The 72,089-nt window shown below is 35.3% G+C and overlaps 2 protein-coding genes across 2 annotated transcripts in view; one reads left to right on the top strand and one right to left on the bottom strand.

Moving 5' to 3' along the window:
- Window positions 1-6,160, bottom strand: part of LOC124973033 (RNA-binding motif protein, X chromosome-like) — a 9,890-nt gene extending 3,730 nt beyond the window's left edge. Inside the window, exons 1-4 of the mRNA XM_047537246.1 lie at window positions 6,052-6,160; window positions 5,477-5,583; window positions 4,185-4,359; window positions 2,376-2,528 (exon numbers count right to left, since the gene is read on the bottom strand). Coding sequence (XP_047393202.1) covers window positions 2,376-2,528; window positions 4,185-4,359; window positions 5,477-5,583; window positions 6,052-6,160 — 544 coding nt within the window. The remainder of the gene's footprint in view (window positions 1-2,375; window positions 2,529-4,184; window positions 4,360-5,476; window positions 5,584-6,051) is intronic.
- A 29,145-nt stretch (window positions 6,161-35,305) lies between these two features.
- On the top strand, window positions 35,306-39,105 carry LOC124973026 (serine protease 52-like). Its single transcript, XM_047537227.1, has 5 exons — window positions 35,306-35,420; window positions 36,768-36,903; window positions 37,287-37,534; window positions 38,154-38,287; window positions 38,818-39,105. Exons 1-5 carry the CDS (start codon window positions 35,306-35,308, stop codon window positions 39,103-39,105), a joined length of 921 nt encoding a protein of 306 aa, XP_047393183.1.
- The last annotated feature ends 32,984 nt before the right edge of the window (window positions 39,106-72,089 follow it).

Genomic DNA, 72,089 nt, shown 5'->3' with positions numbered 1-72,089 from the left:
ATACATACCCCAAAATGAAAACTCACGCTTAATAGCTAAGAATGCTCCTTTCAAATACATATATCTGTGTGTGTGTGTGTGTGTGTGTGTGTGTGTATCTTTTTTACTTAGTATTTTTCTTTTCATATGAATCACTAATAAATACTGAGGACAGAAAAAAACATGCAATATCTACAGACAAATATTTACTGTTCACTTTTCCTATGCATGTTTTTCTTAGTTGAAAAAATTTATTAATCTTCAATCTATCTCCCACACAAACACTACTACCTTTTATAGGACTATCACATAGAAAATTCTTTAATTCTAACTTCCTGAATATCACCGAGATACTGGTTCTACCTCTAAGGTGAAAAATTAAAACATAAACAGCTATCCCTTTATAATGATGACCAATAATAATTCATCCTGCATATTATTAATATTATTTGAAAGCCCATCTGAACAGTTATCTCTTTCAAAATGTGGAACTTTTACATATAATGAAATCTTCACATGCTAACTAATACTCCTACTTCCTGGTGGTCAAAGTCTTTTACTTATTTTCCGTCTCCATGCTAGTCTAATATAAATGTACTGGATACATGTATATTCTAAAGTCAATGACCAAATACCTATCTTCAGAGATTTTCTATATATAAAATGTAAAACTGGTACTGGTATTTTCAAGTTTGTACTACACTAAAGGGCAAGAGAGAACAAGCTATACTTTTCACAAATTCTTTACATTATCAGATATTATATACTAAACTACATTTTTATTAAATCTTTTATACAGTATAATCAACTTTGATATAATTACACAAGCAAGGATAACTTCTTTACTAAGAGTTGTTTCTGGCTGGTTGTTACAATGGCACATGCTTATATTCTCAGTGGCTTGAATCTGAGGTCAGGTTGAATTCAAGTTTGGCCTCAGCGACTAGCCAGGCCCTGAGCAACCCAGTGAGAATCTGCTCTAAAAAAAATATTAAAAAGGCAAAAACATGGCTCAGTGTTTAAGGGGTGAGGGGTCCAATCCCTGGTATCAAAACAAACAAATATACAAATAAACAAAAACAAGCAAAAAGACCAAACCAAACCAAACCAAAACACTCTTTCTGGATCATCCTTGATTGCCTCCCATAATCAACCTAAGGTTTTATAGTTTCTCAAAACTACTTATTCTACTTGATTTTACTTCATCTCATGTTATTTTCTAATATGTTCACAGGAACTAAGTTTAAATGTCTCTGTTTAATGTAATTTCTTCATATATATCATAACTAACTGTACTTTATGATTTACAGTCAAGAAAATGCCTGATACCTATTCAAGTATTCAAGCTATCATTTTAAAAATCAGCTCATCCCACAGTACTTTCTGCTACTCTGCTAAATGGCAAAGTAATGTATTTCTTATTAAACATACATATTATTCTTTATTTTACATTCCCCAATGAGAAATTTCCTGACAATGTAAAAATATTTTTTTCATGTATGTTCTAAGTATTCTTATCAATAAAATTGATGCATGAAAGCATTATTGTGGTCTTTAAAAGTCACTTTAACTTTATGGTGGTACAGAAGGCACCAAGACCAGGGATTCTATGGAATAATTTATGTATACATTTTATTGGCTTATATTAGTTATAAAAAACATTACAATTAATTCTAGTATAATTTTAAAAGCAGGATATATAATTTCTTCTAATTCAGTCCTGAGTACTTTTCTATCACCTCCCCCTTTCCCTTGTTCCCTCAGTTACCCTTCTTTTACACTAATATGTCTGCTATTTATTTACAGTTTTTATAGTTTTAAAATAAATGTCCTGTGGATATCCCTAATGGTGAAATTCACTATGGTATTATGTAAAGTTTTAAATATTTCATTCATATCTTTAAATTAAAGTACTTTCATGAATAAATAAAATTAAGGACAAACATTTAGCTGTGGTTTCTAGACTAGAAACAATACAGTGGAAACAAGCAGCTCAATTAAAGATACCTCAAAAGTTCAAATAAATATCATAAGAAGTCCGAATCCATAATTCCTATCAAAACTAAACCTAATAAAGATTTTTGGCAGAAACTCTAAGACAATTTAGAAAAATTTTATATTCAGTAAAAGGAATGTTTTCTTCACTTCAATGTTGGATTACACACACTGCACTTATAATCAGAAACTGAAATATTTCCTCTCTAAAATTTAATCGACTGATTTTGAGATGAAGAGTAAATAAGCTCACAATCAGAAAATGTCTTATTTTTTCTCTCATTTCTTGAGATGAATCCTAAGTACCCAGTTTAAAATACTAGTTCTCATTCATATTTCCATATAGTGTAAACTAATTCCATTCATAAGAAACTGTCTTTATACTAATAGTCATCATTTACCTCGTCCTCCCACATTACTATTGCTTCTTGTTGGAGCAGAAGGAGCAGATCTTTTAGGAGGAGGACCTCCACTTCTTGAAGATGGACCTCGTTTAACAGGAAATGGCCCTCTAGAAGAACTCATGTTGAGATTCAGAGCATATCCATCATCATCTGTGTTTAAAAACAAAACTGCAGTTATGTAAACATTGGTAATAATTCTTTTAAAGGATTACAGGCCTAACCAAAATATCATCCAAACATAAGTAGATGTATCCTCCTGAGAACTAATCACAGGATTCATCAGAAAAAGGAAGTACCTGAACATAAAACATTTAGAATTCATTTACAATAAATTAACTATAAATTTAGGAAAGGTTCAGCTTTAATAAAAATGTAATGTCTATGAAATGTGCATTAAATAGTGAAACAATTTTATTTAAATGGCAAAAATAAAACCATGTATTTCAATTGTGTGGTAATTAAAGCTGTGATAGTCTCATATACATGAGAAGTTGGTAAGTTTAATTATCAAGGTAAATTTATTGAATGAAAAATAATCTAAAATGAAGCAAACTCTGCAATTCCACTTTGGGAGTATCTTCAATGAGTTATCTCATCATCAAAATTGGCAGCTAAATATTTGGTATTTTGAAAACTGGCCAAAAAATTTTAAAAATCTGTAATATATATAGTTATAAAATAAATGTTATACCTTTTCTTTCCTGCAAAGTTAAACAAAATACCACTATGCATGGTGTCACATAAATGTAATCCTAGCCCCTAAACGGTTACAGCATGAGGATTATAAATTCCAAACCAGTCTGTGCATTGTAAAAACATGTCTCAGAAGATAAAAAAGTTGGAGATATAGCTCAATTGCAGAGCACTTGAAATGCATGTGAACTAGGTTCGATCTCCAAAACTACAAAAGAAAAAAATACAGAGCCTTTTTCTTGAATGCATATCCTGGTACTGGCAAGGCAAGTTTTCTGACACTGTATTATACCTCTGTAATTTTAATTTTATTTCAAGAAAAGGACTGCGTAAGTGCTCCAGGGTAGCTTCAAATTGGAGATTTTACCATAGCTTCCAAAGAAGCCAGGATTATAAGGTCTACAACCAACACCATTTCTGGCTCATAAATTTCATTTTTAATGATTCATTCTGTTCTCACTCAAACAAAAAAAACACAATCATGTTCACAAAGTATGATAAAAAATAAATTATACAGAAAAGTTATTGAAAGAGAAAATTAGTATCAATAATTAAATAATGGCCAAATACAGTGGTGCATGCCTGTAATCCTAGCTGCTCGGGAAGGTAAAGCAGGAGGATTCAGAGTTTAAAGTCAGCCTCAACAAAACTGACAACAAAATTGTCTTAACATAAAATACAAAAAAAAAGGTAAAACAGGAGGGGTGGGGATATGGCTCAGTGGTTAAGCTGCCCCTGAGTTTAATTCCTGGTACTGCTCCCCCAAAATTAAAAGTTAAGCCTATAATTTATTCTATTTCACTGAAAAGTAAGATTTTAAAAGATTTAGATACATCAATCATTCTTAAAATTCTACAGCACTTAGAAACAGTTTAATTAATGAATTTTTTTTTTTTTGCTCATGATTGAAGTAAAATTGAGATCATTCTACCTACCCAACTCACTATTCAGCCACATCCCCAGCCCTTTTTTATTAGGGATGGGGTCTCAAGAAATTGTTAGTGACTAATTAATTACTGACACTAGTTTTGAACTCCTGCATCAGCCTCCCATGCTGCTGGGATTACAGGCATGTGTCACTTATCTTGACATGCCTACATTTTAAAATATTACCCAAGTGTCCTGCACGTGAAGGACGCCCTCTTGCTCCTCCATTTCCTCCTCTGCCACATCTCAGACTTCTTGGAGGCCCTCTGTTTCTTGAAAGAGGTGGTAGTCTTCGCCTACTACGACCCTCAAAAGATGGTTTGTTGGCTCGTTCTACTTTAATTGTTTTTCCATCCAAAGACTAAAATGATCAAGTACATTAAATGTCATATCAATGTTATATCAAATTTATTTGTTAAATTTGATATATTTACTTTCACTGAAAGTACACTTTAGTTTTAGAGCAATATTGTCCACAAGGCATTTTCTTCTGAAATGAGCATATGATTGATTCACAATGCCAAATGATCAAATAAGGAATTAAGTTATTTGCATTTAAATCATAAAAAGCATGTATACTAATTACTACAATTCTCTGAAATACCTCTAGTATTTTAAAATAACATTAACATATATAAAAAGATTTATACCATTATAGATGTTTTGCAGGAAAATATGCTACACTGCTGTTTAACACTGTCTATATATCCAATGCTTACATTTTTTCAGTGAATAAACAGTATTTGAAAGAAAACATATTTAGTACATTAATGGAATTGATTTACACAAAGTAATATCACAATATTTGTTCCACAGAGCTATTTTATTACTTTCTTCTATGATATGTCTCCCAATATCATTTGATAGTCTATATATATTGTAGTTCTATTAACTTTTTATTTCTTACCATGGTATACTGTTTGTTCCCACTTAGCATTTTCTATTGACTCATTTCTCACTTTGCCTCAAATGTGTCCTTGGAAATAACTTTAGTACTTCATGTTCATGATTTTCAGATAAGTTTATACATGCTGAATAATCTTGCAATAAGTTCCTATGGTTTTTTTCTGATTGTCAATGAAATTTTGGGAACATAGTTCAGATCTCAATTTCTCTAAGTAAAATTTTATGTAGTCTCTTCCTATTATTTTTCAAAGATTCTAAAACCCCCTCCCAATACCCCTATTTATATATATAATCCTGCCCCCAAACTGTCTTAATTTTATACTGTTCTGCACAAATTGTGTGACTCTACCTCATGTACAACCATAGAAATGAAAAGTTGTGCTCCATTTGTGTACATGAGTCAAAATGCATTTTTCTGTCACATATAACTAATTATAATAATAATAATAAATGGAATGGGTGGATTATAGCTTACATACCACTATGCAACCTTAAAAATTTTAGGAAAATGAAAACAATGCAGAAATACCATGAACTGCTGAACAGAGCTAAGATCTTACTAAGATTCTTACCTTTCCATTCATATCTTTTGCAGCATCCTTAGCATCAGCAGGGCTTTGAAAAGTAATAAAAGCAAAGCCTCTGGACTTGTTGGTCTCCCTGTCCTTCATCAAAAGAACTGTAATATATTTAAACCTTTTAATTTACATAATAGATAAATATTTAACTTTGAATATTTCCAACATTATAAATACTGTAACAACTTTGCAGAAACCTCCTTTATTTGTTTTTCAGATAGAATATTTTTCAACTACTTTATCCTAAATAAGCTACCAAAATTTTACACTTCATTATTATCATTATTACAAGTGTCCTAAGTAGCAAAAGGAAGTAATTTTATAGTAAACCAATGCCATCACATTTCATTTTCATGTCCCACCCTACATCATAGATACTGTTTTGTTATCATTTTCAGTAGTGGCAGTGGCCTACAAGGAACATTTTATGAACTGCAATGTGTAATGACCTAAAATTTAAAAAATAGTACTCCTGTTTTAAGAATCAATGTATTCTTATTTATATGTTATACAATATAAACAAGATATTTTTATTTTGAAAAGGTGTAGAGGCTTATTCTAAGAATTACCTTCCAATATGTGTCCAAATTTTCCAAATACTAATTCAAGAGTCTTTTCATTGGTCTCTATATTGAGGCCTCCTATGAACAGTTTCCCAGGCCGATCAGCTTCCATCATTTTGCTATAAGCAGCCAAAAGAATAAAAATTCATCTCAGTGTTTACAACTCATGTAAACATGTAAAGTACCCTGACACCTTAGTGGTGGTCTTTTTTTTTTAACTTTAAAAATTTGTTCACAAAATCAAAAGCAGAATTGTTAACAAATTATGTTCTTAAAAAATCATCTAATTTATGTAAAATGTGCTGGGGAAGGTTAATTGCGTTTTTCTGAGTTGCACTTACAATTTCATTTTATACAACGAAATACATGCATAAAGATACATATAGCACATATACACAAATGTTGATTAAATCAGGATAATTAACTTATTCACAATTTGTTATATATTTTACATGCTTTCTTTGCACTGAGAATATTTCAAATATTTTTAGGATTCAAAATGCACAGTAAATAATGAATTACACTAATTTTGTTTTTAACACTTTTTAAACTAAAAGCAATGGAAAATTCTGACAAATTCTTGTTTTCAAAAGTGTACCCCAAATTCTTTGTTTTAGTTTTTATGTTTTCTGTCAATTAAACCCATTCACTTACAATTCCTTTTGAAGATCTAGTTTATGAGACTGCATTTACTGAGCCACATTTAGAGAATGAATGCCTATCACAGATTTTAACACAGTTTAAAGCATCAGACGTAATTCATAATCAAAGTTAAATTTTAATTTAGTTCAGACCGACAATTGGAAATAAGGTCTACTTTCCAATAACTGTGGTTAAATATCTTGTCTCACATATATATTATATGTCTCATATATTTTTTATATATATATTTTATATATATATATATATATATTTTTTAGATACAACCTATTCTTACACACGTCCGGGTAGTAGTGGCGGCAGCGGAGGAGGAGGCGGCGGAGGAGGAGGCGAAGGAGGAAGCGGAGGAAGCGGAGGAGGCGGAGGCGGCAGCGGAGGCGGCGGTGGCGGAGGTAGCTTTGGTAGCTACCTTAGAGGTAGCAGCGCCTGCAAGCAGGCGAGCCACTGTTGCAATCAGTGACAGTAACAGCAACAGCAGCCACCACTGGCAGCCACCACCGTAGTTGCACAAGCGCTTTTGGTTGGGGGAGGGGCAGTGCACAAGAATCAAAATGGCGACTTGAGTTACGTCCAACAATGCGTGAATACACGCCATACCATGACAAAGCAAAAATCAAGAACTATTAACTATTAGTTCGTGAGAGTTAGACATTTTAAGGAAGACAAGTTTCTAACTCGAATGGACCCGGTTTTCTGATCAGTATTCACACCTACAACTCAGTGCTTCTATGCAGTAAACCCAGCCTCTATTCATGCACACAATCCAGAAACTTTATAATTTACTGACACTGAATTTATCACACAGTTCAAAAACCCATGTCTTTATACAGCTACATCGATTCACATTTGCATAAACTGTAAGGGTAAAATTACTTTATAGCATTTTTAAAGATAAAATCCTGAGAGAAAAATCAAAGTCCTAATAACATTCCCCTTCTCTAAACATGAATTTGCTATGTTTTCTCCCTTCCTGGTTATAAAATGGTCTTTCTTGTTAAAACTTCACATTCCTTACCTTCTTTTCAGCTTTCCTTAGAATCTACCATTCCGTCTCGCCGACATTACCAGCTAAACTAACGGCCGAGGTCAATGGGACAACCAATATAAGAGGGAGGAAGAAACCCGGATGTATTTCTGTAATTAGCCGCAGAGGAAGTAGGGAACTTGGAGGACCCACAAGTGAGGGGTTGATCTGAAAAATAAGCGAGAGGTTTGAAATATGAAGAAAATTAAGTTACTAAATTATATTTCTATTTCCTTTATTATTTATTTTCCCAGCTGTTTTGACATAACTGAGCTTAAGAAAAATAATTTTTATGAACCCATCATCCATAATTTTTCCCCCTTCTCATGTAGAAGTGTTTATTTTTAAAATGTGGAAGGGAAAATAAAGAACCTTTCAAATAAATATAAAATAATAATAAAATGATAATGCTTAAAAATGAAAAGTGAGAAACTGAAAGCAACTATATCATTCTATAAAATAGCTAGCTCTTGGTAATTAATTTTCCTTACACAGTAACTGAACTTAGAGATTTGAGTTAAACCTGCAATTTAATGAAAACATACATAACATAATATTACATTCCTGAATATTATATTCAGTGGATATCATATTTTTCCCTTTTTAAATAATTATTTCATCTGAATTTATTTGCAAAATAAAATTCAATAACAAACATTCACCAAATAACTAAAGAACTCAATCAAAAATTATTTCGAGAATAGTCAATAATTTGCCTAAAGCTCTAATATAGTCATGGATTATTTATAACTTTCAGAAAAGAAGTAAAATCCTAAATAAATGCTTAGGTATTATAAAAATCAACAAATACAGGGCTAAAAGTCATATTTAATAAATAAATGTCTACTCCTTTATGAACTTTTAATACTCTCCAATTATTTAACTTAGAATTTCTGCAATAATATATTTATTGCCATCTGTGTCTTCATTAAAATCTTAAGTTTTCCAATATTTTAGGTGAACAATCCCATAGTGGAAAATGTGCAGTACAAGTACATACATGTTATGCATTTATGTATTTTTAGAAATTATATTTACTATGAAAGTTATACATTTATAATCATCAATATTAATTTCTTTCTGACCAAAATACATTGTAACATTTTTATTTCACCTTTTCCCACCTTCTAACAAGACATGAATGCTTCTATGACTGAAGGTATACATTGGATTTTTTCGCATATTGTTAAAGGTGAAATTTTGCTTTTATGAATATATATTCACCTTCAAGTAATGCAACTCACAATTTTTATCATGTGATAATGCAAATAATTGAATATTAACATCATGAATTATTAATACAGGTAAAGAATTGAAAATACATTTTCTAGTGAGAGAACACTACAGATAAAACAGTCGCAGAAATAAATCATATTAATGACTCAAGAGATGTGTGAAAATAACCCCATGTTTAGAAGATGAAAAATGTGTAGTTCCATGTTATAAATAATTATCAGTATAATCACTTAAATAAAATATTTGTATTTTATAAAAACAATTTTTTAAATTTCTATAAATTAATTACTATATTCATTTTCAAAACAGGAAATTCAAGATAAAAAAACACACAATTTTAATTTTATATTACTAGAAAAACTGTGGCTCAAACAATTAATATCCCCATTCTTTTTTTAAAAGGATCAAGTATTATGAAAATACATGATTAAAATTCACTGAGATTATTTTGTGCAATATTTTTAAATGTATTGTTATATATTTGACATACTTACAGAGCATGTTCAAGGTGGAGATAAAACATTTTCAGAGAAATTTGGTCAATAAATACTGTTTGTTGGGTTTAAGAAAAAATATTTACAGATAGAGATTGCACTTGGTTGGAAAGAATATTCTGAAAAGTTCAGTGTTTAAAATAAAAGATCACTTAGAATAATCTTCATTTTCATGACCAATGAAATAGAAATAAATACAGCCAAGTCTCAGATTGCAACAGATGACAAAAGGAAAAACCACATCACCTCAAGTTTTGCTTGGCATGCTAGTGAGTCTACTTTACTTTTTAGAACAGCAGCTACAATCGTTTTACAAGTAGTATTAATGTCTATTAGATTTCTTCATGCATTTTGTGATGAAGGTAATCTGAAATGAGGCAGGCCACCAACAAATATTCTAAACTTAAATTTTTTTTAATAGTTGAATAAAGTTGGGTAAATTGCTGAACCAAAGAAATTTATTCTACAAGAAAGGAGGTAATAATACTTACCAGAAAGAAGTGTAAGATTAAATAAATATCCAGAATATACCATTAGCACAATATATAGATGATAGTTTAGAGCTCAAAAATTTGGATTATTGTAATTTTCTTTATTTTAGAGAAATCCTGAGGTTAATAGGTAATCCTCCTTTCTTTAGCAACTCATCAAACTTTCAAACTATATAAATGTATGGCTTTAAATATTTTGTATCAAGTCAAACATTCAACAATATAGTATATAGTTACAATAGTAATATAAATAGGGAAGAGAATCAGCATAAATAATAGAAAAAAATAGAGTACTCACACACAGGCACAAGTAGTATAAATAAAATTAAATCAAAAATGGAAAAAATAAAAATTTTGGAAAACTTTGACCCATAAGTTATAGTTGTAAAATAAACTGACATATATGAGATTTATAAAGCCATTACCAAAAATGATTTAGAAAGTTATCCTAGACAAATGAATTCTAGGGGAAAAATTTGAAAAATTTGTTAAATAAAATCATTTGTATGATATTTCTACATTTATTGATTTTAGATGGTAAAAAATAAATGTATAAATTATTTTTATAAACATAATAGATAATTATACCACACAGAAATGTAGGCATATAAGAATCATAAGGAAATAGAGTAATTAAATCACCTATTATATGTTCACTCTGTGTGACTACTAAAGGAAGTGTTTCTTTTATTTTTTCATTTCATTATGATTTTTTTTCCATTGCCACAATATATTTATGTGATATATGCCTTATTTTAGAGATTGCTTTCTTAATCTATGTGCTAATTTTATTCAAAGAACAAACTCATGAAACTATTAGAGAATATATTAAGAAGAAAGATAAGTTAAATGTTCTATGTGAATTCAGCATGAAACTAAATTATATTAAAAGGTGAATAATGTTATTTAAAATACTGGGGATCCCAAATATATGTGCATTGTGTATATGAATATATCTGGTAAGAATGATAATACATATAATCATGCACAAAAATAGACTTTATTTGAAAGAATCAACATTCTAGAATAATTTAGAGAATATTCAGAGAAATAGTTTATGTACTGAATATTTAAAAATTTACAAAGTTGACTGAATAATTCATATATACAAAGAGAATGATGAGCAGAAAACATATACTTATTAATAAAATAATATCCAGTATTTTACAAGTGTTTCTGTTAAGGAATAAATCAGAAGAAAAATGCTTACATTTTTCCAGGAAATACGGTATAATGCAGAATATTATTAAGCAAATTATTATAAAAATCATCTAACTGCAGAGGAGAGAAAAAGTTATTCTTAAGTTTTCCTCTTTTGCTTCTTATCCACCCATCCATTGACCTCATCTCATTAAATTCCTGCTAACTCTCTTATGGAGACTCCTGAGTTATATCTGACTTCAGAGAATGATATGGTGGAATTGCTAAGTATAATCTGGATTCCTGAGCTGAATCTGGGGTAAAATCATGTGGGTATGGAAGCACTTTAGATGAATCTATCACTACCTTGTTTTTTTTGTTTTTTGTTTTTTTTGTGTGTGTGTCCTGAGCTGAATCTTGGCAACCTAATTGGTCTGATGACCCCAAAAGTGTATGGATCTTTCTAACTCAAACTGAATTTCCAGAGGTGAACTGCTGTCTACAGTGAAAACTGGATCTCCTTAGTATCTGGAGTGTTCCAGATATACCTGAGCCTTTTGAACTGAGTCAAACTATCCTTAATTGATTCTCAATTCTCCTATGAACAGAGTATCCTGAGCTGACAGTCTACCATTAAAGATGTTTCCAGGCCATTTTGCATTTACATACCCTGAGCTGAGAAAATATCTTTTAAGGTTTTTCAGAATATCAAGGCATTTGAAGTGTCTCCATACTCCAGGGTTGGTATGTTGGGATGCAAGAGTTAAGTATATGTAACCTGAATTATGACTGTGCTTTGTAGTCAGGTCTAAAGAAATGGGTCTGATTTTTCTGACGTGGGTTTTTATGCCTGTAATCCCAGTGGCTCGGAAGGCTGAAGCAAATTTAAAGCCAGCCTCAGCAATTTAGGCCCTAAGTAACACAGTGTGACTCTGTCTCAAAATTTAAAAAGTTAAAACAAAAAAGGGCTGGAGATATGGTTCAGTGGTTAAGCACTTCTAGGTTCAATCCCTGGTATCAAAAAATTAAAATAAATTAAATTAAATTAAAAAATAAATACGCAAAATAGATCTTTCTTTGAGTTTGGTCTGTGTTGCTCTCAGTTACTTCTAAGAACATATCCATTTCTAGATTCCCAGTCTATTTTGAATCTCTTGCATTGAGTATATGTTACTTTGAGGTCTATTGACTTCCCCTCCAAACTACTGACTTATATTGACTTCAAAGTTGAATCTGAGGTCTGCTAATTCTCAATATGGGCCTTTGAGGTATGTTTAATCTTCATCTCGACCAAATCCTAATCCAGTAATTTTTATGGGTATACTATGGGAAAACTTATCAGCCTTTTTAGGGCTGGTAAACCTGAGTTTGGCTTTGGACCACCTGGTATATTAATTCCTGATCTATGTCTGAATCCTATGTGGTGTCTGAGTTTCTTAGTAATGAGTGTCCAGCATCCCGAATTTCTGATGTTTGGTTTGATGAGCTGCAATTAGGAGTGATGCGTAAACTTATTCTATATCTTATCATCATACGTCTGGTATTTAAGATTGGTAAAGTTTCCTAAGTAAATGCCCTGAACTGGGACTTTTTGTTATGAACTAAATTGGCATTTTGAAATTTAAGACTGGGACACTAATTTAAACCTGATATTTCCTGAGTCCAATCTGGTTCCAAATATGAGACAGATATTCACTGAAGTGGATAAAGAAAATTAAATGATTTGTATGAGTCCTATGAAGTTGATATTAGCCCAAAATAGAGTTGGAGTCTCATGAACTGAATTTTCATTCCTGAATTCATTCTAAAGTCCTTGTGTTGAATATTGTGTTCCCATGGTATGAATGAGCATACATGGGCTAATTTTCAGTCCTCATACGAGTATCTGTGGAGTCATAAAATGGGGTCCAGGGTCTCCTGATCTGAGTGTGGTCCCTGAGGAGGATCTGTGTCCCTGCAAATTATTTAGTGATGCTAAACAGACAAGGTGATTAACTGAATGAGTTCAGGTGAAAAAGAAACACCATAAATGGACCAGGTTCAACTTACTTCAAGAAAACATAATTATTTCAGGGGATAAAACACAAAATTCAGTGACTCTAGGATCAAACTGTCCAGTGTTTGCTGAAATTATCTTGAATATTATTGAATGCATTTTATAATACATTTATTGAGATCATTGTGTAGTTTTATCCTTTGAAAATTTATTCTTGAATTGGTGATTTAAAACTAACTTGACATTATTATATATATTTTCTTGTTATTGGTTATTTTTATTATATATAATATATATGAAATATATATATGAGTTATATATATATATATATATATATATATAGCTCATTAAGATTCATGTTTATAAAATTATAGAAGCATGGATATAATTTATTTTAATTCATTCCCCAGTACACTCCCTTTTCATCCCCTCCTAACTCCCATTATTTATTTCCTTTCCTCTACTCTACTGGTTTCTTCTATTTACTTATTGTTTTCTTTGTTTGTTTGTCTTTTGGATATACCTAATGGTGAGATTTGCTGTAGCATATTTTCTTTTTAATTTGCTATTGAATTCAGCTTCCTAGTATTTTGTTGATTTTGTTAAAAACTTTTCTGTGTATGTTTATCATGGATATTAGTTTCTTTTTTCCTTATCATATACATATTTTTTTTTCCTTTTCTCTGTACTTCTCCAGTTTTGACAACAGGAAATGGTTTCTTAATTGAATAAGTATGGGTAGGTCCCCTCTACTTCAACTCTTTGGAATATTTAGAAATGATTGACACTAATTCATTTTCAAATATTTGATAAAACTCGGCAGTGACCATCCATTCCTAGGAGTTCCTTTGTGGAGACATTTTATCACTGATTCAGTTTGTTACTTGTTATTAGTGTATTAAGATTTTGGCCTAAACAGGTTACAATTTTAGGAGACTGCATATATCCAGACATTTATTCATCTCTTAGATATAGGCAATTTGTTAGCCTGTTGTGCTTCATAATACCTAATGACCCTTTATATTTCTGTGTTATCAAATTATTAAGTCCTTTATTTATGAGTAATTTCATTTATTTATTTTTTCTCTCCCTTGGTTAAATTTGTTGAAACTATCTTTAAAGCAGACAAAGTCTTCCTATCTTTGATTTCTCATATCATATTTTACATTTATTCCCTTTTACATTTATTCTCTTTTTTTTTCTATTGTTCTATACTCTTTGTTATGTTTTGAATGTGGCTTGTTCTTGCTTTTCACAGTTCTTAGAATGCATTGTCAGATTGATTATTTGAAATTTTTCTATTTTTATTTTATATCAGGGCCTATTTTTTATAAGTTTACCTATCTTGGCTCCAAACCTGTCTCTCATACAGTATTATTGGTGTCCACCATAATTATGCCATTTTTAAATCCTGTATTTAATTTTTCCACTATGCCGTGGAGTCACCGTTTGAGGAACTATGGTCAAGTTTAGTAATGTTCTTTTCAACTTCACCCATGGTTATTAATTAAGGCAGAGTTCCTTTAACTACCTTGCTGGATTCCAGTGAGACTCATCCTGATATTTATGTACTTATTTGTTATGCTGCTTCTTATTTTTAGAGGATGAAATTACTTGGCATCTCTTTTTAGCCATTGTACCTCACCCTACATGTTGAGAGTTTTGTGGCAAAAAGTTAAATAAATTATGTTTTACTAATTAAGAATTTTCCTTATGTTATTCATTTTTTGCTGTTTTACAAAAAGAGATGCAGAATGGTAAAGAGAATTTGATTAGTTGAAGTTGGTTTCCAAAAAAAAATGCTAAGTAGAATGATGGAACAAACTTGGATCTCTATTGAAATCATGAAGTTATGTGTTATCTCATGATTCATATATAATAAATATAATTTATTGATATATAAATGATTTTACATTTTCTGTTTGAAATTCCATGATATTATATATTTTCCACAAATATTAATTTTAAGTATACATCACATTCTATATGCTTATATATTTATTCATCTATTTATATGTATCATGGCCACACTACTCAAAATATTTACCAAATAAATAATGTACTTAATTAGCTTAAATGTTTCTATCCATTTTAGAATTATTCTTGGATTGGTGATTTGAAACCAACTAGATTGTGGTATGTTTCTTTATATTGGTTATTTTGTCAATAAAATATTTACCATATCTGACCTTATGATAGAACTGTGGGGGTTTTTGCCACATTTTCATTGAAAGAAATTGAATTCATACTTGAGTTTTTTTTCTTATAAATTTCAACACAAATATTTTGAGTAGAGTGATAATAGATATGAGTGCATGAATAAATATATGCATGAAATATGCTATAATTTATAAAATGAACTATAAGTTCATTAAAATAATTATCAGTATTGTATTAATTTATGTCTTTTTCATATCATAACAGGATATAAATTTTTTAAGTCGTTTGTACTATGTGGTAGATAAATAATGTCATACCAAATGAATCATAACTTTATAAAAGGTAAGAGACTGGGATACTGGTTGTCATCACTATAAAAATAAAAATTAATACTGAAATAAGGAATATAAATTTCCTTAATGCAAAATTATTTTCAAATAGGCTAAATTTCTGATGTATAATACTCTAGTTGGTTAATCATAATAAAAAGAAGGCAATTGTCTCACAAATAGCTCTTATGATGTCAGACATTCTATAGCCTGAAATTTCAAGCTCAACCTTGGAAGCTAAACTCCTACAACATTATCTTTCATTCACACCCAGTTGAGTCAACATGAGAGCTCCATTTTTCTTCTATCAGTTTTGGGGATTTTTTTTTCTCTGCTATGGTGGTAAGTTATACATAGTTGAGATTTTTTTTCTTAAATCTCTTCAGTATTTTTTTCCTTTAACCATTAAAATAGTTTCTTCCTCCTTTTTCTCATATATCCCATTTCCTACTCTTTCTTTTGAGCTTTTATCTTACCTAACTCTACATTTTTGCTCCGTTTTTGTGCCTCACAGTTCTTTATAGTCTCTTCTTTGCCTAATCATCAAACAAATAAGGTATAGATGACAAATAGCATTAATCATTCAATAAGACATTGTAATTCACATTATGTTTACTTCTTTCCCCCATCTGACCCTTATAGTACCTAATTCTCAAAAGAAGTGGTTTAGCTCATTGACCCCAACGATTGTCCCATTGTCTTCATCCACCAACATCCCATGGCTAGTATCTATGGCTGAAAACTGCCAGGGCATTATTCTGAGTCCATGGTGGATCCTCTCCACAGTGAGCTGTTTAAACAAATTGTGAGTATAACTAGATAGAGTCAGGAGAAAAGGATTTTATAGATAAATTTTATAGTCAAGTTGAATATATAGTTAGAATGATGTTCAAAAGTTTAAAAGTCAAACAATATTTAATATTTAAAAATTCTGACCTAAATATGCAGTAATATAGGAATCCATTGGATTACATTGGTAAATAAGTAAAATTTATAATGGGAAGCTGTTTTAGTGATAGTTTATTTTTTTGGCTTTAATATTATTCTTAATTTTTCTATTTCATTAGGAAGGCTTTTCGCACTGACATTTCAGGAGTCATTAATCAAGAAAGTATTTTACTTGGCCATAAAATCTGCATACATCCCGGTTTTAATTCAAACGATGGAACAGAATCAGTCAAAGGAGACATAGGAGTGGTTCTCTTGAAGTACCCTATTAAGAGAAAAGAAAATTCACTTTCTCACACTTATACCATCTTCTGGAAGAGCTGTTATAACTGTCTGTACAGACACTGCAGAGTATACCAATATGAGAGTAAGCCACAATAGTCATATTCTGCTGTACCATAGTGTTCATAAGACTAATAATTTAAAAACAAATAAATGGAAAAATAATATAAATTTTTCATAAAATATTTCAATCAGTTGAATCCATGCTATTCCACTTTATAAGAGTAAACACAAACAATATATGAAGTTAAATTATTATTATTCATTTTAAGAATTGGGAAAATCCAAGAGCATATTAGAACCCTAAATGAATCAAATAAGTTTGAGAAAAGAAGGAAGGATAAGTCAACTTATTTTGGGAATTCTATGTAATTATTTACATATATAGTATATATACTTATATATATACTATCCTATATGTAACATATATAGCATATTAACTTAACTGTATAATATTTCTCTGTGTGTGTACACACAATGTTATAAAAAGTTGAAGAGATAGATAACCCATACCTCACAAACTTCCAATCTACTCCTTCAGAGCATAATAACTTTGGGACCAGTATCAGGAAGTTGTCGGTAAAACTCCTGGACCTCTCATTCTGTCACCATCATCATATCAACATGGCTAAAAACTACAACTTATGTATCTGGAGTCCACCACAAGAAGACTGCTTGGTACTTACAATGGGGCAAAGTTGTCTTTTAGTGTCATAGAAATACATGTAAAATTTTATTAAGATGCATAGAGATATGTGTTTATAAAAACACACATAGTTAAAGCAGGAGTGTTTTCATTAGAAAACGTTGAGAAGTAGGGGACTTACAATAAAAGTCTTTAGAAACAAAAAGAAATACAGTTATATTATTGAAATGGGTTTTTAGAATTTATAATTCAGTTGCATAAATGTGAATTATCAATGAAAAATAAATCTGTAGCTATGAGGGAGTTATTCATTCTGAGAATACAAAAATTAAACAAGAGGATTAATGTGGAAAGATGTTTATTAATAGCTAGTTTTTATCTCCATAGTATTGTTGACACATTTTTTGTTATTCATAGTGGTTTTATTATTACATATATACATGAATGCAATATAATTATTTGTTTTAGCTATTATCATTCCCCAATATTTCTCTTTTCCCTTAAACTTATTCCTTTCCCTAGTCCCTTTCCTATGCTCTATAGATCTGTCCTTTCTTTTCATAAGCCCCTTAATATCTTTCTTTTCACTATTGCTTTATTTCTAGCTTCCACATTTTAGAGAAAACACATGATCCTTGATTTTATGAGTTTGACAAATTCACTCAAGATTTTAAAGTTTCATTCTTGTATTTGATTTTCATTCTTCCTTATGGTTGAACAAAATTCTGTTCTGTATATATATCACATTTTCTTGTCCATTCTCCTTTGATGGACACCTAGACTGGTTCCATAGTTTGGTATTGTAAATTGTGCTGTTATAAACTTGGTACATACATCACTATAGTATGATGACTTTAATTCTTTAGGGCACTGTGGAGTGCTACAGATTGGGTCATAATTTTATTACAGGCCTAGTTATTTGAAGAATTTCCATGATGTTTTTCCATTGTTGTTGCACTAATTTATGTTCCCACCAACAGTATAAAACATTAAATTTTCTCCCCATCCTTTCCGGTATTTATTATTTTAATAGTAACTAATTCTTAAAACTATTATATCCTTATTCTTAAGGTTAATCCAGAAAAGCATGTAGTACATTTTTAAGAAAATAATATTCAGTTTATAAGGCAAATTTCACTAAGAAAAAAAAACACATAGAAGAAAATGTAAAACAAAATAGAGAAAATAAACCTAAAAATGCCATTTGAAATTTACAAATTATAGATATGGTAGATATTACAATTTATGAAGAGGAAAGACTATTTCAATATTCTTCCTAAGAAACATACATGGACTTGATTATTTAAGCACAATGTTCAACTAAATGGATGTTATATCCAGATAAAGATTTTTCCCCACATTTATTGGTGCATTACAGTTACATATTATTAAAGGAAATTGTTCTTACATATTTGTATGTATAAATAATAAAACAATATTATTTGGACAATATCCCTTCCTAATACTTGCCCTCCCTCTCCAGCCTCCACTGGTCTGTTTTCTCTTCTGATCTTCTTTTAGTTTTTAGGTAGTTCAACTTCACCTTTCTTTTCCTTTTTCCTCTCTGTCTTTCACATCTTAGAAAAAGCATGTGACTCTTGACCTTCTGAGTTTGACTTATTTCACTTAATATGATGATTAATGGTAAATAATGGTTTCATCTATTTGCTGCAAATGCCATAATTTACTTAATCTCATTTTATATGGCTGAATTAAATTGAGTACATAACTAATTCTTAAATGTTTGGAAGGATTTTTTTTTTTTTCCTTTAACCAGAGTCACAATGATCTGGGTTTAAGTCAGAGTCTAGAGTTCCAGATGTATGTATTTCCCAACATCTATTATTATTCTTTATATCATATGCAATTTATATATTTTAGTAAGATATATAAATTTTCTATTTTAATATTTATGAAACATGAAGTATATAAATTATAAATAAATGCTATTCATAAACATGCATGAATATGAATATATTATGTATTTTTAATATAATATATAGTTTATAATTTGTATGTGGAATATATCTCATATATGCTGGTTATCTTTGCTTTCTCATTCAGTTACAACAAGGCAGTCCTGTTCTCTGTCACTTTGGAATTCACTGGGAACTTGTAGGCCTGGTCAGTGAATCCTCAGTTACATGTTACAACCCTATACTTGTCATCAAGACAGCCCCATACCTATCCTGGGTGAGATTGTTTATTAAGGCATCCCAGAAGCCTCTGGATCCTGTTTTATCCCTACTGTGCAGTTTTTTTCCTGAAGCAGAACATGTTGTACGAGATAAGATCAGCACTAACAAAGACTCTGCAGTTTTTCCCTCTCATGGATTCTCTGTACAGTCACAGAGAAGAAGATTAGGAGTTTTCCCTTTGGACAGACAACGACGTAATCCACCTTTAGCATTTTTTGATTCAAAAAACAGAGATTCTTTTCTTGACAGTATACAGCTGTATTTGCAAAGTGTTCAGCTCTCCTTTTCTAGCAAATTCCCAATGGCAGAAACTTGGATCTCTCCTATTTCAAAAATGTGGAATCCTTCTTATATAGTTGATCCAGGCTATATCCAAGTACCTGATACTTTTGAACCTTTGGTTATATCTGCACCCCAGCGCTCTGAAAGAGCTGATATACTAATACCCTGGGAACTAGGCCATACAGATGCAATGAAATATCAATATGAAACTTTTACTGATTTGGGGGATAAACTATTAGATGATGTAACTGCACTTTATGCTCCACCATTAATTGAAGCTGGCAAATCCTGGATTCTTTATTCAAATGACATTGATGGATACCAAGTACCTTCTGAGATTAATGCTGCCTATGCTTATGTTAAATCTAGTATGTTTCCTTTTAATAGTCAATTTGTAGCTAGACCCTGGCTAGAAATAACCCCAGATTTTGGACTTCAGATGCACTATGTAACAGATAAAACACAAAGAATAATGTGGGATCAATATAGTAAATATAGTATTAGAAACCAAATATACCATGTTCCTGAAACAGTAAACACTGATGTTAATCCAGAAAAATATAACATGCATTCATTGGTTTCTTTACTAATTAATACAATTGAATTACGAACTCATCCCTTGCTTAACAAAGATGGATCCCAGTATCTTACAGTAACCCAGACTTTTGAACCATGGTATCAGTCGTCTTTGTACATATATGGATCCCAAGAACCTATAGAAAAGACAATTAGATACTGGACTAATCCTGAATCTAAGTCAACTTCTTCTGAAGATGATATTGTTAGGTATTTGACCCAATATAAAGCTAGCCAGATTAGATCCTCCAGCAAAATAGATGGCATCAGTCTACTGAGTAAGCATAATACTAGAATGTTAGAACACCAGATACATACTGATGGTAAAACATGGCTCTTCATCCATCCTATTACTAATTCAATCAAACCTTTAATTCACTCTAAAATTGATGGTAACAGACCCTGGAAACACCCTGAATCAGATGCAATTCATTCAGAAACCCAATCAGGAAAAGTCTTGACTCAGTTAAAAGCTGATATAATCACACTGTGGTTACAACCTAAAATTGAAAAATTAAGTCCTTGGATTCAGCCCTATTTTAAAATAAGCACCTCCAAAACTCAGATTGAAGAAGGTAAGAACAAACATATAAAATCAGGTACAATTAGGCTCTGGACCCAAACAAAAATTGAAACAGTCAGATCCTGGAACCAACCTGAATCTGATACAGTTAGATCACAAAATGATCATATGAAACTGAGAATCCAATCAGACTTTCAAACTCTCCAATCCTGGATCTATCCTGACATTGATATTGTCAGACCATGGATTCAGTATAATACTGGTAGTGTTCAACCATGGAGAACACCTGAAACATTTACATTCAGACCTTCGATACAATCTAAGGTTAATAGAGTCACACCCAAGACAAAGCCTGGAGTTTTATCAGAAGTTTCAGTCAGAGTTCAGTTCCAGTCACAAACAAATACAATAAGAATATGGAAGAAATACAAATCTCAAACTAATGGAGTAAAATCTTGGTATCATACACACAAGGATACATTAAAAACTTGGATGGAGATGGAATTTCAAAAGGTGCACCCTTTGACCCAACCTGAAGATACTGTATCTAGAACTTGGTCTGAAACTCAGAAAATTAATGACAAACTTTGGTTACAGACTCCAGTGGAGACAATCTCACAGTGGACAATAATTCAAACAGAAAACAAATGGAAAAATCCTGAAATTGAAATAGCCAGACCCTGGAACCAACCTGTGATTGATAAGTTAAGAACCTGGATACAATATAAAAGTCATTCAATTTGGTCCTCAAATAAACTTGAAGGTGAAAAAATTAGACTCTGGGCCCAGTCTGAAGATGAAGTATTAAGATCTCGGTTTTATACAGACATTGACATAATCCAGAATTGGATGGAAAATAAATCCAGTATTTTAACAGAAGGGTCCCAATCTGAATCTCCAGAAGAAAATTTCTGGAGACATTCTGAAACTGACAAAGTCATGATGTGGACACAGTATGAAACTCTAATAGTAAATTATTGGTCAGATGTGTTATCTGGTATAGTCACACCCTGGATTAAGACAGAATTTCAAGGACTAAAGTCCCAGATACAGTCTAATTCTGATGAAGTCACAATGGGGACACAGTCTGAGTCTTCAATTCTAAAAGCCTTGATATTGTCTGAAACTGGTACATTCAAAGTATGGCCTCAGTATGAAATCTTCACTGAATGGGTAGTAGATGATCTTCCAGCACTGCATCAATGGATGCAGACTGTAGATACAGTAGAAAAACTGTGGTCTGAAGATGAATTGTCAGCACTAAGTACATTTACAGGATCTGTAGCACATAGTGTTACATCATGGATTGAGGGTAAACCTCCAGCAATAACTCTATGGACACAGCCTATGTCTCATAAAATTACACCATGGACTTGGGCTGTATATAAAATAGGAGAACCATGGTCAGAAACTACAGTTCCAACTGTCACAAAATGGCTAAAGGGTGATTCTCCATTAGTAAACCTTTGGGAAAAGACTGTATCTAACAAAATCACCTCACCATTGCCCAAGGATAAATATCCAGCAGGGAATATTTGGTCATTGTTTTTGTCTATATCACCATGGTCCCAGGATCAACCTGTAAATACATGGACAAAGCCTGTAGCTGATATAATCACACCACCATGGCCTCTGGATATATATCCCACAGAAAATCTTTGGCCAGTGGTTTTGTCTCACACAATTATACTGCCATGGCTCCAGGCTAAATATTCACCAGTAATTCAAGTGGCACAACATGTATCTGATACAATCATACCTCCATGGCCCCATGTTGAATCCTCACAAGAATATCTATGGATACAATCAGTTTCTAATATACTCACACCACTGTGGCCTCAGGATGAAACTTCAACAAGAGATTTACAGCCAAAAACTTGGTTTGATACAATTACACTACGTTGGCCTCATACTGAGTCTCCACTTGTAAAATTTTGGACTCTCCTTGAATCTAGTATAAACACACTTCTATTGCCACAGCTGGAAACTTCAGGAATAAATCTAAGGACACTGCTGGTTTCTGATATATCCATACCAATATGGCCCCAGACTGAATATAAACTAGAAAATACATGGACACAGTCTTTGTCTGGTAGAGTTATAACTCCATGGCCCCAGGCCCAATATCTACCTGTTAATCAGTGGACAATGATTTTTTCTGATGAAATCACATCACGTTGGCTGTGGGATGAATCATCACCAGTGAATCTATTTAAAACAACTGTGTCTGATACAACTGTACCACTTTGGTCCCAGGATAAACCTTCATCAGTATTCCTATGGTCATGGATTTTTTCTAAAACAGTCACCTCATCAGAGTTCCAGGATAAATGGCCAGTAATAAATCTATGGACACAAATTGTATCTGACACAATTGTACCACAAGGGTCCCAAGTTGATTATATAGCAGCAAATGTATGGAGGTTGCCTTTGCCTGATACAATTATGACTCAAGGGCCTCAAGCAGAATATATACCAGTTAATCAGTGGACACTTTTTATATCTGATGAAATCATATCACATTGGCTGCAGGATGAATCATCACCAGTAAGTCTCTTCAAAACATCTGTTTCTGATACAACTATACCACATTGGTCCCACGACGAATCTTCATCAGGATATCTATGGGTATGGACTTTTTCTAAAACAGTCACCCCATCAGAGTTCCAAGATAAACTGCCAGCAATAAATCAATGGACACACCTTGTATCTGATACAATTATATCACCATGGTCCCAGGGTAATTACATACCAGCAAATGTATGGACACTGCCTTTGCCTAATACAATGATGACTCCAGGGCCTCAGGCAGAATATATACCAGTCAATCAGTGGACACTTTTTATATCTGATGAAATCATATCACATTGGCTGCATGATGAATCATTATTAGTAAATCTCTTTAAAACATCTGTGTCTGATACAACCTCAGCACTTTGGCCCCAGGACGAATCTTCATCAGGATATCTGTGGCCATGGACTTTTTCTAAAACAATCAGCACATCAGAGTTCCAGGATGAATTGCCAACAGCAAATCAATGGAAAAACCTTTTATCTGATACAATCATATCATCATGGCCCCAAGTTAATTATAAACCAAAAAATGTATGGACATTATCTTTACCTGATATGACTAGGGCTACATGGCTCCAGACTGAATATCCGCCAGTTAATCAATGGACAGTGTTTATATCTGATGAAATAAGACCACACTGGATGGAGGATGAATCATCACCAGTAAATCTTTTTAAACTATCTGTGTCTGATACAACTTCACCAGTTTGGCCCCTGGATGAATCTCCACTAGGATATCTATGGCCATGGACTTTTTCTAAAATGGTCACAACATCAGAATTCCAGGATGAATCACCAACAATAAATCTATGGAAACAGCATGTACCTGAGACAATTATACTACCACCATCCCAGGTTCAATATCCATTAGCAACTGTATGGACACTCCCTTTGCTTGACACAATTCTGCCTCCATGGCCTCAGGTTGAGTACCCAATAGTTAGTCTCTGGATACTGCAGGCATCTGATACAATCATACCACCTTGGCCCCAGACTGAATTTCCACAAGGAACTATGTTGACATTATCTTTGCCTGATACAAGCACACCACTTTGGCCCCAGGCTGAATCTCTAGCAGAAACCCTGTGGTCACATACTTTGTATGAGATATTCACTACATCTAAGCCCCAGACTGAAGAATCTCAAGCAAATAAATTGACATTGCTGGTATATGATACCATTATATCATCAATGCCCCAGGCTGAATCTCCAGCAGGAAATCTGTGGACACTGCCTGTTGCTGATACAATCACACAACATTGGCCTCAGACTGAATATCTACCATTTAGTCTATGGGCAATGCTGCCATTTGATATAGCCACACAACCTGGGTCCCAAGATGAATCTTCATCATTAATTCTATGGACAATGCCTGTTGCTCATACAATAGCACAACATTGGTCCCAGGCTGAATCTCCACATGTCAATCTGTGGACATTGTCTTTATCTTATACAATGACGGCATCTTGGCCCCAGTCTGAATTCCCAGGAATTCTATGGCCACAGACATTGTCTGATACAACCTCAATATCCAGGTCACAGGCAGAATCTCGAGCAAATTTGTGGACATTGCTGGTATCTGATACAATTATCTTACCATGGCCCAAGTTTTTGGAGGATTCACCAATAAATCTATGGACATTACCTGTTTCAGATACAATCACATCACTTTGGCTCCAGACTGAATATCCACCAGTTAGTCTAAGGACACTTTTGGTATTTACTACAGTCACAACATTATGGCCTAAGACTGACTCTCCAGTAGGAAATCTATGGTCACAGCTTTTGTCTAACAAGGTCACAGCAACTACTAAGATTGAGGCTGAATCTTCACCAATCAATCCATTACCAGTGCGTGCATCTGTAACAATCATACTACCACAGCCTGAGGTTGAATCTTCAGCAGGAAATATATTGGCACAACTTGTATCTGATGCAGTCATATCACTATGGCCCCAGACTGAATCCATAGTAGAATATACATGGGCACAACCTGTATCTGATATACCGATCTCATTACAGACCCAGGCTGTATATACAGTAGGATATCTATTGCCAGTGTCTTTGAATAATACAGTGACACCACTGTGGTCCCAGGATGAATCTCTGACAATAAATCTATGGGCAAAGAACATATCTGATATAGTTATATTGCCCTGGCTCCAGGCTAAATCTGCAACTGGAAATTGGCAGTCACAGCTTTTGTCTGCTATACTCATACCACCTTGGTCACATAATGAATCTTCACTAGTAAATCTATGGACATTGCCTGAAACTGATACAACCATGTCCCTATGGATTGAGAACAAATCTTCAGCAAGAACTCTATGGTCAGAGTATGAAACTGATACAGTCACACTTCAGTGGTCCCAGAATGAATCTGTATCAGTCAATATACAGCCAGAATCAATATATGTTGCAACACCACTGTGGCTCAAAGCTGAGTATCCAGCAGTACATCCATGGACTTATTTTGTGTCTGACAGAATCATATCAGCCTGGCTCCATGCTGAATCGTCAATAGTTAGTCTATGGATGCTGACTTTATCTGCCACGGACACCCCAGCGTGGATCCAGGGTGAAACTCCAGCAGGAAATATTTGGTCAAAGTCTCTTCCTGACAGAGTCACACCATTGTGGCTAAAGACTGAATCTCCACTAGTAAATATGTGGCCAGGGCTGGTATCCTACATGATAACATCGCCTTGGCCCCTGGCTGATTTTATAGTAATAAATACTTCAACATTTTCTGTATCTGAATCAATCACACCACCATGGTCAGAGAATGAAGATCTATGGCAACTGCCTATATCGAACATAATTAAACCACCATGGCTTCAGGCTGAATCTTCAACAGCAAATTCAAGGTTACCATTGACATCTTCAACAAACATAACATCACAGACCCAGACTGAAAATCCAGTACCATTTCCCCTAACAGAGTTTATGTCTGATATATTCAGGCCATGGACTCAATCTAAATTTCTAACTATAGAACCTGGGATTCAGTCTTTTTCTGATGCATTCACACTTTGGTTCCAGGCTGAATCTCCATCAGTAAGACATTGGACACAGGCAATATCAGATGCATTTGCATTGTGGAATCAAGCTACTTCCCCTATATTATATCTCTGGACAAGGTATGAAATTGATACATTCAAAAAATGGAGTAATTCTCAATTCCCAAGAGTAAAACTCCCAACACAACCTTTACCTGATATATTGAATGATGTCAAAACTGAGACATCAATTCCCTGGACAAAACTGGAAACCAATATTGTCTCTCATTTGACCCTGGCTAATTCTGAAACCTTGAATTATAAGATACAAAATGTAGATGATACAGTGTTGTCAACAAGTCATATTTTTTCCTTAAATTCTAGGTCACAGTTTGAATCAGATACAATCAGAAAGTGGATCCAAGCTCAGTCTCCAACATTAATTCCCTGGTCCCAGACTGAAAAGTCCACAATCACCTCATTAACTCAGGCCCTAAGACCAGTAGTAAAAGGCTTGACAGTGTTTGTGACTGGTACAAATACACTATGGAATACTGCAGAAGATGTATCACTAAAGGGCTGGGAAAAGTTGACAACAGAAAGAGTTACACAATGGACACAAAATAAGTCCATGGCAATGAATGCCTTCATACAACCTATGTCAAATACAGTCACTCTTTTCACCCACACTATTAGTTCAGGAGAAAATCATTGGTCACAGCGTGAAGCTCACCAGGTGACACCACAGACCCATATTAAATCTCTTAAAAAATATGCCTTGACAGAAGCTGATTCTGAAACAGCCACACCATGGATCCCAGGTGAATTTTCAGAAATAAATACTCTGTCAGAGTCTAATACACTCACACTATGGCAACAGACTGTATCAAAATCATTAATTCTTCAGATAGACACTATAGCTAAAACAAGCAAATTGTGGACACAGGGTCAGTCTTCAGCACCAAATCCTTGGACACAGTTTGTAGTTAATACAAATACAATGTGGATACAGACAAAAGCTCCAACTAGAAATCCCGGGGTACAACCTCTATTTAATAAAATCACACTAAAGACACAGACCAAATCTCCATTAGTAAATAGTTGGAGTCAAAAAGAAAAAACATCAATAAATTCTAGGATACTGTTGGAATCTCCAAGAGTAAATATCCATACAGAGTCTGAAACTCCAGTCCTAACTCCCTGGTCAAAGTCCAAGAGTGTAAGAGTCACACCATGGGCCCATACAGAGGATCACTTGACAGAATCTACAATTGAAACAGTAATATTGTGTACACAGTCTGAATCTACAACATTTAAATCTTTTCTACAAAAGGATAATAAAGTAATAGCATGCACTCAAACTGAATTTTCTAGGACATATCCCTGGAAGAGGGATAAAGTCCCCAAAATTACACCTTGGACACAGGTTGAATCTCCAGTAGTAGATCACTGGACAGAAGCTAAAATATCTAGATTTAAAATATCTAAACATCTAATATCTGAATCTCCATCACTAAATCCCTTGACAGGAGCTATAGGGTCAAAAGGCATACTATGGACCCATGCTGAATCTCCACAAGTAGATTTATGGGAAGGTACCATGGTTTCAAAAGTCATGCCATGGATCCAGACTGAAGATTCCCCAACAAATCCCTGGATTGCAGCAATAGATTCAGAAGTTATATCCTGGTCTGTGGCTGAATTTCCAACAATGGATCCATGGATACAGCCTACAGATTCCACTGTCACACATTTGGCACAGGAAACATATTCAATAGTAAACACCTGGGCACAGACTTCACCCATCATATTGGGGACTCATTCTGAATCTGCAGCTGTAATTACTCAGATACAGCCTATATTTGAAACACTAACACCACTGAGACAGGATGAATCTAGAATATTAAGTCCCTGGGCACAATCTTTACCTGTTAAAGTTACATGGACACAAACTGAAACTCTAGCAGTCAAGGCTTGGTCAAAGAACACTGTTTCCCAAGTCACACCTTGGAAAAAGACAGATTCTTTATCTGTTAATTCTTACACAGAGATAGAAAATGATACAGGGGTATTTTCAGGAATGTTTACAAAGGGAGTCAAGAAATCTTGGATGCTGACTGAAGTTAATACATTCAGGGTTTCAATGAAACCTCAGACTGATGCTACTCAACACTTGAATCATGTTGAAAATCATTCATCACTGCTGCAGACACAACCTGAAATTGAAAAAGTTGAAACCTGGTCCTTGCCTAATTTTGGAACTCTCTTATCCTCGATAGTGTCTGTACCTCAAGTATCCAGATACTGGTACCAATCTGAATCTTTTGCTAGCAAAGATGAGGTTAAAAGTCAAAGAGAAAGCATAAGACCATGGACACCAACAGAATTTGAAACATTCAGTAACTTCACCGCATTCAGATCTAGTAAGGTAGAGCCTTGGGTCCAATCAAACACTGATATAGATAAATCATGGATCCAGTCTGAAACTAGTATATTTGCCCACTTGATCCAGTCTGAAGTAGAGAGAATAAGATCCTGGTCTATTTTTGAAACTGATAGAGTAACACCATGGGTCCAAAATAAAACTGGCACTGTCAGTCCATGGACCCAAACTAAAATGAATGTAAGCAGAATACTAACCCAGGATGAATCTCCAGTAGTCAGGCTCTGGACTCAAACTGTACCTGATATTGTCACATTGTTGTCCCAGAGTGAAATGCAAGCAGCAAAACATTTGGCCATGCCTGACATGAATAATATTATAACTTTGGTCCAGACTCAAAATGACATAATAAAACATAGGACCCAAATTGAATCTCAAATAGTTACTTCATGGGTTCAGCAAGAAATTCAAGTAGTGCACCCCTGGAACCAGCCTAAAATAGATGTAGTGAGGTCTCAACTGGAAGGTTATGCAGCCCAACCATGGACCCACATTGAGGCAAGTACAGCTGAATTCAAGACCTATTCTGAAACTGATAAAATACAATTTCAGACCCAGCCTGAATCTCAAGAAGTTAGAATCTGGCCAGAAGCAGATACAGTAACACTTTTGTCCTTGATTCAATATGATTCAATTACACCTTTGTCCCAACTAGAATCTCAAATTGTACATTCAGGTGATGTTGGTGTAACTACACTTTGGACTCAGAATGAAGCTGCTACTTTCAAATCATGGACCCCCTCAGATACTCCAGAAATCAATCCTTGGACCCAGACTAATAGAGTAACTGCATATTTGTTTCAGTCTCAGAAAGATCTAATCAGAACTCAGAAACATTCTGAAAATAAAGCAATCCAAACTTGGATTGAGACAACCTTGTTTAAAGTTGACACAATGGAACCCTGGACTCCAGATAATACAACCAAACACTGGATTCAAATTGATTCCCCAAAAATGAGTTCCTGGGCTCAGACTGATGTTAGTGTAGTCATGTCCTGGACTCAGCAAAGAGCTTCTTCTAATCAAGCAGGAACCTACTCTGAAATCCAGGCATTCACACCCTGGGACAAACTGCAAGATGATAGAGTCAGATCTTTGTTTCACATTCAAATGAATAAAGAAAGATCATGGATCTATTTAGAATCTCAAATATTCAGTCTCTTAACCCAGTCTGAAGTTGGGATGCAACATTCCTGGATGCAGCCTAAAACGGAAGCAGTCAAGCCCTGGACTCAATCTGAAACTTTCATAGTCAGATCCCCATCCCATGTTGTATATGAAACAGTCAAACAATGGACCTCATTTGGAGAAAGAACTCTCCAATCTTGGGTCCACTCTGAAACCCAATTAGATATGTCATCCTTTCCTATTACTAAAGCTGAGAAAGTCAGTAACGGCGTCCAGCCTGAAACAAAACTTTTAAGACCTGGCACATACTATAAAGCTGATGTAATTGAACCATTTGCTTCTTCTGAAGTGGAGTCAGGTGAAGAAACCCTATTAAAGAGTCATTTTGGTATTTGGCCTAAAATTCTGCCTTTTTTACCAGTAGAAACAATTCCTTCCCTAGATAAGGGAGGAAATATATCTTTGTCAACTAATATAGCTACTATAGAAAACCAAGATAAAAACAATTCTCTACAAACAAGCCATCTCACAACCATTGTTCTTCCTACCCTTTCAAGCACTTGGTTTCTTGGAAGATTAGGCTACCAGAATGTTGGCAGCAATGTACAAATTACCCAGACCAAAGGAAGTCTTGATGTCCAAGCTGCATCTATCGGCTCTCTTTCTTCATCTTTTATTTCTTGTTCTAATCCATATTCATGTACATTGTCTTCTTCCTGTTATTTCTTTTCTTCATGCATTTTACCTTCATCTTGTATTTCCCCATTTTGCTCAATAATTTCTTCTATGACATCTTCTCTTCCTCTGCTATCAAACTCTTCTGATAGTCTGCGGCAGGACCTATCTTCCTCAAAATTTACTGAAGAGACAATTATTTCTCAAAACTTTTCATCTTTACATGCTACTCCAGCCACACCTTTAACAAAATCTCCCCTGGTGCCTATATATTTTGAAACCACACCTAAGAGCCAGCCCGTACAACTGCCTCTCTCCCATTCAGAATTCAATGTTTCCTTGGCTGAGTGTCGCCTGGGTGTGATCTGGAGAGATGATCTCCAGGCTCTCTGGTTATACAAGACAGCTATTGCTTCTCATGAAATCACAGGCAAGTTTACTGTAGTCATGTGTTTCTGTTATTAACCCTAGATAAAATATTCTTCTGGGCTCCAAAATCAGAATTTCTGAGATCGGAATTCTTAGGCTTTTTATAGGTTTAAAAGTCATGTCATTTTTTTTTTCTGGATCAAGAGAAGAGAACAAATTAATGTAAATATGTAAATGTCCAAGTATTGAGGGATTGGTATCTAACATTGCCTGAAACAGTTTATGACCTGAGATTTATAAATTTTACTCCTGTCAGAGAACAGAACTTTAAAAACATTCTTAGTGGTTACCAATGATTTGTTTTTCCACTTGAATGAATAAATATTTCAGATTGCCATTATCAGGAAAACTATGAAACCTTCATTACTAATACTAAATTTACTATAGCTTTAGAAATATATTTCCAAGTATTTCCCCAAAACAGAAATCTCAAATTTTCAAGCATTTCTTAAAATATAAAAGTAGTATATTAGTATATTCAGAAAAGAAAGTACAGTAAAACCAACTTTACTATGTATCACATGTGAATTCTTCCTACAGAGTGTGGATTGCGCCATGGCCTTGTCCCCCAGTGCCCCAACTGCTGGGAGGCAGAAATTGGTGAATTCCCCTGGATGGCTTCTGTGCAACTCTCTTTCTCCCATTTCTGTGCTGGTTCTATACTGAATAAACAGTGGATCCTCACCTCAGCGAGATGTGCCCATTTCATGTAAGTCTGAGTGTAAGTCATTTCAAGGTTAAGGAAGAAAGTAATAAATATATTGAGACTGTTTATAGATATCTTTCTTCAACAAAGTAGATATTATTCCTTATTTATATAAAACAAATTTGATGCATCTCCTTCACTGCAGTGATGACATGCATTTTATTTCCCTAATTAATAAGAAAGTGCATCCCAAACACCAGCAAAAATGTTTTCATACTTTGGCCACAAAATCTATCATATCCTGTTTTATTCCTTTTCCTCATGTATGTGCAAGTAAGTGTTTATTATTTTCTTGAGATTAACTGAAGTATCCAAACCAATATCTTTTTAAATTATAAAACTATATCTGACTTTTATATAAATCAGATGATGATAGCATGCTACATTGACATCATAACTCCATACACATATATTTCCCAAATTATGATGGTTCTACTAATGATTTTTTGAGTGCAACATGCAAAAAATAATATACATTCGATATAAAGCATATTTATAAAAGTTAATTTTCATCTTTTTATAGGATGTAAATGGGCATTATAAAATTATCTTGTGATATTAGGCAGTAGCAATGAGCTGAAACTTGCATACCGTTGCTCAATTAGAAGACTTAATATCTATGATCAATAATGTTCTATATCAGTAAACTACAACTTGCTAACCTATGAAATTCAGTAGGTTAGATATTTAGTATGTGTTGTACTTCCAATATTTTCAAATTAGAGATCTATGTCAGAGAATAAAATACCTGGATCATATTGTGAATCCATTCCTAGTTTTTTGAGAAATATCTATATTACTTTCCAGAGTGGTTATACTAATTTGTAATCTCACCAACTATGTACCAGTGTCCCTTTTCCCCAATATTCCCCCCAGCATTAATTATTACTTGTATTCTTGATAACTGACATTCTGACTGATATGAGTTTAAATCTCAATATTGTTTTATTTTTATTTCCCTGGTTTTTAGAGCTGTTGAACATTTTTTCTTATAGTATGGCCATTTATATTTATCATTTTTCTTATCACATCTTATGGATTGGGCTATTTTGTATTTCTGGTAACATGTTTTAAATTTTTTATGTAATCTGAATGATTATACAGTGATAACATGAACATCAATATTTATAGCAGCACAATTAAAATAGTTACATTGTGGAACCAGACCAGATGTCTGCCAACAGATGAATGGATAAAGAAAATGTATTTATATGCAATGAAATTTTGTTCAACTATATTATAAAGAATATAACTATTATTTGTCACTAAATGGATGGAACTAGAGAGCATAGTGCTATGTGAAATAATCCAGGTTCAGATCTAATGTGTTCTCTTATATGTGGAAGTTAGTGAATAATAAAGGGAAAATGGGGAAGCCCATGAAAATAGAAGGAAAGTCAGTGGACTAAAGGAAAGCAGTTTAGGGGAAGGAAGGAAGTACAGGAAAAGGGAGGAAATGTTAACATTATTAACCAAATATGCTATGTGTACATATAAATATGCCAGTGAATTCCAACTGGACTTATAGCTATAAATTCTCAATTAGAAACAATAAACAGAGAAAGACTTTTATTGGGAAGAGGAAATAGAATGGAGGAAGGGAGGAGAGGAAAAGAGAAAACACTGGTGACTAAAATGGAGCAAATTATATTCTAAGCATGTCAAAATAAAACCCAATATTTTATATTGCTATAATACACTAGTAAAAACATTTAAAGATTTTAACTTGTGATGGGTTTATCAGGGCTATAAATAGAGATACATCTACATCCAATATAAGTAGATACATTAAACTATAAGTGGAGGGACATCTATGTTAGAATTTCTATGTATATTTTATGACTTTAGACAGCTTGTCCTTTAAAATAATTTCTTCATTTCTATAGTAATAATATCTAGTTCAAAATATTATTTGCATGTTTATTTTAATAAAATAATAAACATAATATAAAAAATGGAGCTATTAATATGGACAAAGAAAATGATTTTATAAAATATTATAGCTGTAAGTGGTTTATTTCATTTACTAACTTTCATATCACTAAGTATTAATTCAATCCATTTAAATACTAGAGAAATAATTTGTTATGAATTTCCTTATTTTTGTGGTGCTGGGTTTAGAACCAATGGCTTTGAGCATGCTAGAAGAGTGCTTCAAAATTTATTTGTATTCCCAGCCCCAAGTTAAGAATTTTCAGTAAGAAACTGCATTATAACACTAACTTCTCATTTCTGAAGATGTGCACATAAGTTGGGTTTAATAGTATCCAAATATTGTAATAATGTCCTATGTTTCTAAACACATGAATTGGTAACAAGTGAAGAGGAGATTAAGAAAGTAGTATTTTAATCCTTACCTGGATTTCATCTGATTTACATGACCTCCAAGTATCTATTTCACTTTGAAATGTTGAATAATAAAAATCTGAACAAATTTTCCCTCCAGAAAAAATTCAGAAGCCCTGGCCTTGGTCCAAGTGGGGCTTATTGATCTTCAGGATCCAGCACAAGCCCAGACTGTAGGAATTCATCATGCTATGCCCTACTTAGGTCCCAAGGGACCTCTAGGTCCTGGGCTTATCTTCCTTAAGGAGCCACTAACTTTTCAACCCATGGCACTTCCTATTTGCTTGGAAGAGAGTCTGGAACAAGAAAGAAATATACAACTTTATGATTGCTGGCTACCCAGTTGGTCTCTCATGAGGGGTGAGTAATAAAGAAAGAACTGGAATAGGATGGAATGATGTACTTGGAAAGATAGTATTCTCATGAGTGATAGAGGATTTGCCATTATCTTTTTCTTCATTTTTTATTTCTATCCTTAGTCAAGAAAAAATTTAAAAAAAAAAAAAAAAAACTTCTCTCTTCTCTGTTTTCCATCAGGAAGTCCTGGAATTCTGCAAAAAAGACATCTAAGCATCCTGAAAGTTAGCACTTGTGCCCAATTTTGGCCCAAGCTGAATGAATTCACTTTCTGTGTGGAGGCCAAGAAAGCTATGGGGGAGGCTGGCTGTAAGGTGACAAATTGAGGGGGTATGAAAGGGCAGGGTGAAAACCAAATACCCTTCAATATCAAATGTTACATCATTGTGTTTTTTAGATGATCAATTAATAAACTGTTCCCTGTTTTCACAGGGTGACCTGGGGGCACCCCTGGTGTGTCATCTGCAACAAAAGAATACATGGGTGCAGGTGGGAATCTTGAGTCATTTTGATGAACGTTGCACAAAGCCCTATGTCTTCAGCCAAGTGAGCCCCTTCATTTTCTGGCTCCAGGGTGTTACTCGACCCAGTCATGCACCCTGGTCCCAGCAAGGGCCCATGACTACTTCTGCTTCCATCTCCATTTCAGTCTCCACAACTAGGAATGCTTCAGTTTTTACTTCAACTACTGCTTCTGTTCAGCCAAACTTCATCTCTCTGCCACAGCCTCAGAGTAAGACCCAAGAAGATGACAGAAATATAAGGGAGTTATAAGGAGGAAATGAAGAGAAGAATGGGATATATAAGAAAAGGAAAGAGGGGGAGATAAGACACTTTTCGTGAGAAATACATGGGTTTTTCCAGTTAAAATGTAATAGTTATCAATTACCTCAGAGTTTATAAAGGCATTACATATTTAGCATATTGTTTAAATTTCATAATATTCCTAGATAATATAGATGGCAATTACTATCATAATTACTTTGCTTTATTACTAGATTTAGAAAAGTAAAGTTATTGATCAAGTTCTTAGGAGCAAAAGAGGAACAGAGCTAAAACTGAGACTCAAACTTATTCTTCTAACGCAAAGTTATTTCTTTCAAATTACATATAACCTTCTACATACAGTGGAATAATTTTAAATTTAAAATATTTTGTTTTTTAGTAAGTGATAATTTTGTAGATTCCAAATTCTGCTTCGCTGTATGTTCTTTTATTCCTTTGACTATCCTATAAACCTATAATAATATCAATAGCTATTTCATATGTCTACTCCCCCTTTACTTCTATAGAAATGTATGTCAGTCTTATATACTATAGTCTCATCTAATTGAAGCTCTTTATAAGCTACAGTGTATTGCCTTATCTTTAGTGAATAATGCTTTTTAAATATTTTAAATATGAGGCCTCATTCCTACCTTGTTCAAATCATACAAAACTTTTGTAAAATACAGAACTTAAGGAAGTATATACTGAAGATTCATCTATACTTCCTTACTACTTTTATAGACAGGTTAGCTTTACCATTTTTTGTTTATATCTGTTTTAACCAGCATTACTTTTATTTAAATATATTGGTGCTAACCTAAATATATGTCTTTAAATGGTTTTTTAGAAGTTTCAAACATGAATTTCCTACTTAATACACCTACTTAACATCTAAGTAAGATTTAAAATTTTTCAAACAGTTCCCTTCTGCTCCCATAAAAGTAGTTTTTCTTCAAAAATGTAATTCATTTCTCTGACATTTCATTCTTTTTTATTGCCTAACTGTACTAATAACTCCTAACAAGCTGTGATAAAAGTTAATCAAGATTTTCAGTGGGGGGAAAGAAGTTGAAATGGTTTCTAATACTTTGACTAAAGATAATTTAACATGGTCCATAAAGAAACAATGGGTTTGCAAATATAAGGAATAAAACCTAGACATAAAAGATGCAAAAATTTATATTTCTAAGTCATGTTAACCTCGTTAGCAGAAATATCAGAATTTAAACACTTTTAAAAATGGATTGTATATAATAGTTTCACCGAGTTTACGCTTATTGTTTTTGTTGTTCTTTCATTGTTGTTTCCTCAGCTTTGGCAGACCGAATTTCTCTGAGATATACTATGCCTTGGCAAGCAATAATCATCAACTGTGGGAGTCAAATATGTAGTGGCTCCATTATTAGCAATTCTTGGGTTCTCACTGCTGCCCACTGTGTCAGGAACATGTAAGTTTTTGTCTTGCAGTTTCCCATTCTATGTAACCCATTGCCTCCAGATTGGAGGGGCAAAAATATTTTGTGTGGGGGTAATCCTTTACATACTTTACTTCCTAAACCATATCTCTTATCCTTATGACATTTTTGTTTCAGGCTAAACAATAAATAGTTTCACCATGTTTAATTGCTAGATACTCTGTTGGTTAGGTTCTCTGAAATCCTTTTTGTTTATAAACTCTGAATTCCTTAATAAGGCTCTGATTTTTCTGGACATATACTACAGATATTTTGCACTATAGCTAAAAAAATAACTTCAAAAAACCTAATTTTGATTTTAAGGGCAATGATTTCCTGGTGAATCTATTTTTCTTAATTTCTACCTGCATACTTAGGAATCCTGAAGACACTGTGGTGATACTGGGCCTTAGGTATCCTGGGGCACCTCTAAGAGTTGTTAAAGTGTCTAACATTCTACTGCACGAGAGGTTCCGGCTCGCGAGTGGGGTAGCAAGAAATGATATAGCATTGTTACTTCTTCAAGGAATGCCAACTTCCATTCCAACCTTAGCACCCTTGGGCCATGTAAAGAATTTGAACAGTTCAGAATGTTGGCTTTCTGGGCCACGAATTCTTAAACCAGGTTAGTGAACAATTTTCTTATTAGGAACATGATTCTAAAGCAAGTGATGATTGTTTGTTAATATGAGAATTTAAAGATGAATGCCATTCATGATTATCTACATTACTATATGATTGCTTACATTACTAAACTTAATATTTTTATCCAAATTAAATATGTACTCAGAATTTATTGATTCATTAATTTCTTTTTTTTAACATGAATCCATAGGATTTTAGAGATGAAAAGGTAATATAGGGGTGTGACTATGGACAGTCAAATTCTATAAAAAGAATAAATGATTTACTCCTCAGCTGTGCTAACTTTGAAACAATGGGGAGAAAAAAAGCTCTGTTTGTTTTAAAATTTTTAAGGATGTAAAGATAGATTCGTGTTAGAATTTGGAATTTTACGACACAAAATAGACATTAAATTTGAAAAAGTATTTAGACTTTGCAAAAATAATGGAATAAATTGAGGAAATAAGATTTGATGATATGAAAATTAAACAGCATTTTGTAGCATAATATATTAGATACCCAAATATAAGTGATGATACAGATTATACCCTTATCTCAACAATTGTTACATTAATGTAAACTGTGTGCCTAAGGCTTTATATATTCCATCTGTTTCCTAGGAGAGACTGATGAACACCCAGAAATATTACAGATGCATATGATGCAAGCTTCAAACTGTGTCTACCTCTACCCTGACTTAGGTAGTTCTATTGTTTGCTTCTATACTCAGTCAAAAACTGCTGACATAAATGCGGTAAGCAGCTCAGTTATTTTCTTTCTTCTTCTTCAGAATGACAGAAACTATAACTTTGCCCCTATATAAAGTGGAAAATAACCTAGTATTAAATAAGAAAGTGAATTCTTGCATAGGGGTAATAAACACTTAAATTCCAGAATCATCTTCTACAAAAATATGTTGCTTATCTCTGATACATCTGACACATGTAATTATTCTCTATTCAAGTGAGGAGCCAACTTAGTAATTTTCAAAATGTTAGACATTTTGTATAATCCCATTCTTATAATTTTAACACCTTTGCTTGTTAAGGCTAACTAAGTCTAACTTTTTCTATTTCTGTATTTGTAAAAGTCCACTGTATTGTTTAAATGTCACAGTTTTTATTTTTTGTAGTATTTGTTCTATTTGGTGATAAGAATGATGTACAAATGCATGTATCTAATATCACATTTTTTCTGAATATTTCCTTTACTTGAAATTTAAAATCTATAATTATATAAGATATTGGGTTAATGACTTAAATCTTTCCATCTTTTACTTCACAGGATCCAGTGAGTGCAGGCAGTGCTGTTATGTGCAGACCAATATCTGGCGGTAAATGGAAACAAATAGGCTTGACCAGTCTCAAATCTCTAGCTACCATTGTAAGCCCACATTTGTCCTGGATCTTAACCACTTCAGCAAAATCAGGACATCCCTTAAGCCAGGAAATCATACCTTTGGTGGAAAAACCTAAATCATCTTGTCCCCTAAAACCAGCAAACTCATTGACACATTTTTTGACAATGATTATTGTAGTCCAGAGTTCTTTTGTAGTTCAGAAATTGAATTAGTAATCCTTTTTTGTTCGTGATCAATAGGATATATAAAATATCACATAGCAAAGTAAAAGGATTGATTTGTGCCATACAGTATATGCTCACAATAGTCTCTCCCTCTAAATGACTCATTTATGCTTACTCATGGCAATAATAAGTGTTCTTTGCTTATTGGTTTCATTTTGAATAATTCAAAAAAGCATATTCAATAGAAATATTACTCAAAGTTATATAGTATATGTAAAAATATATATTTAATATTAAATGTGGTGGCAGACATCTAATGCTACTAAATGGGCATTTAATAGAGGGTAACAATGACAATTGCTAAAAATACTACATGAAAAGAATATAGAAAATAAAAGATGAAATTGAATAAGTGAATTTGGTTTACAGAAGACCTGCTTATTAACAGTCTCTCACAAGTATTATTCATATTATGAAAAAAAGATAAATGAACAAGCAGCAAATTTAAAATCCTACATAAGCATGTGTGTATGTATGAATATGTGAAAGATAGTACTAAGGTAAGTAGTCCAATAAGTAATGCCAAAAAATTTTAAACCATAGTTTATAGATCTTTTCTTTTCCATAGTCTTGATACACTGAAATTTAAGAAGGAACTCAGGACAATAAAAAAGAAGGGTCTTAGATTCTACAAACTATATATGATAGGCCCTACCATGAAAAAAAATCCTACACATACTAAATCTTGTTAATAACTTTTTAGAATTTTACTTTGTCTGCCCTCAGCTATTCCAAAAATGTGAAAGTTGCATTCCCTTTAGATGTGTGGCTAAAATTTTAAAGACTGTCAGTCTGGAAATAGGAATAAATGAGATCAAACCTGACCCCACAAATGGACATAGTAACCCTAGTAGGATCTTGATATACAAAATTCACCTGTATCTTCAATCACATGAATTCTGTCTCCTTTGAATTTTATGTGCAACTGTAATGACACAGTCATGTTTTCCAGGAAATGTGTTCTGTGCCAGAAGTCATTTTACAGACTCTTACCTCTATTCACTTCCAAGTCAACACTTGGAAGGCAAAATGAATTTTCCGTTTCTGCTGGAATCATCATACAAGGACCTATGTATTTTCCAACAATAACTGAGCCCAGATTTTCTTCAGATAAACACTGACCACCATCTGAAACTACCTTATGATCCCTGCCACATTTGAAAAGAGTAAAATATTGACCATAATCATTATTTCCAATTTTTAAAGGGGACAGGGTTTCCAAGGAACCAGTTATCTCTGCTGGTATACACATAATTTCACAAAAAAATACAGAAGTAAATGTGATAGGCATTATGTGCCAGATTGTGCTGAATAACATGGAAATAACCAGTCTCATTTAAAAAAATCTTTAACAAAAAGAGGTGGAATTTCTTCATTCCAGGAAGAAACTCTAAGCCATATTGTTCATGGGGTAGCCCCACAACAAGCAATAGTACTAGAACCTAATGAGAACAATGTTCTACTCCTCAGTTGATAGGCCATAGATCTTCTCTAGGGTCCCTCACATTACTGGTATGCATAAAGCAGAATGTGGTGGCAATGGCTTATCTCTTCTTGTAGACCACTTAGAAGTAGCAGGAAAGGTTCCAGGTTTTTTTTTTTTCTTTTTTCTGAACACTACAGGTTATCTACTCAAATTCTATGCCCTTACTTATGGAAATTTGGGGAATAGCAGTTTACAGACTCTGGTTTCATTGGAGAAGATTGGGAGGGTGTGGCACACACATTCTACCTGTATTTCCAGTTTGCAAAATCCAGTATTCTCTACACTTTGCATACAAAAATGCAAACACATAAACCCCCTAGAACTGCAGGCAGTATATAAGACCATGAAGGAATATGCTTCCTCCTGGTCAAATTCCACTGGATTAATCATCTGGAGGTGTTCTTTATACTCTTTTCAGAAATAACCAGAGCACACTACCTACCAGTGTCCCTAAGTGTGGGCTTATGTGTGAGCCCGGTACTTACAGTAAAGTATTCTTCCAGGTTCAACCCAATGTCCTCCTTATATAGGGAATCCATGGCTTCAGTTGAAGAAGCATCAAGGAGTTCGGGTTATTCACATGGTCCTGTTCTCTTTCCAAGAAAGAGAACATTATTAGAAAGTAATAGCATTTATAACTATTTATGTCCTTCAACAGTGTTGATTCATGTTGATAGAATCTTTCATATCAGTTTTTATCCAGGGATCCTGTGGTGCTTTTTATGCCATTATAGAGAACTATGAAGGCGATTCAACACTTGCAGATACTGAAACTTTACAGGTCTTTTGAGAAGTTATGCAAATATTGGTATTTCATTCTGTCTCTGGAAAATAGAAGATCCTACATCTCTCCATGTACAGGCAAAAACTACACTTTAGAGTACCCCCTTATGCTGGTATCATGCAGGTATGAATGAGATTGTTTGTCTCTATATCAGATGAAAGACCTGCATTTAATACCCATATTTTGGACACATGGACCAAGTCTTTCGACCATTTGGAGGACTACTTTCCCCATCTAATAACTATATGTCCCCAGAATTCAGATATGACTACTGAGCTGTCCTTCTGAAATAACCAGCATAATAAGCTATAGGACCATTGTGAGAAGTATTGGAAGATGTAAACCAAACAGAAAGACACATGTGTCATCAGTTCTACAACATTCCATAATAGCAGCACTGCCTCCTTACCCATGGCTGGCTCCTCTGCCTAGGCACAGGCTTCAGGGAGATACAGAATCTTCACAGGGGACAATGTGGCCTCCTAAACCTTGCTGACAATCACCTTTAGCAGCACCCAATTACAAGCAGGGAGATTTGTGGAGTCATCTCCTGCACAGGACCCCTGGGCATTCCCTACTACAGGACCCCTAGTAATTCCCTTGATTACTAAAAGTAATCAAGGTACATTGCTTTGAGCTGTCATATTCTCCACCTTCTCCCCTATTTTACATATTGCTCTGTTTCTCATTATAGACAGTGGTGGGAAAAGAGTCCAACAGAAGACCCAGTTTGTTACACCTTGGGCAAAGCAGTCTCTACTTAGTACTACAAATTCAGAACTTAAGATTTTTCTGCCAACTACTGTACATGACATTCAGGGACATATCTGTGCACCTCTGTAACGTGCACTGCTGATGTGGAAGGAAGTGGCCTTCAGTCAGATACAGCTGCATAATCCTCAACTCACAGTGAGGAAGCACATAAGGGCAGTATTTTGCACAGCTCTGTACCTTGGCTTCCAGGACTGAGTTGCAGTGAAAGTGCAGTTTGGTCCACATGCCCAGTAAGTCGGTTGTGTACTTCACTTGCCAGGAAGCATGCTATAGGCACTTTTCCAATGCTGAATTCAATCTCCCATACCTTCATCAAATTCCCAAGTTTCAAGTAACTTTCATCACACAGAAAACTTCAAAGACCTGGCACTGGGGAGCTCAGTCTAAATATTAATATTACTGTAGTGCAGAACAGAAAGATGGAGCAACCAAGAAAAACTATTATTGTGAATTGAGGTTGTATTCTGTTACTGTAATGTATTCATTCTAAACATAGTTTCATTTATCAATAGCTTACAGCCTCTAGAAAATAAGTTTCCTTTGTGCTGATCCACTTTTCAAAAGATGTAAAAGAACTCTGTCCTCTAGTTTTGGTCCACCCCAGTTCCTGCTATAGAATCTTAGACTGGCTTTATGTGCACATTTATGCCACAGCCAGGGAGAGGGATGCCTGGCTTCTATATGAACAAATCAGATAATGGTTATTATGATGGTATTACTTCTTTGAAAGTCACCATTAGCATATGAAAAATTTATGGCCATTATAAGCATACTTTTAATCAATTCCTATCTTTTCTATATAAAAATTTGTAGTAAAGAAAGAACTTTTGAGATTACACCCAGTGAGATTCCTCAGAGGTAACTGAGATACACATTAGCTCTTTAGATAAAAGTTGGGATGGTGTACAGTGCACAGTGATCATGAAAAAAGTCTAAAGTTCTGACAAAATGTTGGAGAAGATGATCACTTAAAAGTTTTAAACTGCTGGTCTACTTTTGGGATGTAGGTGGGAGAAATTAAGGATATAGTTGGAATGGACAGAGAGATACAAAAAAGTTGGAGATATAGATGGGTAGAAAGGAGTTAGAACACAAATATTAAGGGTCTAAACAGTGTAGGTTGGCAAAATTTATCTTGGTCCTTCTCAGGTGTGACGGCAAAAAGATCAGATTTCAGCACAGAACATCAACAGTGCACTTCCCAGGGTCCTAAAGATAAGGAGATGCACAGTGCTTTCAATAGGAAATAAGATGATAAGCCTAGGTAAATATCAGGCTATAATATACAACACCTTCTATTTGCCAGTTATTTCTTTAGTCACTTGAGCACTATGCACTCGCTGAAAGTTATAAATGATATTGTAAAATTTCACTGCATTTATCAGATAACTGGGATCACTGTTTCTTGGGACAAGGAAGAAAGGGAACAAGTACTCTAGACTGGACATTTAAATGAAGAAATCTAGAGACAGATTTTAGGAATCTCTAGTCTTTGCTGTCAGTGGTCTTTCCAGGTCATCCTAAAAAGTGCATAAGAACCAACTGCTTTCCTGTCTTCATAGCAGTTCTAACACCATCATCAGCACTGTTATCTTGAGTGTTTTCTGTACTTCAAATCCCTGAGTACAGATTTATCTTCAACAAATATTACCTTTTATTGGAGGTTATAATTGGATCCTTCCCAATATCATAATATACTGCTATGGTAAAAATAGGTACCAGGAACTAGTTCTACATTTCATGTGCCAAACTTGGTGAAAATTACTGGAAATACCCTACAACTGTGCTGTATTGTCCATTTATCTAAAAATTTAGGGTAAATTATTGATGGGTATCATTAGGTAATATGTACTGAGAACAGTAGCCAACAGACTCTGTAAAGACAGATCAATTAAAATTATGAAAAAGAAATAGTGAACAGATCACATTCACACTGCGCAGGCAGACACACTACTTAACATTTCCCAGGGGAAAATCAGAACTGTGTAAAGGACCTGTAGTATGGAAGAACTATTGTTTGCACTTGAGGCATATAGGATGAAGTGCTTCCTTCTGTGGCAGCAATAACTTGGTATGTCCCAATACCTTCAGGATGATTTTAACATCATGAGTATTTAACATCATGTGACTTCCCCTACCCAAGTGTCAACATATGTTGACACCAAAAAGTCTTTGACGCAAGAAGCAACACCTAAAAGCACTGGTGACCAGGAAAGAAGTTTGGGTTTAGGCCCAATCTGGAGAGAGAAAGTTCAATACCCAACCTCTAGGTCTGCTGATGCCCTGGTGTGGTAAGGAAGCTGGGAGTTAAAGATGATGAAAGGGGGAGCAGTGAAATGCAGGTATGAAGATGGGAGTAGGGTCAGGGAGAAGGCAAGGGTCTTCTCCCTTGAAATAGCTATCAGAAGTGGTCTGATCAAAGATGCTGAAATTTTCTTGCATTCCCTGATGCTGGGGCAACTAGTCCGGAAACCTCTGGATCACAGCTGTCAGGGGAGCACTCCTGGGTTCCAGAGTAGGAGGAGAGGTGCTCCAACCCTGCAAGGGGAAGCCAGTGTATTGAGGCTTGCTTTTGGCATGCAAAGTATAATCCCTCCCCAGGCTGATCCTCCACTGCCTACAGTCCCCCAATCCCAACTCCACCCCCTCCAGGTGTTTCTGAGCAACACAGTTTCCTAGAACTTGGTTGGAAAGGGAACATAGCCTCCAGGACATGTGCTTGCAAAAGGACACTTTTGGTACCTAAGATAAATTCTCAGGCAGCCTGTCTCCAGTCTTTGATGTGCAGCCTTTCCAGGTCGTCCTTCCAGTGAAGTAATAGACCCCATGTTTCTGCAGTTTCCTTTGCCTCCCCTGTCCTCATCAGCCTTCTGACCCACCACTATGCAGTAACCCTATTTTTTCCACACCAACTCTGCCTAACACTGTAAGAAACCTTCAGAAACCTCTGCCCACCACCCCACACCCTGCCAAAATGAAAGTGTGAACCTCAAACTGGTTCCTGCTTTCATCCTCCAAAGCTGGTCACTGGAGTCACTGGGGATCATATCTCTGTGCTGGGCTACCCATTTCTCCCATAGGGCATAAGTAGACATTGATGAGCACAGGTTTCCACTGGGAACTGGGGGAAGCTGAAGTCAGCAGCTCCCATGAAGAAGAGGTATGAGTCTTAAAAGGGAAAGGCAAGGTGACCACATTGTTTAGTCATCCACACAAGAACAAGTAGCCTGAATTTCCCTGGGGAGGTAAGGACAGTGAGTGGGACCTATGGCAGGTAGCTACTTTGGGATGCAGTTGAAGCACATGGGGGCAACTCAGCTATGGCACAAGCCCCATTCCTGGCAGTAGTAGGATGGTCCTTCAAAAAACAGCATGCTCCTTGGCTGTATTCACTTGGAAATGCTTCCTTCTTGCTCTTGGAAGTCTTTCCAAGGACTCCAGGAATCCCAGCTAGACTGAGATCCAGACCAGAAAGTGTAGAGGTCTAATGCAGTTGCCTCCAGGACTGGAGTTCACAAGACAGACCAATGAACAGTACAGGGCAGCAACGACCACCTCCCACTGGCACACTCCAGGTCCCAGTGGGTTGCGGGGGTAGCAACACAGGGCCTATAGGACCTGTGACCCATTGAAAGGAAGAAACTCCTCTGTGGATCATAGCCAGTGTCACAGATGGGCTTCCAAATGAAGAGAAGGTGAGGAGATTCAGGCTGAATTCAGGCTGAAAGGGAGCTATGGGGGACCACGTCAACAGAGAATGGACCACACAAAAGGGAGTACTTGCCAAGACTCAATACTCCAGTGGGAAGAGGGCTCTACATTTGTCCAGCATTTAGAAGGTGACTCAGGCAGTGCAGATACTATGCCACCCACAGGAATCACTTGGGCAACCATGTCCACTCCTGGAGTGGGTGCACTCTCATTGACTTTGCATGTAGGAACCCAGGTCCAGTGTGACGGAGTCAGGCAGATATGGGCAGTGAATCCCAGCTCAGAGCTAAATGGAGAATCTCCCTGAGCTACACCAGCACAAAGTATAATCACACTCCATAACACTGGACTCAGTTAATGTAAAGTCTGCTGTGAGGGCTTGTAAAATGCTGACATATCACTTGGAAAAATATGCCAAGGTGTCAAGCTTTGTTCAGATTATTTCTGGGAATATGCTTGGGATAAGTTAGTGATATTCTGACTATCTGTTGATGGTGTGGTTGCTGTGGTGGACACTGCCAAGAGTTGCTGCAGCTGGCACAGCCTCAAAATACTCAGTCCCTGCTCTGCAGAACACTGGTTGCCCTGCACAGGGAGAACCAAGGACAGACCTAAAACATCCAAGCAGGACTCAGACTACACATCAACTCAAGGGAGAATGTGTTTTAGCCTACCCCACATCCCCTGACTCCATCAGCTCTAGCCAGGACTTGGTGCCCTTAGAGGCCCCAGCAAATGCTCCATGCCCACTCTGCTCCAGAGTGGCCCTGTGTGTGGAAGATTTGAGGACACTGGCCAGCTGGCTTCCTCTAGGACCCTGCAGATAGAGGTCCAGCATCACATGCTCCTCACCCAGTGCATCCCTGGCATTGCAAAATGGAAAACCAGGGGCCCGTTTGGGGACATTATCCTACCCACCCCTTCAGAAGAGACAGGGTAACAAGCCAGCCTCCAAGAGCATTTATTTGTCCCTCACAACTGGGTCAATTGTTCCTGAGGACCTGTCCCCTGTGGGTGTGGATCCTGTGACCCCCCACTGAGTGCTGTGTGGTGGAGAATCACGGAGATGATTCACCTCTTGCACAGGTCTTGAAGGAGGTCAGGTAAGCCATGGGGCTGCGTCTTCCTCTTGGGGGCAGTCAGGGTCACCACACCTGTGCAGAGAGGGGCACAAAATGCTCACAGGGGCACTGCACAAGCAGGCAGGAGACAGTGAGGAATGCCACGGCACCTTTGCACCATTTGAAAGGCCTGTGTTAATACTGGGATGGCTTCTCTGGTCCAGCTCTGCTGGCCCAATGGCAGACCTCCCATCTGCTCACCCACTGCTCTCAGCCTCTCCCTCTTTTGTCAAGTCATCACTGAGGCTGTGCAGGGCCTTTGAGAGTAGTCAAAGGATCATTGGCAGGGGCCCTGGTGAATGCCCTCAGGCAAGAAGTGCACAAGGTTGAGCCCTCTGGGCAGAACCTGTGAATCCCATGGTCAGGATGATGAGGTCTTGTGGGACCCATGTGAAGGCTGTTCCATGTCAACTAATGGTCAGGACTTTGGCCTCACTGGTGGCCCCAGGATGACTCAGCCAACCTCAGGAGGCCAGCAGCAGCCCAGGGCCATACTCTCAGCTTTCCCTGGGCTGCTGTCCTGGAGGCTCCCCTCTGGACCAAAGAAGCAAGGGTTCCTAAGATTGTGACACAATCATTCCCTGATGAGTTTTTTTTTTTTTTTTTTTTTTTTTTTCCAGCCCCAACCCCTGGTCTCTCACCTGGCCTCTTCCAGCTTCTCTCTGTCTGGGTCATCTACTGCTAGATAGTAGGGCAAGGGGTTGAGCCACAGGTCCTCCATGATGATCTGGAAGCATAAGCGGGAAAGGTCAGGTCCAGATCCACACCCCAGTTCCCACCAGGTACCAAGTTCGCTGACACACAGTGCAGCTCACCTTAGCAATCCTGTTGGAGCCCGGGCAGTGGCGGGTGGACAGCCAGTCGAAGAAAGTCAGGTTCCTGGCATCCACAAAGCTGCTGGCAGGTTCACCTACACAATCCCAGTACCACTGGACCCCAGTTGAACGAGTCTCCTTATACCCTGCAGGTGGCCAGGAACATCAGGCCACAACATCAACACCCACCCCACAAAGGCTTCAGACTCAACCCCCACCCCACAAAGGGAGAGCCCTCCTACCTGTGATGCCAACCAGATACTCCTTGGTGATGACCTCATTGCGGAAGTAGGGGTTGTGCTGAAAGGAGAACTTCATGCTACAGCGATTCTTGGCAGGGCTCATGTCCTCCACCTGCCAGGCCAGGGAGGAAGGCAAGGACAAAGCTTCTGTTACAGGACTGAGGGGAATCCACGCTCCATCCCCAATGTCACAAGGGCTCAAGCTAACCTCCAAATTGGACACGTAGCCCAGCAGGTCTTTGTCTTGGTGGGTGATGATGGCGGACAACTGGGGATGATGCCCCATCTGCCTTGGATCAAGGAACTCTCATTTGCTGTGATGGGAGGGCCAGAGGCTCCAGATCCAACAGGTAGAGCATGGAGAGCTGGGTACAGGTACAGGACCTGACTTGGGACCTGCACCTTTGCACGGATCTGTCCCAGTTCCAGATCCCAGGCATTCCTCAGAGGGCCTTTGGCCTGCCCACATGCTGTGTGATCAGTGGGTGTTTTGGGGTGGCGGGGCAGAACTCAGCCCAGATCCCTGTGTGCTGGGTTGGCACTGCTCAGGGGCAGCATGCCTACTCATGCATCTTCAGGTGTGTGGGGGTTTGGGGATAGATCCCTGCCTCCATACACAGGCAGCAGGTGTGCGTATTGTGATCTTCTGTGTGCAACAGGTGCCCTGCACCCCTATGCCTAGCCATGCCTGGGGCCACTGAGGCCATATGGCCCTTGGGCCTGGATGACAAAGGAGCAGTCATGGCAGCAACCTGGGAGCTGTACCTCGTGCTCCCTGAAGAACTAGACCTGGCCTTTAGGAATTCCACCAACACCAGGGGTAAAGGATGCGGACTTGTCAGCAGGACGTAGTGCTGCCCGGTGATGCACAGCTGAGCAGAGCCTGCCACAGTGTTGGGCCGGCTTTGAGCCATGATCCAAGACTCTCGGGCCTAGTCCTGGTGACCTCTGCTGCCATGGTCATAAACCCCTAGGCAGTTTCCCTTGACAATGCTCTCTCTCACTGCTCTCACTTGCACATTTCCTCTGCCTGTGTGCTGAAGCCCCAGCCCTCTGGTGCTATCTCCCCCCGCCCAGCCTTCCTAGTTGGACAACCCCAAACCGCAGCCCCTCCTCTGGGAAACCCCAAAGTGTGAGCCAGAGAAGGATACAGCTTTGGCCCAGAAGCCAGGGATGCTGTCGATGATAGCCCTTCGGCGATCAAGGTAGGATACCCGCCTTCGGGCCAGCTTCCGCCTCAGCCGAGTGTAGGACCGGCTACCGCGGGCAGTCGTGGCCCTGAGCTCCCACTGTAGAACCGCGAGTTCCTGCATTGGGGAGCGCCTCTTCGGCGAAGCCCGCGCTGTCAGTGCCAGCAAGTTCTCCTCTGGAGAGTCTTCGGATTCCTCCTGCTGCTCCTGGGTCTCTATCTCCACGACCTCCACCACATCCAGCAGCAGCGGAACCGCCCCTCCCGCTGGGGACGCCCCCTCTATCCATGGGAGGGCCTGGGGGACCTGCTCTACCTCCAGAGGGCACAGCGTGGCCGCCTCACACCTGCCCGCAGGCACCGCCCATGAGGCCCAGTTCGCTATAGGGGTGGACCCCGGGTTCTCCTCCCCGACCGGCTCCCTGAACGCCCCCGACTGGCGGCAGTTGAGCGGGTCGTCCAGGTCTCGGGGTTCTGGCGCTGCCTCCTCTTCCCCGCCCCCTGCTTCACTCGCCATGTGGCCCTAAGTGCTGCTGGGGCCGGTCTACACCCACCATGCAGCAGCAGCGGGGCCCAGCTGCAATTTGCTAAGCCTGATAGCCTGTGCTCTCCCACCAACCTGCCCGCAGCCTGAGGCCTTGGCGCCGGAAGGAATTTTGCGTCAACTCCCAAGCGCCACCTGCGGTGGGCGCCTGCTGCTGGTCTCTGTGACGTCAGTCGCTGCTTTGTCTTGCTGTGGCCTAGTGATAGTCACCATCCTTTGTAATTTTAACCTGATATATTAATTCGTGGATTTTTACACTTACTACTGCAGTATTTAAGTGTTGCTTTAACTCTAGTTTTTCATTTTACTCTTTTCTGATTTTGAAGTGCGATCTCTTGATGTATTATACTTTTTCATAATCTCACATTTATTATTATTTATTATTAGTATCTCACATTTGCTTACATCGTTTTGCACATACAAAGAGGTCTTTTTTTCAAGTAATCTGAATTTAAATACCTTTAAATTATTTCCTTTATTTTGTCACATGAAATGTCTCATTTTGCCTTTTACATTGAAATTTACAGCATTCTCTTTCACACATGATTTTGGGATTTCCTCTTTATATTATTTTGAATTGCTAATATAATTGGGTGTTTTGTTAGTTGATTGATTTTACTTGTTAATTAATTGATTTAACTGATGTCATTGACTGCTTTGTCTTGAAGCTGCCTTGAGGGGGCACACCCCTATTGCTGCCCTTGGCCTTCAATTGGCAAAAGGCTGGAAAGTTTTCCCATGAGAGATCCCTAGTCTTGGGTTCCTCCATAACTTGTTGTTTTGCCCTGTTTGCCCTGCATGCTAGCCCAGCGCTGCCCTAACCTTTTCTCTTTGCTCCCTATACTCAAGGAGGTGTGGTGCTCTTTGCCACACCAGCCTGTTTGTCAGGGCACCTGGGAAGGGATCACAGCTGGGCCAGAGGCAATCCTTGGGAATTCCCATGCACCAAAGGACAGTTGCATTCCAGGAACACTTTTAGGCCCATATTTCCATATTCTGAAGGAAACAAGATTCCCCATGTTCCCCAAATACAGATGTATTGAGGCCTTGGAGGCTTTGGTCAAACTCAGGTGCCTCTGGGCTCTCTCAGCCTGCCTTCTTAGTGGCACAGCTTTGTGAGGGTGAAGGGCAGTAAAGGGAAAGGGATTCCTAGCTGCCATGAAAGCAGACCCTAAGGTCAATGAGATGGAGTATCCCTTTCAAGGGTTTCAGCTTCCAAAGGCATTACCTTGTACAGTGTGCAGCTGCAGCTGTCTTTACATTCCCATTCTGTGGTGATTTACATCAGGACTGACTGTTAAGAATGGCCCTTGATAGTTGTGACCTGCAAGAATATCTTGACCAGAAAGGCACACCTGTACTGACTTTGGCCCAAGTGACAATGCCTAAAAGCCCTAGTGACCATCTTACAAAAGATGGTAAGAGTTTAGGCCTGCTCTGGAGAGGAGAAATTCAATACCCCCAAATCTTGGTTTGTTGGTGCCCTGTTGTGGTCAGGGTGCTGGAAGCTGGGGATGATAGAAGAAAAGGGGAGTGATGGAATGCTGATATCAATATGGGATTAGGGAAGAGTAGCTGGTTAGGGAGACAGAAAGATGTCAAGAGGCAGCTGAGCAAGGAAGTGGAATTTGTTTCCTGTGAATGATTCATGAGGCATGTGAACCTTATGTTCTTTGGGGGTGGACATTTGGAAGCTCTAGAATTCTCTAGGGTCATTTTATGGAGATCCCCATGATGTTGGAGAGTTGGAGTGTCCTCACCTAGCTTTACCACCTGTTTTCTGATTGTGTTGATGTCTGCCTTCTCTGCACTTATTGATAGCATTGATCAACTCTACAAACACCCATGTAAGCCCAGTCGTCCACAGTAAGTTTTATGTTCCTATTGGATTAACCTGGGACCCTGCTATTTAAGTCCACCATCATATCCTATTTTCCTAGGTTATTCAGGGCTTTTCATGTAAAACTCTGGAACCTATGTTTGTGAACACAATTCTGCACACTCTTCCTCACAAATCACAACATAAAAGTGCATTTATAATGTTTACTTATCTCATAATTGTCATTTCTTATTGATGGCATTTTCCCTTTGGGTGTTTATCTTCTGTTTCCTTTTGCTCTATCTCGCTAATATTGTAATGTGTTTTTCTGTTCTGTTGAAGAGGTTCCATATATTTTGCATTAGTTCAGTCATGCTTGAAATTTTATCCTCCTCTGTGTTCATCAAAGATTCTCATATTTCTAGACAAAATATACACTGGAGTGCCCACATATAATGGTATCTTCAAAAGTATGTATGAGATGTTATGTCTCTGGGCCAGATGAGAGACCTATATTAATATTCATATTCCACAGTTTTTAAGAATGTGGGTAAATCCAAAGCCTTGTTGTCCATACACATTGGGTTGTAGGTTTGACTGATGGTCTTTTTGGTCCTGACCCCAGGCCATTTAGTAGTATATCTGATTTTTTTCACTGATATCTGGAATCTGGATACTTGCCAGACATTTAAGCTTTGTCAGTTTGATCCATGCAGAGGAACACTTGGAGATTTTTCCCCATTGCTGAAAACACTACTTGTTTTACTGAAGGCAAGGTGTTGCAGAAGGTCCTTCATTTTAGGATTTCACAGGTAATGATATCTTTCAGTATGACCTATGTGAATTCTATTTGTTTTGCTTGCATTGAATGTAAAACTTGCCTCCCAGTCCCTACCCCTCTTCACCATTAGATCTAAAGGATACCACAATTTCTCCTTACAGTAGTATGAATTTAGCTGCACCTTTCACCTTTCTTCATGGTTGGCTTACCCAAGTCACTTCCCTATAATCTTTTCCTATTCTCCTTTTATACTGCAAAATCCTCTGACATTTTAGGGAACATAGCTAATGTTACTATTTTGCCCTGGAAATGGGATGTTTTGGATGATGATCCTTTTATGATAAAGTTTCCATAGGTTCTTGTATGCCACCTTTCTCTTAAACTTAACAAGGCAATAGTACTTGAGAATTCATAGAGCTGAAGTTGCATAAGGACTTTTACCTTCTTCACTGGGGAAAGGCATGCAAGTACTGCCATCCCCCAATCTGTGTCAGCATGGTCAGCATGGTCAGCATGATCTTCTTAAGTTGGGCCTCATAGATGTTACCCTACTCCTGTTTCTGTCAGTCCTCCCTTTATATATAACTTCATTCACTGCACCTGACACAGTTCCACTGCCCCTCCCTTAATACTACCACCTCTGGGCAGGTCTTGTCCTCATGGTACTGCAGGGCTTGAACAATACATAGCACAACACAACCTCCTCACCCAGGCAGAGATCCACCATCTGTAGCACATAGACCCAGGCATTAGAACTCTGAGGGATGTTATCTTCACAAATCCTTCTTGTGATTCCCTGTTTGAGACGGTTTAGTTGCTTTGCCTTCCCTATCTTCTCTCATACTTGACAATGGGCTTTGGTTTTCAATATATAAGAACAGAAGCAGCAGAGCCCAGGAAACCAATGCTGGCCAACTGCCAGCAAGCTGGTATGGCCCCCAGCTAGGAGTAGTAGCTTGTGGTCTTTGCTATTCCACTGTGAGACAGGGTGGTCCTAGGTCACTCTGGGTAATTAAGAAATGATTTAGTGGGAAGTTATCTTCTGTCAGAACATCAATCTGGCTGCAAATGAGAGTGTCATTGGGATTTCTATGCAAAGTCCATTCCTTGATCTCTAGTCCTGAGTACCTTTGACACAACCTTGTCTGAACTTCACATCCAACAAGTTCCCTGATCTTTGGCCTATAGCTTTGACATTGGACAACATACCTGGACATTTTGTGACAATGCCAAATGCAAACAACCCACTTTTCAGTAATGTTCTATTATATCATGTCATGTCCATCAATCCCTGAAGTGAAACTGTGAAGCATATATATATATATATATATATATATATATATATATATATAATTGAATATTGATATTATAGAGTGCATAGAAATTAAGAAGCTGTTGCTATTAAAAGAGTAATTCTTCTGTTCCTTGGAGCTGAATTAATTTGCTCTAGAGGGGAAATTCATTCCAGAGGAACTTTGGGGTGCAGAAAGCCTCCAAGATTTACGGTCAATGTTAGTGAATCATTTATTACCAAGATATTAAAGACCTCTTTGTAGAGAAACATAGGTAGTAAAGTACTGGCCCATGTAGTTGCATGCAGAGCATCCATGGAGGCAGAAAAGTCTACAAACTCTTTGTCAGGTGTGACTGCCTAACAATCTCCAGTGTCCATAATACAAATTTAGGGTCCAGGCAATTGTCCAGAAACTTATCGGTTTATCAGCTGGACGACAGGCTAGAAGGGTGATGAAAGTTTGGGGTTAGAATGTAAAATAATAGCAATAAGAAGGAATAAAGAGGTAAAAAGACAGGAAGAAGGACCATGATAAGCACAGAATACAACAGGATAGTTAGGCCAGAATTGAACTTTTTTTTTTTTTTTTTTGGCAATATTGCACAGAGACAGCAATAAAGCAGATAAGATTTCAATCTAGAGACATTGCCTTAACCCATTTTGAGGGACCAGCTTAGAAAATTCATTGTGTCTTCAATAAAAAGGATTAATGTACCACATATCCATGTATACCACCTTGCTCTTCATCCTGATACTTTGAGAATTTATAGAGCGCCTTAGCTTTGTGACAAATGGTGGCTTTCTACATGGGTAACCAGCTAGTGCTGTGCTATGCAGTGGGGAAGTTCTGCAGATCCTTGAGGCCTGGGAACCTTTCATTCTGACCTCTCTTTATGATTCTTTCCATATTTCCTGGTTTCACAACTGTATTAACCCTTTAATTCCTGGGTTTTCCATTTGCTTCACTTGAATACCTGGAACTCCTTTATTGCAAGGAACAAAGACAAAAGAGAGCAAGTACATTGGGGTGTCAGTTTCAAAGGAAAACTCTCAGAGGCTAAGGTTTCGAGGAGTCCTTCTGATAATCCTTTGTCTGTCCTGTTGTTTCAATACAACCATGAGAAAACCAAAGGTATTTTCCACTTTTGCTGTTTTCATTCCTGGTTTTCCTCTATCATTACTAGGAACTAAAATATTTATATTCTCCAGGCCCATTATTCAAGTTATCTCTTAGAAAATTACTGACAACCATTTGAAATGTTCTCATATACATAAGAGGTTTCCCCTATAAGCTCCCGTGTGAGAAAATGAAAGAGATCAGATTATGTGCACTGTAACCTAACTGGAAGATTAGTTCACTCTTATAGATAAACTAGGTGGTAACTACAGGCAGGTAGTGTATAGTTGAAGGATTTTGGTCTCTTGGGGTACAAATTTGGTATTTATATTTTATCTCTTGTGAGTGAAGCTCTCTCTCATTCCTAATTCCTTGTGTCATTATTCATCCTCCTTTCATACTCTTCCACCATGATATTTTACCTCATCTTGAGCCCAGATCTATGGAAGTGCATCAATCATGGATGAAACACTGAAACAGTAAATCCAACTAAACATTTCCTTCCTCAAAGTTGTACTTGCCAGATCTCTGAATCACAAAACCACAAAGCTGACTAAAACATGAGGCTACCTGAGATGTCCTGCCCAAATCCTCACATACTTCTAGTCTTAAAGCATGAACCATTAAATGGTTCCTTTTCCATTTTTATAACGGAATCCAGAGGAAAGCAATTATATTTCTGGAGGAGTCTTGCTTATTCCGTGTGAAGCACTGAATTAAACGAAGGTAATCATTTGTGTGTGCAGAGAAATGCTAGCAGCCTCTGATTTTGAATTAACTTAAAATATGTCATAGACAAGGTTAACTCATCCTGTTAACCTACAATGCACAACTACCATCTAGATTGCTTATGGAAAATCAGGTCTCTGTTGTTCCATGGACCAACATTTTTCTGCACTCTAAGGACATAAGGTGAACCTGAGCATTCACCTTCTAGGGCTGCAGTTTATTTTTCCTTCCATATGCTATGTCTTCTGATGTCATGTTCCTGGCTAAAACTTCCTCCAATCTCTCTGGTGTGAGAATAATATACTCCAAGATATATATTTGTGCATTGTATTCAAAAGTGTTTCCTTTAAAAAACTGAGAGGTAAAAATCTTTTGCCACCCTGTTGTAGATGATTATAGCAAAATGAGAAATGTAGCAAAAGCATAGTCAGAAACAAAAACAAGTTCTAATTGATGCAAAATATTAGATCTTAAGAGCCTGAAAAATATCATAGGGAGAGAGTCACAGTTCTCCTAATTGAACATTACTCAAAGTGACTCACAGGGAGACATATTGATTGGCGTGAAGAGAGCTCTGACACTGCAACAAAGTGGAAGATATTTGGGGTATATGACAGCTGACCGACACAGAAGTGTCACCCAAAAGAATAATTCCTGCAAACCTAGAATGTTCCACTGAGGAATGCTGTGTTAGAACTTTTCAGCATGGAAAAGATAAACCTAGCAGTGTACTATGAATTAGAGGTCATGATATTGTTGGGAGGAGTTGGGGGAACATAATGGTGATCAAAGTCATATCCAATCATTTCAATTTGGGTGAGACACATCTGGTGAAGGGGCAAAAATGAATCAGTTTTGGGATCCATGAAGAATCTCTATGATTTATATCCTAAAGAGACAGTCCACAACAAGAAATGGTACTGGAAACTAAGGAAGACAGTACCACACTTCTTATCTGATTCAACACAATACATCCTTTCTCAGTCCCTTTCAGTGCAGTTTGACAGGATGAGGAAAAATGTTTGTATGGTTATCTTCTTGCTGGTAGATGCTATTAGAAATTTTCAGAATACTTCTTTGTTATTCTTGCCATCTCCTTAAGCTAAAAAGTCACTTTCTGAAAGACCTAATCTAATGAAAGTAGCCTTAAAACTTGAGTGTCCAGGTTTTGCTACATGACCAGACCCTTTTGTGCTTGCCCACTGTCACCAGTATTGTCCCTGCAGCCTTTTGGATATAATACATCTTTTTGAGTCCTGGGGATGACTTTTAGAATCCCTCATGTAGAAAACAAACAAGTGGTATTTTTTCCTTTGGAGATGTGATATAGACATCATTTGAGAATGGCACCACACCAAACTCATTATCAGGAACATTAAGGTTGCATAAGACATGTCAAGATTATACCATATTATAACTTAGCAGTAGCTGTGAACATTATGTTTTGTTTTGGTTTTGATTTTCTGGTATAAAAATTATGCAGTAATTTTAATGTCAACATCTGATCATTTAGAGTCATTGAAGAATGCTGGTCAGTTCTGGCACAGCATCTCTCAATGATTTTCTTCTTTCTAGGAACTTTGTATTTAGAGAAACTTGCCTTAAATATGACCGGTCTCTAACTGTGGGAGCCAAAATGTCTTTTCTGTTTCAATGTCTCTTTCTGTCTTTGTGTTATTTAATATGTTCTCTGAAGGTGGCTATAAGTAATGTCACTAAGAAGCACTAAGACTCTCCCCCTCTGATGTTTTTAAGCCCTCTTGGTCTAGTATGTTTTGCTAATTAAATTTGTTAAAATACAGTTGACTCTAATGAGTAGTGAGCTTGAGTTATTCCAGGTGAATGATAAATCAGCATGGAACATTTCTGAGGGATTTGAGACTACAGAATAATATTCACTGACAGGGGTAGAAATATTAAGAGTAGATACTGAAATCTTCACTCCCAAATTAAATCCATAACCTGGTAGCTGGTGTTTCCAAAGGCAGTTGCTTTTGCTTGCTCAGCAATACACCCTTCTGTGTTTGCTAACATTAAGTTGAGGCATTTTTACCCTGATTTGGAGATTGTAGGACCTTCCCTTTACATGGTCCTGATGACTGTGTACCAGCATAAGAAATTGGAAAATAATGGAGTAAAATATATCATATTTTTTTATCAAGTTGAGAAGCAGCAAGGTTACTTTTCCACTGGTCCTACCCAATCAGTTAAAAATTACATAAAGACAGATGATACATAGATACAGATTTGCATAGGCTATGATTAGCTAGATATGTCATTTAATATTGGTTTGAAGAAATGCAGACTTTTCTGTTTAATTTTCCCCTATTTAGTTCATATCTGAGACTTGAAGGAATTGGGGTACAGGGACAGCTGACTGACAGTTTGTTGTTGGATCACTAGATAGATATTTGGAATAAGGAATTAGAAACTTATTACTTAAAGGGACAAAGTCTAAAAGTATGCAATTAACATACTTTTTTTAACAGTTCCACCTAATGGAAATGATTTCTTATTTGCATAAAAACTCTCTTTAAACAACTTCATAGTTGTTTAGTTTGATAGGATCCTTTGTGATCAGCCTGTTCCACTCTGAATAATGTTTTCCTCTGAAGACTTGTTAATTATTTGTGCACTGTACTGACATTTACTTTGGGAGACTATTCACATCCCCATATTGTTAGAGAAGTGAGAATGTATCACTTTATTTTTGTCTTGTATGCTGATCTTACATTTTTGTATGTATGAGCATAAGAAGTCTCAGTTTTAGCTAAGTTTAAGCAACAAAATATATTAGAAAAATTTGTTCTTAGATCAGAAAAAAATAAAAACATTACTAAAAGCAAAATAAATCTAGTGAATCTGAATTGATAAACTTCAATTCTATCATTATTATATAATCAAATGAAACCAATATGTCTGGAAAAGTATTCCTGCTAAATATGCATTTTTATGTTAACTAGACCATTTTCAAGCAAATAAAGGTTAATCACCATATGGTAGAAAGATTACCATCACATTCCATAAAACCTTTAGGATTTAATTGTATTTCACAGATACATAAAACCTGGAAGAGTCCATAGAATTAATGATATTCCACTAAATGTTTTATATATATTTACATATATATATTTGTTGAACATATATTATATATATACATGTTACACATATAGTCCACTAATTTATACATATGTAAATTTGTATACATATATAAAGTTATTTACACATATAAATTTGTATGTATATTATATTATACAATATGTTCCACAAACTATATCACAATGAAAACACGGCAAATGAAAAAAAAATTTTAACATAGCCAGATATCTACATATTCTATACCAAAATCATCAACCTTAAATTCATCTTAAGATGAAAAGTAAACAAAGGAAATTCCCTAATTTACAAAGACGTGCCATGTTATTTAAAATGACTGAAAGGTATTATCATTATATAGAAACATGGTTTGCAAAACAATTTCATTACTACTAGTTTTAGAAAAGTATGACTTACAGCATTATACCTGGGTTAATAATTTTTTAAGCATTTAGAATTTAATTTTTTAATCAACAACACATACTAAAAAAATATAATGTCTAACCAGAGTTAAAAATTAAAAAGAAACTTTAGAATAAGTAACATTTAAATAAATACTTTTGGTATTTAAATTTTTATGAGGCAATAAAAATAAAATAATAACAAATTGCAGAAAATGGGAAATTATCTTGATAATCTTTGTTCATTAAGTCAGGTTTATTTTGTTTCATATTTGTTTGGTTTCAGTAAATTTTGATAAAACCGAATAGTAATTTCCAAACTTTTGGATCCTACCTATCAATGTATGTTGGTAGTTACTTTAAGATCCTCTAAAGCTTCTTGTGCTTTGACTCCGGTGGTCTTTGCTAGCCCATTGTGGCCGGTGTCCTGCGAATATGCCTTGCCGGTGACGGCGCCATGGGTCTGACTTCCATTTCAGCATACCAGTTGAATGGATTGCTGGAACAGCTGCTGTTGGTTACCTATCTTACAAAAGATTCTGTGTTAAAGATCATCGGAATAAAGCAATGGTAAACCGTCACATCCAGAAAGACAACCCCAAGATAGTACATGATCTTGAAATGGAGGATCTGGGAGATAAAGCTGCCGTTGGTCCAAAAAGACCCATTCTGTGATGGTTCTCACAAAAAACGTAACAAAGAGACTGGAGACAATGTGGAACTCTGTCAAGAAAAAAGAAACTTAAATGGACAGTTTTGATGCTACAGACCAACTTCTCATGATGTTGTTACCTGATTGTTTAATTAGAATGATGTCACGAGCACGTCGTAACACTTGCGGCCTGTACTGGATCGGGAACCAGGTAGGAATAAGATAACACTCACGTAGCCGGTGGTTGGTCCTCAGATGAGGTTTTATTGATGCTCGGTTCACAGCAATCGGCAATCAGTCATCGGAGTAATAGCATGCAGCGACCAGGGGCCTCGAGCTGGGGAGCACTATCTTGTCACTTGTCAGCGGGACATAGTGACAGACTCTGTCGGTGGAGTAGTGCCCGCTCGCTCCTGATCAGTCTGCAGTTTATATAGTCACATCAAAACAAGTTCACACATTACCTCATTTGTTTTTCAAGTCCTGAATTCTGCAAATTCATCTAGTAAATATTTTTACCAGTTTTACCATTAAAACTAATGTAAATTTGGTGTAAACAAACTGCCAAATGTTTTTCTCAGTGACTGCATAGTCACTATGTGCGTCACTGCTCGTCACTTTACTTATCTTAACGCTACACACACATTTTGTTTTGATCTATCACAGCAAACAACATGTTTTTTATAAGTTTCACAAAATGGGGTCAGAAAGCAAAATGGGAGTTGTTTGGTTCACTTCAGCAATGTTCCATACAAATGACTACCACTTTTGTCTATTTCACCTCCCCTGGGTTCTAGATGTGGTATATATTGTAATCTTCAGATTTCACATTCATGGCATTTGCCTTACTTGTTGAAACACTGTGGTGTACATTTGTTTAAACAAAAAAGGAAAACTAACCTTATGGCCTGTGGGTTATTTTGGTCTTGTAAGGATCTGTTTTTTAAATTAAAATAATGGTATTGGACTGTAGTTGTATCTTGAAGTTAAGGTATTAAATTATTCTCAAAATCCCCCCAAAAAAAAAATCCTCTGGAATTTAAGCATTCACAGTTAAAAATATATAAAGTCCCAAATTTCCATTGTATCTAATATAAATGTTACAATCAAAATTTTGGAAATGCATAGAACACTTACGATGCTGAATGAAGATATAAGCAATGATATTCAATTTTTGAAAGTATTACTAGGATTTATGATCATTATACAAGACAAAAACAAAAATAACAAAACCCAAGAATTTTATCTCACTGTAAAATAATGTTATTTCAGAAACCAGAAAGAGAAACCATTCACATGCTGATCATATTTTAAATTATCCATTATTTCCTTTGATTTACCTCATAATTGGAACATAGTAAGAAACAGCAAATAAAATTAAATTTGTTGGCTTTAAAAATTCTGCCAGTGTGTTTTCAATAATATTATTTATGCAAATCTTCTGAATTTATTTCAAATTCAGTCTAAAACTTTCAGAGCATGACTACAGTTGTCTATTCCCAAATCTTATAAAATATTGTTTTAAATAAATAATGCCACATATAGATATAAATGTAACACATTTTATTAAAAATACAGTAGCATATTTAAAGTGTGAAAAACTGAACATTTCTAGTTCTGAGTCAGGTTTTCTTAAAGCAAAATTATTAAGAAAACTACATTTTAAATAATCCAATCTAAATAAAATTAGCTAAGCATAATGGTGTATATATTACAGAGAAGAGCATAACCTCTTGTAGTTTTTAGCATAAAATTTTGACCTTAGGTTGCATAAATTTATTTGAAAAGGTAATTATTAATAAGTTTATATGGCAAATGATTATTTTAAAAAAACTGATAAAATTTATTAAACAATCTATCCTTTATATTCCAACTTATGCATTTGAATACTCAGCTTTATATTGCCCATTGAAAATCAAGCATAATTTGGATGTTATTTCTTAACAGAAATTTTAAAATGCTGCTACACATAAAAAGGAATAGACATTGTACCTAAATATCTAGAGACAAACATTATCCCAGTTGAGTAGCAGGCAAGAAACATACTGATTGCTAAATTAACATCCTTATTACTAACATGTTAAAATTAGCTTAGCTGTTACAGATTTTCTGAGATTAGGCAAATTAAAAGATACTTGGGCTAATTTAAGAGCTTTAAATGTATGCTATATACGCATACTGTTTTTGTCAGCTCTGTGTTGCTAGAAGACCCAGTACAAACAAATGGAGTCGTACAGGTTTATTCTGACCCACAGATTCAGAATTTCAGTTTGTGGCTGGCCAACTCTGTCACATATAAGGTGACCCAAAACTTCTTGGCAGAAGGGTGTGGTGGAGAGAGGCAAGGAAATTACAGTAAGGAAACAGAGAGAGTATTCCTTTCACCAGTAATTAATATATGAATCCCAAATCATGTCCCTAGCAACTTCTTCCAACTACACCTATCTGCCTACAGTTAGAATGAAGTTAATTCACTGATTAGGTTAAATCTCTAAGATTCAGGGCACACCTCATATCTGAACCATAACAATTACCTATAAACCAATTTGGTATTATCTAAACAAAATGGAATACTATAAGTACTAGGGACACACAAAAATTTAAATATTTATCATTTGTTAGATTTAGAAAATAAGATTGCTGAAATAATATCACTATAAGCAGACTGGAAATATTAAATGTGAAAGTTCAAGGTTAAATCTCTCAGTTAAATTTGAGTCTAGATAGAAGATCTGCATCTCAAAGACTCAATATAGCAAAAGTTGACAAGCCATTTTTTTCTTACTAGACAGAGAAAGCACAACAAACAAAATCCCCAAACACTCATGTAGGAAAATATAAATCAAAAAGTTTTAATTGGGCAAAACAAAAGCATGCAGTATCAAAAACTGAATTCACTAGGGAAGGTGACAAAGAACTCAAAAGGAACTAATTGCAGATAAACTTTATTCAAAATAATGATAATATTATTATACTAGTAATAGAAGTTGTGCACATTAGACTAGGGAATGATCAAACAGGGCACACAGATTTCTAAAAAAAGTAACTTTTTTTCTATTCTGTCAAAAGGCAATGAATCTCATCATTATGTATCCACACAACTGGGTCCTACCTATAATAATATATATTCTATACTCAATGGTTGCATAATTATATCACAATGAATTCTATTATCATATATTACTAAAAATAACAGCAACATAAACAACATAGGGAAGACAACTTTGGTCAAAGAAAAAGGAGATTCCTAAAACAAAGTTGAAGGTTAAATTTCATAGCTGTGTATCAATGGAAGAACAGAATTGAATTAGACAAAGAGGAAGGAAGGGAAGAGAGTGGGGAGGGTATAAGGAAAGACAGTAGACTGAATTAAACATAACCTCCTATGCTCATATATGACTGCATGCCCAGTGAAACTCCAACCACATCACATTCAACCACAAAAACTCCATTTAGGTATAATATGTCCAAATACACTTTATTGTCATGTATATACAAAGAGAACAAGTAAAAAAGAAAAAGGTGATGCTAGAATGAACTTTAATTTAATTAAACCAATATTATATATATATATATATATGTACATTATTTCAAATTTATCATCTACTTATCCAAGCAGTGCAAAACAGAAGAAAAAAATCAGTGAAAATTTAACAAACTGGATCAAGCAAAATCAGAATATGAGAACTTGAAGATGAGGTTAATAAATTACATTCAGGTAGAATAAAGTAAAACTAAGCAAATAAAATTAACAGAATATGCAAAACTTATGGGACATGATTAAAAGCCAAACAAATAAACTTTCAAATAAGAGAAAGATGTCATGGTGCAAACCTGATCTATTCAATGAAATTATAGCAAAACATTTTTCAAAACTTTAGAATTATATGGAAATCCAGGAACAGGAGTGTAATACAAAGCTCCTCCCCCACCTTTACATTGCATTACAACCTAGCTTATCAGTCTAAAAGCTGCTCTCCCTGCCCTTTCTGCTGCACCCATATCCCCACCTCCCAACTACTTGTTAGTCTAGCTAGCTATTGGTTCATCAGTCAGCTTGCAAGTATCCTTTACTCCGTTATTGGTCCTGTTAGCCCCGAGGAATTCAACTGCTTAAGGGTAGCTATCCCCCATCTTTTCTCATGCTTTCTCTTCCCCTGACTCACTTTCTTTCCCCTCTTTGCTTTTTCACTCCCCTCTAGTGTGCACTCTTTCTCTTTCCCTCTCATTTTCTCTCTTACCCTACAGGGAGACACTCTGTTTGCTTAACAAACCCTCTTATGTGATTTCTTGTGTCTGGTGTGGTTTTCATGGGTTTTCTTACAAGGAGTTATTTAGAACTTTAATTAGACATGACTAGAAAATAACCTTCCATAAATTACTATAGTTAAAATACTGATAGTACAGAATAATTTTAAAAAATACTGCTAAGGAGGAATGCTGAGTAATTTATGAAGAAAAATCTATCAAACAAGAACAGATTCCACAAGATCTATGAAGATCAGGAGGTCATAGAATGTTTGGTTCTAGTATCTCAAAGACAGCAGATGTCAACCCATATAACTACATCCAGCAAAACTATCCTTCATAATCAAAGATGAAATTAAGAACTTCCAAAATCAAATGAACTGAAATAAATTCATCATCATTAATGCAAAGTTTTTAAAGGTATTCTGCACACAATAGACTAATAAAATGCAACCATAAAGTAGACAAATCAATGAAAATTAGGAGAAAGTCAAATACTAGAAAAATAACAAAAGGGCTGGAATTGCTATATACATTTCAATAATAAATCTGAATATAAAGGACCTTAATTCTCATAACTGGTTGGATGAGAAAAACAAAACAAACAAAATTACTTAAGAGTTGGTTACCTGCAAAAACACACCTCACTGGTAATGACATTGTTAAAGGGAATAATTAATGAAAATGTGCCTGTAAAAATAAAAAGTATTTTAATAAAAAAAAGAAGATGCAATGGTAGCAGTTATATTTGGCAATATACCAACATATCAAATTTTATAAACCTATACTATTTGAAGAAAAGGAACAGACCAGAAAAAATAAGAATGAATGAATTCAAATCCCACTAACAAATATATTGTTTTCCAGTTCCAAAAATCAATAAACTTAGTTAAATTTTAGTGTTACACTATAAACTTACCTAACATATTTTCAGAAAAATTCCATCCACCTTCAGTATACTTCCTTTCATCATTTCATGGAAACTTCACCAAAGTGGATCATGTTTTAGGACACAAAACAATTAACAAATATAAATATTTCAAATACTTTCTGATAGTTTAAAAGTCCTATTCACAATGGGATGAAAATTAAAATCAACAAGAAAAATTGTAGAAACTGTGTAAGTAAATGGAAATGAAAGAATAAATTTTGAATTAAGGAACCAAGGGAAGTTTTAAAAATTACACAACCTACAATAGAGTTTCATTCATCACTAAAGAAAAATACAATAACTGCACTTAGAGGAAAATGAATAGAACAAGAGATCACTATGTAAAGCAAAACATCTGAAACTCAGAAAGTTAAGGTTGCATGTTTTCTTTCATATGTGAAAGCTACAGAGAATAAAAAAAATGGTGAGGGAAGATCTTCTAAAAACCAAAGGGAGATCAGTGAAAGAAAAGGTCCAAGGAGTAGGAGGCAGAAAGGGAGGGGTAAATGCTGGGGACTGATATTGGTCAAGTTTTATTGTTATAGTGTATGTGTGTACAAATATATAACAAATTCCTTCGATATATATGACTATAATGCACCAATGAATATTAGTAAATAAATTTAATTATAAGAACCAAATGAAAATGTAAACAACATGCAAGAATATGTAGAATATAGCAAAGAAAATTACAAGAGAAAATATGTAACTATGAATAAACTATATTCAAAGGTCAAGTAAATTAATTAGTGAAACATCTCAAAAACAGAAAAAAAAAAGAAAATGAAATTAGTATAAGGACAAAAATAAAAGCAGAGTTTAATGGATTAGAAGTAGAAAGAAAACTACAGCAGTTTAAAGAAGTAAGTCGTTCACTGAAAAGAGAAGTGAGATTGATCAATCTTTAACTGATAAATCCAAAAGAAAAAGAATATCCAAATTAAATTAGAGACATAAGACAAATAATGACAAATACCACTGAAACAATGGATTATTTTCTCTTTTAAAAATATTTTATAATAAATTGGAAAATTTAGAAGTAGCAGATAAATTTTAAAACTCCTAAGAACTACCAAAATTCATCAAGAGGATACAAAATTAAACATACCATATGCTATAAGGTAATTGAAGCACTAACAAAGTCTCCCAACAAAGTCAAGTAATGAAAGAGATATTACTGAATTTTAACCAACCACTGAAGAAGAAACAATGCAAGTGTTCCTAAAATAGTCCATGATGTATATGGGGAAGGAATGCTTCTGAACTGTCCATTTAGTGAATATCATCCCAACATCCAAATCTTAGAAGGACAAAATAGTACCAAGTATCAGTGTTAACCATGAATATGGACACAAAAATTCTCAGTAAAATATATGTAAATAAACTCATTAACACCTTATAATATCATATGCTGATCTTTTATAACATAAAAAATAATAAAACATATAAATGTAAATTAGAAAGATAAAAACCACCTGATCTCAATAAAAGCAAGAAAATCCTTCAGAAAAGTTCCACATTCATTTTAGAAGACTTGAGAAAAAGAGACAGAAGATCTTAGTTCAACTCAATACAATAGAGGCTATATGCATATAAATCACTAAACTTACAATATACTGAAGAGTACACTTGATGAAATAGAAAATACCTGTAAAATGAGGAAAATGAAAATGATGTTCACTCTCATCACTCCTATTCAAAAAGTACTTGAAATTTTAGCCTGAGATATTAGTCAACAGAAAGAAATGAAAGAAATACAAATAGGAAATTATTAAGATTATCCCTATTTGTGGATGATGTGTCTGGTATTTAATGGAGTATCTTTAGGACTCTAACAGAAGAGAGATCTGATAAACAATTTCAATGAAGTAGCAAATTATAAAATCAATGTACAAAATCAATAAATGTCTATACACCAATAAGGAAACTGCTGATATGGAGATAATTTTATGCAAAACAGCTTAAAAATAAAAATAACCTTAATAAATTATATTAAAAAGGGGCCTAAGAAGATGACAGAAAAGAACTAGGCAGCAAATTTCTATACCCTCACAACACAGCACACCATCAATAAAAAAGAGATCTAAGAGAAACTGATATAAATTTATACTGGATTAGTGGAACTGTGGAGAACAATACCGATGACTTTTTTACCTTTCAAATGTTTAAATATTATGTGTCTGGGCTCTACAGTGATTATTGCTAGTAGAGTTCAGCAGCATCTAAGTGGACCTCACACTGGATTCCAGAGCCTACAAAACTGAGTTAAATGGTAAATACCTGAATATCTGCCCAATACAGGCCTCATGAAGAAAAAAATGCTCAAGAACTAACTTCTGGCTTAAGAGAATAAGAAATAACCATCCTAATATGTGGGTAGACATGCAGGCCATATTAAAAAACAACCATCCCAAATAGCTTACAACACAACAGCAATAGACTCCATTCATACAAGAGTGGAGGAAATTTCAGAAAAAGAATTTAGAAAATCCATAGGCAAAATGTTGAGTGAGTAAAAAGAAGGTATAAGAGTGGGAATTAAAATACACAGGAAATTATCACTGTGATAAAGAGACAAAAATTCTTTAAACAATCAAATGGAAATCCTTGAATTGAAAGACTCAATAAAACAAATTAAAAATTCAATCAAAATCATCACCAAGATTTTATCACTCTGAAGACAGAATTTCAGGCCTTGAGGACAAAGTGAAAATCCTGAAAATAGAATTATTCACAAATAAAAGATTCTAAGAGACCATGACCAGAATATTAAAGAAATATTGAACAACATCAAGAGATCAAATTTAAGAACCACTGGGGCTAGATGAAGAGTCTGAAATACAAACTAAAGAGTGTACAAACTTTTCAATGAAATAATGCTAGAAAAATTTACAAACTATAGTGAGATGCACATTCTAACACAAGGGGCATATAGAGTTCCAAATAAAAAAATTGCAATAGATTCGTTGTAAGACATATTATAATGAAGATGCCTAATATACAGAATAAGAATAGAATCCAAAAACTAGCAAGAGCAAAAAATAATGTACCATATTTAGATGAAAATCAATAAGGATTTCAAACTGATTTCACAACCCAGATCCTACAATCCATGAGAGCTTGGAATAATATATACCAAGCTCTGAAAGAAAATGGATATCAAACAAGATTACTATATTCAGCAAAATTGAGCTTCCAAATTAAAAACAAAAACCTTTCATGTTATACAGAAGCTAGAAGAATTTATAATTATAAAACACCTGCACTATAAAACATACTCAAGGAAATATTTCATAATGAAGAAATGAAACATAAAAATAAATAGCAGCATAGATAGAGAAGCATTACCCTAGAATAGAAGAACAATCAATTAAAGAATATCCAAATCTGAATTAAACATCAGAAATGAATCACAATGGCAGAAAATAAGAATCTTCTCTCTGTAATAACATTGAATATAAACAGTAAACTCTTCAATGAAACACAGATTGTCATGTTGGATTAAAACAATGTAGAAAAACAATATGTCATTTGCAAGTGACACATGGCAGGCAAAGATATGCACATGCTGAATATAAAAGGATTGTAAAATATATACCATGCAAGTTGTACCCATAAACAAGTAGAGGTACTCCTTTTCATATCAGACAAAGTGTAATGCAAGTCAAAATTAGACATGACAAAGCAGTTCATTTCATACTGGTTAAGGAAATCATCTAATAACAGGATATAATTATTGTAAATATATATGCTCCAAAAAATAGTGCTTCTTTGTATATTAAACAAACACTTCTCAATATTAAGATTCAAGTATACTTCAATACAATATTACTGGGTAACTACAACACAACTACAACAAGTAGTATATCATACATATATAAAATTAAAAAAAAAAACTACATTTCAGATGTAAAAATGCTATTAACCAAAAAAACACAGACATCTAGAGATTATTTCATCCATAAACAAGTGAACTAATCTTCTCAGCAGCACATGGAACATTTTCTAAAACAGATCACTTTTAGGTACAAAACAAATCTTAATAAATACAAAAAGAATACAGATAATTCCTTGTATCATATCAGATTACAGTGGAATAAAATTAGCAAAGTGACAAAAGAATAAAAACATAGAACTCTAACACCTGGAAATCAAAAGATACACTTTTGAAAGATAAATGGGTAGCAGAATAAATCAGGAGAAAAATTTTAAAAATTCTACAAATAAATGAGTACAGTGACACAACATATTTAAATCTCTGGGACAATATTAAGGCAGTCTTCAGGGTAAAATTTATGGTACTGGATTGATATGTTATAAAAGGAGGAAATATAGAAAGAAATCAAATAAATAACATTATATTATAAAGTCAGAAAATCAATAGAAAAGAGAAAATAATTAAATCAGAGCAAAAACTAATAAAATGCAATAAAAATACAAAGATTCAACAAAAATTGTGCCTTTTTTTTGGAGAGGATAAATAAGACATAAACTATCAAATTTAAGCAAAATAAAGAGAGAGAAGACAAAATAAATAAAATTGAAGATGAAAAAGGAAAATACCTGCCCATATCCCACTGAAATCCAGAGAATCCTCAGAAAATATTTTGAAAATTAATACTCCAATAAGCTAGATGATCTTGAAAATACTGACAAAATCATAGACACAGGACTTATCCAGACTGAACCATGAGGATATTGAAAATTTATACAGATCAACAGCATGTAATAAAAATTCGAGCAGCTATCAAAAGCCTTTCAACCAAAAAAAATTCAGGACTGGATGAATTATCAGCAGAGTTCTTTGAGATCTTTAAAGAAGAACTAATACCAATATTCCTCAAATTATTCCATGAAATAGAAAAGGAAGTAACTCTCTCAACCTCATTTAGTGAAGCTGGTATCACCCTTAAAACAAAACTAGACAAAGACTACCAAGGAAAGAAACCTTCAGACCAATGTCCTTGATGAAAATACATGCAAAAACTCTCAATAAAACACTGGCAAATCACAAATAACACCTTACTAAGATAGTGTACAATGATCAAGTGGTTTTCATCCCATGGATATAAAGTTGGTTCAACATACAGAAGTCAATAAGTGTAATTCATCACATAAATGGTATTAAGGACAAGAATCATGATTATCTCAAGAGGTGTAGAAAAAGAATTTGGCAACATACACCACCTACTCATGTTTAAAACATTAACAAAATCAGCATAATAGGAACTTATCTCAACATTGCAAATCTATATGTAACAAACTAAAGGCTACTGTTATTCTAAATGGAGAAAAACTGAAAATATTTCCTCTAAAACAGGAACACAACAAAAATGCCCACCCTCACAATGCTTATTCAACATAGTCCTTAAAACACTAGCCAGAGCAATCAACCAAGAGAAGGAAATTAAAGGGATACAAATAGGAAAGGAAGAGCTTTGAATATCTGTTTGCTGATGATATGATCCTATATTTAGAAGATCCAACACTCTACTGGAGTATTTCTAGAACCTGATACTCTTTTAACAGAACGAAGATCAACATATATTAATTATTTTCCTAAACTCCAATATTGAATCTGCTGAAAAAGAAATTAGGCAAACTATTCCATTCTGTAACAAATTGAAAGTGCATTCCATTCTGTAACAAATTTCTATTCCATTCTGTAACAAATTTCAATTTGCAAATTGAAATTATTCTAATAAAAGATGTCAAAGACCTCTACAATAAAAACTACTGAGCATTAAAGAAAGTAATTAAAGAAGACATTAAATGATGCAAAGATTTTCTATTTCTTGAATAGGTAGAATTAATACTACAAAAGTGCATATACTACCAGAAATGTTATACAGATTCAATGCAATTATCATCAAATTACCAATGACTTTCTTATAAAATACAAATAAAACAATTCTAAAATTCATTTAGAAAAATAACGGAACCAGAATAGCCAGTTATCCTTTGAGAGATAAATGAAGCAGGTGGTATCACAATATCAGACCTCAAGTTATACTACAGAGCCATAGTAACAAAAGCAGCATGATATTGGTACCAAGCAAACATGAAGCCTAATGGGATGCAATATAAAATACAAGAGAAACTCATATATTTATATATATATATATACACACACACACATATATATATATACACACACATATATACATATATACATATATACATACATATATATATGCACACACACACATGCCCAGATAATTATCTAATACTAGACTTTTGGAGGGACCTCAGCTTTTTTTAAACAGACGTTACTGGGAAAACTTGAAATCTAGGTAGAAGAATGAAATTTGAATTATATCTTCCACTCTACACAAAAAATCAACTCAAAGTGGATCAAATACCTAAGATTTAGATCAGAACTCCTGCAACTGCTACAAGAAAATATGGGTCCAACACTTGAACATGTTTGCAAAGGAACTGATTTCCTTATCAAGTCTTCTAACATGCAAGAGGTAAAATTAAAAATAAATACGATGACATCAAATCTACACAGTAAACAATCAAGAGCATGACAAAGCAGCCTGAAGTGCTCCTCAGGGCATTAATATCCAAAATACGTTGTAAAGTACTAAAAAATCTGATACCACAGAAACTGAACAACCCAATCAATAAATGTACAAATGAAGAACATAGACACCTCTCAAAGAAGAAATACAAATGGTCAACAAATATATTTAAAGGTGCTCAACATCTTTAGAAATCAGGAAATAAAATAAAAAATATAATGAGATTCGATGTTACACCAGTCTAAAAGGCAATTATAAAATTTACATGTAACAATATTGGTGAGGATACAGGGAAAACAGCACTCATACATACATTGCTGGTAGAACTTCAAATTAGTGCAAACACTTTGGAAAGTGTTGTGAAGATTCCTCAAAACATTAGTAATACAACCTCCCTAGCTACCCTACTCCTCAGTATATATATCCAAAAGATCAGCATGCTACCATGATGTGCTACATAATTATTTACAGCCCTACCATTTACAACAGTTATCATCTGAGGTGCACATCAATGGGTTAGTGAATAAAGAAAATATGGTATGTATACACAATGGAGTATTTCTTAGCCAAAATGAAGAATAAAATTTTAGTATTTGCTGGCAAAATATGGAACTAGAGACTATCATGTTAAGTAAAGTAAACCAGACTTGGAAAGTTGAAGTTTGAATGTATTCTCTGGTAAGTGGAACTTTATCTAAAATAAGAAGAAAA

The sequence above is a fragment of the Sciurus carolinensis genome, chromosome Y (assembly GCF_902686445.1).
Source record: "Sciurus carolinensis chromosome Y, mSciCar1.2, whole genome shotgun sequence".
NCBI classification, from domain to species: domain Eukaryota; kingdom Metazoa; phylum Chordata; class Mammalia; order Rodentia; family Sciuridae; genus Sciurus; species Sciurus carolinensis.
Note: the sequence above shows the minus strand (reverse complement) of the source record. Positions and strands in the feature narration are given on the sequence as shown.

What these genes read in the sequence shown, in the direction of transcription:
- LOC124973026 (XM_047537227.1), top strand. Translation starts at nt 35,306, where the DNA reads ATGACTACTTCTGCTTCCATCTCCATTTCAGTCTCCACAACTAGGAAT. An exon ending in GCCCACTGTGTCAGGAACAT is followed by an intron (nt 36,904 to 37,286) that starts GTAAGTTTTTGT and finishes CTGCATACTTAG; the next exon opens with GAATCCTGAAGACACTGTGG. An exon ending in GCCACGAATTCTTAAACCAG is followed by an intron (nt 37,535 to 38,153) that starts GTTAGTGAACAA and finishes TCTGTTTCCTAG; the next exon opens with GAGAGACTGATGAACACCCA.